The sequence below is a fragment of the Euphorbia lathyris genome, chromosome 10 (assembly GCF_963576675.1).
Source record: "Euphorbia lathyris chromosome 10, ddEupLath1.1, whole genome shotgun sequence".
NCBI classification, from domain to species: Eukaryota; Viridiplantae; Streptophyta; class Magnoliopsida; order Malpighiales; family Euphorbiaceae; genus Euphorbia; species Euphorbia lathyris.
The window spans coordinates 66,552,690-66,624,778 of record NC_088919.1 but is presented as its reverse complement, the minus strand read 5'-3'; the positions used below and the strand labels follow the sequence as shown (position 1 = coordinate 66,624,778).

At 33.6% G+C, this 72,089-nt stretch overlaps 2 protein-coding genes across 2 annotated transcripts; both read right to left on the bottom strand.

Moving 5' to 3' along the window:
• Positions 1-29,711: 29,711 nt before the first annotated feature.
• On the bottom strand, positions 29,712-34,056 carry LOC136208344 (protein SMAX1-LIKE 3). Its single transcript, XM_065999173.1, has 3 exons — positions 32,725-34,056; positions 31,666-31,912; positions 29,712-31,108 (listed from the first exon to the last, which is right to left on the bottom strand). Exons 1-3 carry the CDS (start codon positions 33,966-33,968, stop codon positions 30,014-30,016), a joined length of 2,586 nt encoding a protein of 861 aa, XP_065855245.1. The 5' UTR covers positions 33,969-34,056; the 3' UTR covers positions 29,712-30,013.
• A 20,575-nt stretch (positions 34,057-54,631) lies between these two features.
• LOC136208779 (protein TRANSPARENT TESTA 9-like) lies at positions 54,632-70,180 on the bottom strand. The gene is made up of 20 exons (XM_065999987.1): positions 69,916-70,180; positions 66,493-66,544; positions 66,322-66,398; positions 66,104-66,237; positions 65,872-65,968; positions 65,673-65,730; positions 64,839-64,947; positions 64,635-64,755; positions 64,338-64,521; positions 62,664-62,953; positions 61,798-61,886; positions 61,620-61,675; positions 60,088-60,150; positions 59,742-59,882; positions 58,015-58,120; positions 57,809-57,883; positions 57,524-57,576; positions 56,972-57,125; positions 56,731-56,897; positions 54,632-55,196 (listed from the first exon to the last, which is right to left on the bottom strand). The coding sequence occupies exons 1-20, from the start codon at positions 69,966-69,968 to the stop codon at positions 54,915-54,917; spliced, it is 2,361 nt and encodes a 786-aa protein (XP_065856059.1). The 5' UTR covers positions 69,969-70,180; the 3' UTR covers positions 54,632-54,914.
• Positions 70,181-72,089: the final 1,909 nt, after the last annotated feature.

Below are 72,089 nucleotides of genomic sequence, written 5' to 3'. Positions count from 1 at the left end.
AGGAACATTATTCAATAATTTAGTTTTCTCTTCATTTTTTATACGTGTGATCTCATAGATACATCCCAAATATGGAGGGATCCAAGAGAATGTAATAAAAACTTTCATCCCACTAAATTTATATATACGCTTCCATCAAAGAATTATTTGAACTGAAGTTTACATTAATAGTTAAGGTCCAAGACTAACTTTTATTATTATTAATACAATCTCTCATGTGAATGTTTTTTCGGCTTGAAGTTGCGTAAAACATGTGCATCTTACCATTTGCTTAAATTCCACTAACCAAGAGGTTCCTAGAATTCGAACTCTTAACTGTTGAGCACTTAGTCTATGCGGCTCTGATACTATATATCAAGCAAACGTTTGAACTAAAAGTTTAAGCTAATTGTTAATGTCTAATACTAGCTTTTATTGGTTTCAAAAAATAAAATAAAAATACTAGCTTTTATTATTATTATTATTATTATTATTATTATTATTATTATTATTATTATTATGTCTAACAACCTCAAAATCTAAATTCAAATATGAGTTTGTTTTTGCTGCTTTTATTTTTAAGGTTAATTACATATAGATGTCATGTGGTTTCGTTAATTTGTAGGGTACCTGTGTAACGCAACTCTTTGGTTGCAAAATTTTGCATTTTTTTACATTAGCCGATAACGACCTCAAATGAAAAGTTTCAAGAATTAAAGTTGTTTAATATTATATTTACTATGGAACCATATTTAAAATTTTTCAAAATCATCATTTTTAGAGTTTTCTCTCTCTAAACATTAACTTTCCCTCTCATAAAAAACAACGCTTAAATGACCTCAAACCTAAAAAGTTGAAGAATTAAAGTTGCTTAAAATATCATTTAACTTGTGAAAATTTTCATTTCGAGGTTGTTATCGGCCAAATTCTGACAAAGGAAACCCAAATGCAAAATTTTGCAAATCACAGGGTTGCGTTTGCAAAATTTTGCAAACCACATGATTGCGTTTGCAAAAAAAAAAAAATACCACAACTATCAATCTGCAAATCAACGAAACCACAAGACATCTATATGTAATTAACCCTATCTTTTATTACCAACTAGGCAAAAGCAGCATGAGGTCCCTCATCTTTCATTCTTTTTGGTGAATGAAATCTTTGATCTTTTATTTGTACACGTCAAACCCCTAATCATTTATTTTTGTTAACCGAAAGCTCTTATTTGCAAAATTAATTAGTTATAATTTAATTTGTAAACATCTAATTCAGTAAAAAAATATTTTTTTTTTGTATTTGAAATAATATTTTTATAGTTTTCCGATAGCGACATTATATAAATATAAAACTGTTTTCGAACTGTTAAAAAAATTGAAAGCATGTGGAATGAATAACAATATATTAACCAGATTTTATGTTCAAATGAACTTTTATGATCCTAAAGAACTTAATGTGGCTGGAAATAACAAAGTAAAGGTTTAATGTGTAAAAGATCAAGGGCTTAATGCAATAAAAAAAATAAAGGATCATGGTATTAGGATGATTTTTGCCTACCAACTACTAGATAATTTATAAATCAAGTATCAATCTAGGATTTACAATGGGGACAAGTGCCTCCATTGCTGCCATTGTAAATCTGTTCCTCTATATACGAGATGTAGTTTTGATCACATGCACCTTAATGAGCATGTAGAATTTGCTCATTCACCGTTAGATCTAGGCTTATTAGAATCCTAAGGTGGAGATTCAAAGCATCCTAAGGCTTAGATTTAATAAGTCTATATCTAACGGCAAATGAGCAAATTCTACATGCTCATTAAGGTGCATGTGATCAAGACTGCATCTCGTTAAGGTGAATGAGCAAATTCAAAGCATCATAAGGCTTAGATTTAATAAGTCTATATCTAACGGTGAATGAGCAAATTCACTTGCTCATTAAGGTGCATGTGAAAATTCCTGATACGAGATATATCTGATATATGATAAAATAATTAGGGCTGGAGCAAAACCCTATTCAAATCAATTTAGTGGGTTTGAGCCAAAGGCCCATATCAAAATAAGCTAAAGAAGCTAATTGGAGTGGTTAAATAGAAAGCTTCAGCAGGAACTTGCACATGTGGACCAATGATAGTTTTGGACTTCAAAGCCACGCTCCTAATCCCTAGATCATGCTAGATATTACGAAGTGATATAAAGGGATAGGAGTCTGAAGTCAATCAACGACCTACACGGAGAAAGGTGTTTGGCCGAACCGAATCGGAAGTTGACACATATAAAAAGGCTTTACACTTTAGGTATGTAATCATCTATAAATAGCCTTGGGATCTGAGCTCTAGGTATGTTTATTATTTGCAATTCATTATGAAATGCTTTCAAGTTATTACTTACTCCTAAGTAGTTCACTAACTTAAGCATTGGATAGGAGACGCTCGAATCCAGTGTATCCCTGACGGTTTTCTATTGATTCATATCATCAGAAGGTATAACATAAAGTGTGTGTATTCAGTATTGAAGATATAATATCCAAAATTCATTGACTAGAGATCTTCCATTATTGATGAGTATTTACTTGATTTTTTTAGAAAGGTAAAAAAAATCTTATGTTTTAACCGATTTGTAAACACATTTTCCGGGGTTTAAAGTTTTCAAAGTGAGTTATATGCTTTATGAAATTTGAAGTAATATGTGAGTTAAATTTTTAGTCGAGCGATACATGTGATTTAGTTAATTTGTAAACTCGGATATTGTATTTTGGGTAATTTGCAAAATCAGTCTTTTTAGTTCCTTCAAATGACATCGATTTTTGACGCAATAACTGAGTTTGTAAATTGTACAAAGTACAAATTCCATGTTTACAAACTTTTAAACCATGAGACATTGTTTACTAATCAGATAAGCCACACTGTTTATTTTTTTTACGTTTTTCTTTTTATATATACTTAGGGATAAAGACCAAATTTAGCCCCAACGTTTTAAGAGAAGCACAAATTTAACCTTAACGTACGAAATGGTACAAATTTAACACTAAAGTTTTCGAGCAAAATCAATTTTATACGTTAGGCTAAATTTGCAATTCCTTTAGACAGAGCTAAATTTGGCTTTATCCTAAAAAAGTTAAAAATCTATTCCCTTTCGACTCCTCTAAACCACGAGACTTTTTTTTTTCTAATCCGCTAAACCACATGATTTATTTTTATATATATTTGGGATAATGACCAAATTTAGCCCTAATATTTTAAGGAAAGTGCAGATTTAGTTTTAACGTACAAAATGGAGCAAATTTAACCCTAATGTTTCCAAGCAAGATCAATTTTAGTCTTACGTTATCAAAAATTTAAAAAGACTAGTTTGACTGTTATTAAATATCACTTCAGACCTTCCAAATATCAATTATATCTAAGATATTTAGTGTGTTATTAATACAATTACAAAAAACATCATAAAACGCTAATAACTAAGTCTACCATATATAAGTTAATCACAATTTTTTTTATCAACTGTCTAAAATATTTACTATATTACTAATAGGTAAATGCTATGCTTACTTTGTTTTTAACAAAATAAGCCTTATTTTGTGTGTTTTCACCATTGGATTAGTTTTCTAATCCATCATCCAATGGTGAAAACGCACCAAGTAATGGTACTTTGTCAAAAACAAAGTAACCATAGAAAACACCATTACTAATATAGTTACAAATAAATAACAAAAAATGTACGAAACTACTCATTTTATCGACAAACTTATTTATAATTTCCAATGTGACAGTTAAATAACAGTCAAACTAGTTTTTTCAAATTTTTGGCAACATAGGGTTAAAGTTGATCTTACTTGGAAATGTTAGAGTTAAATTTACACCATTTCATGGGGTAAATTACACCTATGGCCACTGAACTTTACCCATTTTAACATTGTGGCCATTAAACTTCAATTCTTAACGGTATGACCTCTAAACTTTACATTTTTAATACCGGTGGCCACTCAACTTTAACCAAGTCCTCAAAATGACCGTTAACGACCTCAAAATGAAAATATTCAAGAATTAAAGTTGTATAACGACATTTACCATAAAACCACATTTTTTATTTTCCAAAATCACATTTTTTGGAGCTTTCTCTCTCTAAAAATCCACTCTCTCTCTCCTAACCAAACAACACCTAAATGACCTCAAAACGAAAATTTTCAAGAATTAAAGTTCCTTAGAATATCATTAATTCTTCGATTTTTTTTTAGACTGTCAGCGGTCCTTTTGAGACGTTGAGTGGCCACCGGTATTAAAAAGTGTAAAGTTCAGTGGCCCATACTGTTTGGCCCATACTGTTAAGAATTGAACTTCAGTGGCCACAATGTTAAATGTGTAAAGTTCAGTGATCATGGGTGTATTTTACCCCATTTCATGCGTTATGACTAAATACGCACTTCCTTTAAAATGATACTATTCACAAACTTATTGAAATTTTTCGACGATTAGTGAGTACTCAAGCTCCCTTTCGACTCCCCTAAATCCGTCGCTGATATCTTGAGAAAGGTTTATGATTAGATAGTTGGCAAAAAGATAATTACGTGTTTGATTTATGGTGGTTCAAAAAGGTTTCCAAAGTAAAAAAGAGATATAGCTACGAGAAAAGAAAGAATAAGATAAGAACATGAAAAGAAAGAAAGAATGTGGTTGCCTTAATGAGTATGTCTATTGTTCCATCTAAGCTTATGACTTAAGTTTTTTGGTTTCCAACTAGGCTAGTGAGGGTGATGTAACCTTGCTTTTTATTCCTTAATCACTAATTAATCATTTCTTAGAGTAATACAGAAAATGAAAGTAGTACTTTTTTTGTATGCATCCTAGTGTTACAATTATCAGAGATTAATATAAGATTTATGATCGAGCTTTTTTAACTATCAGCTCGAACTTTTAGTTCAATTGGTTCTATAATATAGTATCAGAGCCTTTTAGATCAAACGGTCGAGGGTTCGAATCTTGATAACTTTATTTATTGATGAATTAAACACATGGTGGGATGGATATATGTTGTACACACTTCAAGCCCAAACAGCATTCATGTGTGGGTGTGTGTTAGGATCTATGATTAGACGCTAATTATCAGTTCGACCTTTTAATTCAATTGGTTCCATGACAATAATCAAAGGTAAAGTAAAAAAACCATATGTTTTCACTTTTTGTCAAAATAAAGAGAGAACTTATGATGACGCGTTCTTTGCATAGACTATCAAAAGAACTAAAATGGTATCTACACAACTTAAAACGCACATGTTTTTTTAGATATAATAGTCAAAACACCGATATAATCTTCTCGGCAACGATGTCAGAAATTGATGCGAATTATTTAGAATATGGTAATAATCCTATCACGCATATGTCATCAATTACAGTTGTCAGAGATTAATATAAGATCAATGATTAGACCTTAACTATCACATTAAGCTTGCTAGAGTAGCGCTTTCTTTGTCTGATGCCATGGAGTGGACGAGTAATCCGCCTCCTTTTATTTGTAATGCTTTATTCACTGATTCTGTTTAATATATTCCCTTTTGGTTTAAAAAAAAACTATCGCATTGAGCTTTTAGTTCAATTGGTTCCATGATATGGTATCAGAACCTCTTAAACCAAATGGTTGAGGGTTCAAGTCCTGACAATCTCATTAATTTAGGATATTGTGTCTTTCTTGGTAACAACTTGATCTCTTGGTCTTCCAAATGCCAACCTACACTGTCACGATATAGTGTTGATGCCAAAATACAGAGGGGTGGCTAATGTCGTCTCCGAATCATGCTAGTGCAATTTATCTTTCCGATAATCTCGTCCAACATCAATGCACTAAATGTATCAAAATAGATATTCATTTTGTACTCGCGAAAGTTGTGTGAGGTCAGATTCGTGTTCTCTATGTTTCGTCTCGTTATTAAATTAGCGATATCTTTACTAAGGGCTTATGCACATTCTCTTTTAAGATTTTCGAGACAATTTTAGCATACGGAAACCTCTCATTTCGATTGCGGGTTGTGATAAAATAATCTTCGAATGTATTTATTGTAATTTGATAACAACCCAAATGCATTTTTCTAGAGTAAGGAATAAGGGCAAATCAATTGAAATAATAGCAAGTCGTTATTCCTTCTAGAAGAAGGATTAACGATAATTAATAACGATTAACACATGATTAATGTGGAATTAATGATATGCAGGAGTGAATATGCAATAATGAAGAAAAAAGAAGGAGTCTCTAGCATTATGCCACGCCACATGGACTATGACGAGACATGCCATAACATTATATGGCCGATAAGAGCGAATAAAAGAGACTTGCCATTGTTCTCAAGAAAAGAGACTCGCCATTGTTTTCAAGAAAAGCGTACATACGCCTCAACGGTTCTAAAGAATACCAAAAGACGCTTTTATAACTATCCATGAATTTTTTTTTCTCAATTCTCAGGTTTTACAATTTTTCATTTTTCAATTTAAAAAATATCAAATTATGAATAACTACATTTTTTTTAAACTTAATTGAGATAAATAATAACAAAGTGATAATATAGATAATTATATGGATTGAGTGATTTAGACGGGTTGTTAGATGAGTTATTATAAACCATCAAATATAAGATCTATAACCTATTCAACTCTTCTAACCCATTGTAACCCACTTAACATTACTTTTCATGGGTTAGATGGGTTGAAATTTGGTGGATTATAATAACTTAATCAATTTTAAACACCCCTATTGCACGCACTTCAAGCCAAGAGAGATTTAACTGAGTTTAAACTCTTTGTTCAATTGGTTCATTGACTGAGCTTAAGATCCTCTCCGCATATGGTTTATTAAGAAAATTACCTGTCCGTGAGCTACTTGTAAGGATCTCATTTATTTGTTCACGAGCTTTACTCGCGAACAGCTTGTTAATCATGTTCATGAATTTTAGTCGCGAAAAACTCATTAATTATCTCCATAAGCTACATAGTTTTGAAACCTACAAAACTAAAGTTTCATTAAAAAACAATGTAGTTTTACATTTAATCTTTTATAGAAAAATACTATAATTAAAAAATAATTTAATCGAGCTTGTTCACAAATTTATAACCGTGCTTGCTAGCGAGCTGTCAAATGAAGTGTTGATGTGACATCCACATCACTTTTTCGGTGTTATTTTTTGCTCTTGAAGTTGCTGTAGTAGCTTAATTGAGACGAAATTTAAAGTTGAATGATTTTATTGACACAAATTAAACTTAAATGACTATTTTAAGTCAATCATGAAAGTTCAATAACCAATGCTGTATTTACATGAAAAGGAGTAAAATTCAGTGGCATGAGTGTAATTCACCCCTAAATACTCACAATGAGTGATTTTCTATTTATTTTATTACTATTTTTATTTTTTATTTTATTTATTTTTTAAATAGTAAATTAAAAAAAAGAGATGCGCTTTTCTGTTTGTTTGTTTTCTTTCCCGTTCCAAAGAAAAGAGATGAGCTTTTTCTTTAGAAGGGGTAAATTACACCATGACCACTGAACTTTACCTATTTTAATATTGTGGTTATTGAATTTAAATTTTTAATAATATGATCATTGAATTTTATATTTTTTTAACACCATAGTGTTGTTTCAAAACAGACGGTTGACAATCTTTATTTATTTTATAGGATGGAGTAAAATTCAGTGGCATGAGTGTAATTTACCCCTAAGTACACACAATGAGTGATTTTCTATTTATTTTATTACTATTTATTTTATTATTTTTAAAATAGTAAATTAAAGAAAAGAGAAGAGCTTTTGCTTTAAAAGGGTCACCCACTTTCTGCAAATTGTTTAACATTCTGTGTGTGAATCTTTGTTTTTCTTTTTAGTTAATTGATACCACTAACTTTAAATTCCTTCCTGCTTTTGAGGGGAAATTAGATTCCAATATATATATATACACACATATAATATCTTCTAGGGATAAATTTAGAAAAAACCCTGTGATTTCACGTTTTTACGATCTGTACCTATGGTATTTTAATTTTCCAAATTTGACCGATGGTGACCTTAAAATAAAAATTTTAAGAATTTAATAATATTTAAACAATTTTAATTGCTTAACTTTTTAAGTTTGAGACCATTTAGGTGTTGTTTTTAAGAGAGAGAAAGATAATGTTTAGAAAGAGAAATCTCTAAAAATGATGATTGTCGAAAATAAAAAATTTGATTCCATAGTAAATATGATACGACCTCCATTTCATATTACATGTCTTTCTAGAGATTCTTTTTTGTTTCATATTACATGTTATTTTATATGATCAGTACACGTTAAGTCGTCTTTTTTTTCTGCTATAAAATGCGGTTTATGGAAATTAATTAGAATAATAGACTTATTATAGAATAAATAAATATTGGAATCAATAAATAAGGGGCAACAACGTCCCTTTTCCAATATCATTAATTTTTATACAACTCTCTAAAAAGACATGTAATATGAAACAGATGGAGTACTAAACAACTTTAATTTTTTAAAAAAATTCAATTTTAAAGCCAAGCAAGTTAGTCCAAAATTGCTAACGGTGCCAACTACGTAGTTATTTTTATTCCAAAAAATACTATAGGTATCAGATCGTAAAATGTGAAACCATATGGGTTTGTTTTGAACTTATCCCTATCTTCTATTATTATTCATTTAATAACCTAAATATTTCCTGCTATGCACATGAATCAGATCATCTTAAAAAGCACTCTTGGATACCAACATATCTTATACTATATATTAAATACTATATAATAAGATTTACTCCACATAGTGTAAATATAATCAATACCATCTACCTATGTTATAATGTAATTTAAATTAATTTTATCTTAGATTAGATTGTGCTTTGTTTTATTCATTTCACTATTTATTGATAACCGTGTTTATAAACTCAGAGCTGAGAATCTGAACATCGTAGCAAATCTTTCTGGATGAACTTGTAAAACAGAATCAAAGGCTAGAGAGGGCCAGAGTCCGGCGAACCCGTTCTCATGCCTAAGTTACTATGTGTCTAAGAAGGGTTGAAGAGTAAGAACTGAAGGTGAGTTGTAGAGTTAACATACCGTAGGATGTGACTATACCTGTCTATATATAGGATTAGGCTGAATCCTTTTGTCTATTAGGAGTCCTTTAGATGTGAGGATTCCTTCTATTGTGAGGAGTGTAGTCCTAGGCGAAATCATTTGTAATGTGGAACTCTTAACCTAGCCGCATGGGGTAGAGATGACAACGGGTAATGTACCTGTGGGTACCTGGCACTAGCCGACCCTAACGGGACTACCCGTACCCTGTATAAAAGGGTATGAGATCAAAACCATTACTCGTTAGGGTAATGGGACGAGTATGGAAATACCCTCATAGGGTACCCGATTAGGGATGGCAACGGGTAGGGTACCCGCGGGTAATGCCAATTCCAAACCCTTACCCTTTTATTTTTTAATTACCCATACCCTTCCCATTACCCTAACGGGTATACCTTTCGCATCTCATACCCGTCCCATTTAATTCGCAAATACCCGCGGGTACCCTTACCCATTAAGAATCAATAAATAAAACAAAAAATATTACAAATTTAACGAAGTATAAATTTAATAAATCATCCATTTAAAAATTGAACACATTGAACCTTAATTAATAAGAATAAATTAGCTTAGTGGTATCACTTAATAGTTGAAAAACAAAAGTTTTGGGTTCAAATCTCACGTCTTACATCTAAAAAACAATGATATTTATTAATATATAAAAAATTATAACGGGTAACGGGTACCAGGTACCCTGGGGGGTATTCCCATACTCGTCCCATTACCCTAACGGGTAATGATTTTGATCTCATACCCGTCTCATACCCTTTTATACAGGGTACGGATAGTCCCATTAGGGTCGGGTAGTGTCGGGTACCCACGGGTAGAGTACCCGTTGCCATCCCTATACCCGATACCTGTTGCTTGTCATAACTCTTTTATATATTAAAAAATATTATTGTTTTTTAGATGTAAGATATGAGATTTCAACCCTAACCTTTTGTTTTTCAACCATTGAATGATACCATTAAGCTGCTTTATTCCTATTGATTAATGTTCAATTTGTTCAAATTTTAGATGGATGATTTATTAAATTTACACTTTGTTAAATTTGTAATATTTTTTATTTTATTATTGATTCTTAATGGGTAAGGGTACCCGTGGGTACTGTGAATTACATGGAACGAGTATGGGATGCAGAAAGTATACTGGAACGGGTACATGTAATTAAAACACAAACGGATAAAGGTTTAGGATTGTCACTATCTGTGGGTACCCTACCTGTTACCATCCCTAATATGAGGGTTTCCCCATTGAAAAAATGTTCCATGAAAGTTTCTCATTAATCTGAAGTCCTATGGATATGATTCGATATCAATTAAAATTGCATCTTATCATATTTGAAATATATATTGCATGGAATGATATATATGATGTCTAGTTTTCTACCTAGCTAGTCAATCTTTGACTAAATTTAATTTCCATTTCACTTATAATGTTTTGTATCAAGGATATCAATTATTAGAAAATCTACATAACAACAAAGATCATTATAAAATCCGGCGAAGAATAAAAAGTCTTAACCAAAACAAAATATTTAGTCAATTAATTTGGTTATCTATCATAAATGAATTGATCCAAACCTATGTATGGTGGTTTTTATCTGGTGAGTGATTGACTAAGTAAATTTGACGAGTCACCGTTAGATATAGATTCATTAAATTTAAGCCTTACAATAATTTTAATTTCTATCGTAGGATTCTAATAAACGTATATCTAACGTTGATTGATCAAATTCACTTGGTCAATCATTGACCAAGTGAAAATTACTGACGTATATATGGCTTAAATATATTTAAAAACGGGAAGGCAATGTCGAGTAACAACATCGGTATCGAAAACCCTAATATTTCCAGGGCGTAATCTTCGTCAGCAGGTCTAAACCTGAAAAAAAATCGAAGGGTAATAATGGACATTATAAGGACAATGCCAGAATCCGAATTCTTTTCTCGAATCACCAAGTCGAAGGAAATTGTCTTGGAAAGAAACGGTCCTTAGATGACGATTCTATGGAGCAGTTTCCTGAAACAGAATCGGATTGGATAGAAGATTTAGTTATTGACTCTGAATTGAAAGACGCGGTAAGGAAGACTTTAAGTGCCTTGATGGGATAGGCCCCCAATTGAATTTATCAAAATCCTTATAGTTTCCCCCCTAAAGGGATAAAAGGTAGCGTAAGCATGCCACATTGTCTAATAGGAGAGCGCAATATATAAAGAGGGTGACATAATAAGAGTTAGATCATGCATTTAAAGCATATTGTAATAGGAGTTAGATCGTGCATTTCTTGGGTTCTCCGATCTTACTTGGAAGTATCTATGTTGTGTTAAATTGTGAAACATAATCAAATAAATGATTTAACTAAGTAAATGATTTAACTTAGCATATTAGTTAATGTTCCGTTACAAATGGAATCCGATACCAAAATTCATTCAGACATTCAATGCTCAAATGTGTAGGGTTTGATGAAATAAGCTACATTCTCTAAGAGATCCACAAGTCAATTTGCAGAGGCCGCAAAGGGAAATAGGCATTGGTTCACAAAGCTACGGTAGAAGGATTCTATCAATCCCAGATGGCGTATGACGCACACGAATTAGTTTAAAAGTTCTCAAAATGTTAGATCCATACGAAGAATATAAGGGTTCCAATCTCATCCAAACAAATCACTGAGCCTGCTTGGTCCAACCTTTAGAAACATAGGGAATTGACCCGGTAGGACCATTCCCCGAAGCTCAATACCAGAAAAAGTTTCTCATTGTTGTTGTAAACTATTTCACCAAGTGGGTGGAAGTTAAATCCTTGTCAGCAATTTCTCCCAAACAAATGATAAAATTTGTAAAGAGAAACATAGTCACGTGATTTGGCATCATTCACACAATAATCTCAAATAATGGTACCCAACTCAATTGTGTCTCCTTTCAAATTTCCGACGGGCTATATATAAAGCTTCATTCAATTCTATCTCACATCTACAAACAAATGGTATGACAACCCTAACAAATTGAACCATAATTAGAGGATTAAAAAATTGACTAGAAGATTGTCGGGCCTCTTGAATTGAGGACCTATATAATGTCTTATAGGGTTACTTAACCACCCCAAGAGCGGTTAGATGGGAAATTCCCTTCTCGTTCACCTACAAAACCGAGGCTTTTGTCCTGGTGGAAATAGGTGCGACCAGCAACAAAGTCATGTACTACTCAATAGCCAACAATGAAAATGTCACTTGCAACGCAATCTAGATGCGTTGAAAGAGAAGCACTGTTAGGTGGAAACCAGGATGGTAGTATATCGGGATCGCATGCCATTACAGAGCCGGCTTAACCATAAATTCATTAAAGCAAGCGCTTTAGAACCTATATTTTTTTTAATCAAAGTATGTTTTTAATCCTTAAAACGCCAACTCATAAATAACTCAATATATAATAATGTAATGTATAATAACGGTTTTGATCATATGGACTCTAGGCTTATTAAAATCCTAGGGGTGAAGATTGAAAGCATCCTACAGCTTAGATTTAATAAACCTAGATCTAACGGTGAATGACCAAATTCATTTGGTCATTAATGTGCATGTGAATATTCCTGAAAAAGAAAATCTGTTGTCCCCATTTCAGTATCCTCTTCCACGTCCCTCTCACAAAAAGTGGTCTCCACCTATTGTATAAGTCTCCTTGGTTCACAAAGTATATTATTTTAATTAAATGTGAACTACTTTTTGTGAGAATGACATGAAAAGAGACACTGAAATGGAAATAACAGTTTTTTTCCATAAATATTGACATTTAAGTAGAAAATTAATGCAATTACTATAAATGTTAATATTTATTAAAAGTTACAAACATAGTTCATTCTCCTCTTCATCTTTTTTTTTTCTAAGTGTAACAACAATATTAGTCTTTGATTTTTTTTTCTATTTTGTGACAACTTAGAACACTACAACATCCACAAGAGAAAAGACTCACTAGAAGAAATTAATTTTGAATGTTTAATTAAGAAATGTTCATAAAAAAAAATTATAAGAATAAATTTTATATAGAAAAAAAAAACTAAAACTTTTTATAAAGTGTATAATTTTCAAATTTGCTAATTGCATAATTTGCTTTACGCCTCTACATATTTGGAGCCGGCCCTATGCCAGTGACACATGACCACAAAGTATGCCCTCGCAACTTCCACACGGGACACTTTGTCCTTAGTGGTACCAAAGCCTCTCGGTTCGCTAAGGGCCGAGGAAAGTTCGCTCTCCATTCTAGATCAAAGACTGCAACGACATTAAGACATACCGTTTACAAGACCTTATGGGCAAAACATTACAAGGACAGGGAACGCCACAACTCCTTGAAAGTATTATTAGTAATCTCGGTGTCACAAGAAACTTTTGTACATGCATTGCACTATTATGGCCTAAACTTTTATAAATTAATTAAGCGATAAGATATTAAAATAGTCTTAAATTTTTCGAAGAAGAGTCAATTTATCTCCCTACATATCAAATAATATAATTTCAGACCTAATATTTGTCAAATATCACAATTAAAGCTTTCACTAACAAATTTTGACACAACAGATGACACAACGTTTGTCAATTTATAATGTTGAAAGATGAAAGTGAAATTGAAACTGAAATATGTTATAGTTGTATAGAGGTTAACGGCAAAGTTACCTGATATGTCAATTTCTGTTAGTGAAGAATCTAATTATACCATTTAACAAACATTAATTTATTTATGTGCAAACTAAATTAACCCTTTTCTAAAAACTTTAAACCTAGTTTTGTAACCCATCCTAGTTTTGTAACTCTAATCAAAAAACTTGAATTTTTAACGGTATGGTCATTAGACTTTACACTTTTTAACACCGGTGACTACTTAACTTTTACTAACTCCTCAAAATGACCCTTAATAACCTCAAAATGAAAATATTCAAGAATTAAAGTTGTTCAGAACGATATTTACCATGAAATCACATTTTTTATTTTCCAAAATCAGCTTTTTTGGAGCTTTCTCTCTCTAAAAATTCACTATCTCTCTCTTAACCAAACAACACCTAAATGACCTCAAAACGAAATTTTTTAAAAATTAAAGTTCCTTAAAATATCATTAACTCTTTGAAATTTTTATTTTTAGGCAGTCAATGGTTGTTTTGAGACATTGAGTGGCCACCGGTATTAAGAAGTGTAAAGTTCAGTGGCCGTATTGTTAAAAATTGAAATTCAATAACCACAATGTGAAAATTGATAAAATTTAGTGGCCATGAGTGTAATTTACCCTATTAATTAACATGATTTAGATACACTCACTCTAGCTGAAGAACTCAAGGATAATAAAATGTTATCACCAATCAATTAAAAGAAAATTCAATATTGAAATGGGAATAGTCTAATAGATGTGAAAAGAAAAGAAAATAATATAATGTGAAAATAATTATAATAATAATTATAACAAAAAAGCAGTCTAGGATTAGGGCTTCTTCCTTTATATATTTTATTGGAAATTTTTTTAAAAGAGAAGTGAAAAGTAGAAGACAGAATGTTAGAATTAGGTTGGATTTAGTTTAAATTAAGAAATGATGATTAAGGAAGAATTTGGTTCATGATGTGAGAATGGAGAGTATCTATTTTTTTTTTTTTGAATAAAAAAAATATGGGTTAAGGTGTAAAAATACTCCTAACGTTTTGGGTCAGGAGCAATTTTACCCATAACATTTAAAATGGTGCAATTTTAACATAAAGATAAAATTACAATAAAGCCTATTACATAAGTACTTAAAAAAAAGATAAGGTTAAGGGGTAAAATGGGATAAGGGTAAAAGAGTGGCAAACTTGTAAATAAGTTGATGAGAGGAGTTATAAATAAAGGGTGGTAAAGTTGTAATTAGGAGAAAACTAGAGTAAGAGACAAGACTTCATTGTGAGGGCTCTTTAAAAAGTCCACACGACGTGTAGGATTCATTTCGAAAGAACTGGTGGCTTTTCTATAGTCTACACGACGTGCCGGCTCTTATCCTCATTGACATTTGACTTCCACTTTCTACCGGTATCAAATGGGATATCTTAGCGAAACTTGTCAAACCACTCCCCAACAATATTTTGAATTCTCTTCCAAACTCCCACGACATGTTGAACGACCCAAATCTGAACCTTCCCGACCTTCACTTCACTAACTTGAAGACTAGCCACAACCTTCATCCGCTCATAGCGACCTTAAATGGAATGTCCCGACGACACATATCAACCCAATTCGGATAGGTAAAGATCCATCGACATATTGAAGCTTCGTTTTATAGAGTAACACAATTTTCATTGAGTGAAACCAAAAATGAAAATTCGATCTGGACAAAACAAGAGTTACTAGAATTGTGGCTGGATTTTCATTAGGATATAGCTAATGTGGAGAAGAAGGAACATCAGCAAGTCGCTGTTGACGCTTTTTCATGATTCAGAAGACAAATTGAGAGAAAACAAAAAAAATTTAATCAAAGAATCACTCTGATACCATGTAATAATAACTCATTTACAAAAAGTACTTCAATTGGATAGTATTACCATACATATGTAAAGAGTCATATAACTTCTGTTAGAAGTATTGGTTATGAGGATGAGATAAGCGAGGAGGAAGTGACTTTTATTACATTCTCATCTAGGTTGAACATTTGTTTGATTCAAGTGTTTATATCTACTATTTGTTATTGTTGTTAGTATTATATTAATTTTTTTTATTTGTAGAAAGTTGGATGACTTTTCTTCTGAAATAGCTATAAATAATTATTTATTAATTTTAACCAAACACTTATATTTTACTATTATATTTAAAAAAGTAAGGAGCTAGGAAAAGGAGAACCACACACACACTTAATTTTTGTTGTCACTATTGGAGTTCATGATGGTAGAACGACTAGTAAACTCTATTGTAAGCTCCTATGTAGCCTTAAGGATTTTTATAACTTTACATTGGATACATCTCTTCAGTGAAGGACCATCATTTGACCTAAAAGTTTAGGTAAGATCCAAAAGTAGTTATTATTATTTTTTTGAATAAAAAAACAATGCATTAATGAGCCAAATCATGGCAAAATTGTAACAATGAAACAGAAACATAACTCGGTAATAAATTAAAAAAGAAGGGTAAGTGGATAAACGAGAAGACTGTGCTAACACATGTGTCATCCCATTCGCTTGCCGCCGTATCCATTTGACACATTATTATTATTATTATTATTATTATTATTATTATTATTATTATTATTGTTATTATTATCTCTGACACATCATCACGTACACGTAAATGTTTTCTAGCTTGAAGCAATCCATACAAAACAAGAGTTAGAAGACTTGTGGATGGATTTTCACTAGGATATAGTTAATATGGAAAAGAAGGAAATCATTATTGAGTCATATAACTTCCGAATTAAACAATCTAGGATATTTAACACTAAAAAACTTAAATTGATATAAAAACAAAAATAAGTTTTATTATTATTATTGTTGAATTTATGCTTTAGTAACTGATACATTATTTTTTGTATTAGTTTAAAATATCTTATTCTGTAAGTTTGATTTAGTCAGTTGCTGAAGTAGTTATTAATTCACTGATTTCTAGAAAATGGTTATTCAACAGTTATCTGTAACTGTTCCCGCTGTATTTAAACTCAGTATCGGATCAATAATATTAACGTTTTTTACAACAAATTGAGTTGTTATCAAATCATCTCATTCATTCTCTTTTATTAAGTCTGGAATTCCAACAAATTGGTATCAGAGCTCTCTTCTTGAGGGACTGTGAATTTGTTATTATTTCTTTTTCTCTTCTTCTTTTATGGATTCATCAGAAACTCCATTTACTGCATTAGCACCACCTGTTTTCAACGGTGAAGGCTATCATATTTGGGCAGCAAGGATGGAAGCATATCTAGAGGCTAATGATATCTGGGAAGCTGTTGAAGAGGACTAGAAAGTTCCTCCATTGTCCGAGAATCCAACTATGGCATAGATAAAAAATCACAAGGAGAAGAAATCAAGAAAGTCGAAGGCCAGAGCTACGTTATTGTTGCAGTCTCATCTGGTATCTTTATCAGAATTATGACAATGAAATCAGCTTTTGAAGTATAGAATTTCTTGAAGAAGGAATTTGAAGGAGATGAGAAGATCAAGGGAATGAAGGCTCTTAACTTGATCATAGAATTTGAATTTCAAAAGATGAAGGATTCAGAAACTGTCAAAGAGTATTTAGACAAATTGCTTAGCGTTGCTAACAAAGTAGGATTACTTGGTACTGAATTTCCTGATTCTAGATTAGTTCAAAAGCTTCTTGTGACTGTTCCTGAAAGGTACGAGGCAACCATTTCTTCTTTGGAAAACACTAAGGATCTGTCAAAAACTAGTTTGGCAGAGTTGTTGAATGCTTTGCAGGCACAAGAGCATAGGAGACTTTTGAGGTCTGAGAATTTTGTTCAAGGTGCATTATTTGCAAAGGGTCAATCTAGCCAGGGAGAAAAAGGGAAGAAGTACAAGAAGAATAAGAAGGAAGTTTCAGATTCTTCTAACACTAGTGGAAGAACTAAATCCGACTTTCCTCCTTATCATCATTGTGGAAAGAAAGGTCATCCACCTTTTAAATGTTGGAGAAGACCAGATCAACAATGTGAGAAGTGCCAAAAGATGGGACATCATTAAAAGATTTGCAAAAGCAACACTCAACAAAATTCAGAAACCCATGAGAAAAATGTTGCTCAAGTTGCTGATCAAGAAGAAGAGGAATATCTTTTTGTGGCTTCATGTTTTGCTGTTGGAAATTCAAGTGATAATTGGCTTATAGATAGCGATGTACGAACCATATGACTTATGATCGTGCTTTGTTCAAGGAGCTAGATACATCAGCAGTTTCCAAAGTAAAAAATGGAAATGGAGAGTACATCCGAGTGAAGGGAAAAGGTACAGTGGCTATTAAGATCACTTCAGGTACAAAAATAATCAAAGATGTATTATTTGTGCCTAACATAAGTCAGAATTTGTTGAGTGCTGGCCAACTTCTTGAGAAGGGTTTCAAAGTTTATTTGAAACAAATCACTGCATCATAAAGGATTTAGCGGACAAAGATGTGTTTAAAGTGAAGATGAAAGGCAAGATATTTGCATTGAATTATTGAAGGAGGAGCAAATAGTGTTTATTGAAATACAAATTAATTCAGAAGTCTGTGAAAAGATGATCTCATCAGGTTTGAGTTCAAAAAATTTGAAAGAGGCGTTGATTCAGAAGAAGGAAATTCAAGAGGAGGCTGAGGAGACAAATCCTACTGGTACTACTGCCTTTGCTTTAGCTGAAGAAGAAAATGACAGGGATCGAAAAGAAGATGAAGAAGGGGACCTTGATGATTTTAATGGTTTCTTTGAAACTCAAACTCAGTTTGGTGATTATGATGAGATTGATGAGCATGAGGAGAAATTAATTGAGTCATCTTTGTCCAAAGATGCGGGTCCACAACGCACACTTGCATACCTCAATATTAAAAAAATCAAACAGAAGGACACAAATGTTTCTTTAGAAGCGCCTCCTTTGCCTAAACTGGATGAACCGATCATAGAATTGTATAAAGGACTTAGGGAGTCCTTGAGCAAGTACACAGCTGGAAAAATGCCCAAAGCATTTAAGCATATCCCTACAATGCAACTGTGGGAGGATGTCTTATACCTTACAAAACCTGAAAATTGGTCACCAAATGCAATGTATCAAGCAACTAGAATTTTTGCTTCCAATTTGAGTGCAAAGAAGGCAGAATGTTTCTATAGGCTTGTATTGCTCCCTCGAATCAGAGATGATATTAAGCAGACATATTCACCAAGCCATTGCCAAAGAGAAAGTTTGAGTTCCTTAGAGAAAAGCTTGGAGTTTGCAGCAACCAAAGCAAGGAGGAGTGCTGAATTTATGCTTTAGTAACTGCTGCATTATTTTTTGTATTATGTTTAGAATATCTTCTTATGTAAGTTTGATTTAATCAGTTGCTGAAGTAGTTATTAATTCACTGATTTGTAGGAAATGGTTATTCAACAGTTATTCTATAACTGTTCCTGCTGTATTTAAACTAAGTATCAGATCAATAATATTAACGTTTTTTACAACAAATCGAGTTGTTATCAAATCATCTCATTCGTACTCTTTTATTAAGTCTGATTATCACCATTATATTTATTATTAATTCCAATCAAAATTCATGTGGTTACATTGATCTCCGATGAATGACTGTGATTTTCTTGTTATCAAACGAGGATTGTGCTTGTCGACATTTGCAAAAAAAAAAATCAATGACTTTTGGGTTGATATCGCCAATTTTCAAGAATTAAAGTTGTTTAATATCACATTTGCTATGAAGCCACATTTTTATTTTTCAAAATCATCATTTTTTGGAGCTTTATCTCTCTAAAATTAACTTTGTCTTTCTTCACGAAACAACATCTAAATGACCTCAAAACTAAAAAAATTGAAGAATTAAAGTTGCTTTGAATATTATCAAATTCTTGAAAATTTTCATTTTCAATTCGTAAATGGCCAAATTGGCAATGTCAACCCAAAATGTCTCGGTTTTGCAAATGTCGACAAGCACAATTCTCGTTTTGATAACAAAAATTTACAGTCTTTTATCTGCAAATCAGTGTAACCACATGGATGTTCCTTGGAGTATTCGTCAAGAGTGGTTGCATTGTCTCAGGATTTGCTCTAGGATGAGCATTCTTTTTTCTCACATCTTTAGGGAAGGAAATAGAGTTGATGATGCGCTGGCTAAGTTTGGAGTCTCTTCCTCAGTGATCAATTGGTGGCCTTCAGCTCCTGCTTTTTGCCACATGTTTATCAATGATGACATTTGTAGTATTTCTTTTTTTTTTGGTAGGAATAAGAAAACAAAAGCAAACAAAACAAAACCTAACTCGGGATTAGCCTGGAAAAGCTAACCCCCACCACATCCTCCAGAAGGATCGAGGAGAGAAAGGCCGGAGGAGAAGGATAATTAGTGACTCCCCAACTTCCTTCATGACCTGCAGCCGCCAAACGATCCGCCACCCTGTTCTGCTCTCTAAAGATATGACAGAAAGTGATAGAAGCAAAGGAATGGCAGAGCCTCTTGATCCCTTTAATAAGATTCTTGCCTTTCATCCCAATAGCTAAATTGCTAGAAATTAACTTGATAACTTCCTGATTATCAGATTAACATTTGTAGTATTTCTCGCTTGCGGTTTTCTTGACTTTCCTAAACTTTTCTCCTTACCCCTTATTTTGTTTGTTCTCCTTCTTATTCTCTTGTTCAAATACTCATTTTTTTATTATTAATATATTACGGGTTTGTCAGTTCTTGGGCCACGGGGGCTCACCCCGCCCAAGTTCTGTCTCGTCCCAATTTCTATCAAAAAAAAATCTTTTACTATAACTTTTTTTTATAAGATGCAAAAATACAACGTTTATAGCCAGGAGAAATTTTAGCTCTAACGTCTAAAATGGTGCAATTTTACCCCGGCATCTAAGAGCAATTTTACCCCTAGCATTGTCAAGTTGGGTCAATTTTAGAACTAATTCATCAAACTGTTTTTTCGATCATGAATCTTGTCATCTACACTTCACAAGTGAGTCATTTTATCACTCATTAGTGACAGATCATAAACATATGATTGGACATGAAAAAAAATTAAAATATATATTGTCTATTTTACGAGTTGAACAAAAAAAAATCAAAATATTTCACCAAATTAATGAATATTAACCTCCAATTCTATTATTAAATCACAGAAAATATAATTTTTTTTAAACGAATTCTTATGCAATTGGTGCAAAATGTATTTTACAATAATGTCTGAAATTCACTCAACTTGACAATGTTACGGTAAAATTGCTCTCTATAGCAGCTATAATGTTGATGATGCAAACCTTTTGGCTATCAACGTTAGGGTAAAATTGTACCATTTTAGACGTTACGGGTAAAATTGCTCCTGGATGTAAACGTTATGGGTATTTTTACACCTTAATTTTTTTTAAAAAAAAAAAAATCAATATCTAGCATTTGAATTAAAAAAAAAATTATTATAATAGAGAAAAATAAAATACAATTATAAAACTAATTGCAACTCATCAAACACTAAGTTTGTCCTCTAAATAATTAGTAAAAAAGCAAGAGAAACCGACAAATTCCCTTCTTATGCTTAATGATTTTAATTTAAAGTTTTCAAGATAATCATCTTTTTATGATTCTAAAGTAGCAACATCTTTAAGGTTTTAAAGAAGAGATATGCTTATCCATGTCCTTTTTATTTTATTTTATTAAATTAAATTAAAAAAGATATTTGGGTAATCTTTTTTTAATTTTAATGTCCTATACTTTAACTTTAATTATGTTTATTTTACACTTTCTAATGCTTTACAAAGATGAGAATGTTTGGTTACAAAAATCAAAGATTGGAAAAAAGTTATTCTTTTACAAAACATGAAAAGTAGAGCTATTCTCTCTTTTGATATTTATTTCTTAGAGAAGATTTTGCTTTTCCCTTCTAAAGCAACAAAAATAAAGTTGTTTCTCCTTTGCATAACCCTTACGTTTTGAATCATGCCCTAATTAATCTTTCTTGCCATTAGTGAATATTAGGATAATTTATAAAATTAAGGGTTGATTAAAAAAAAAACCTACGTGGTTACACTGATTTGCAGATGAAGGACTGATACCTAGAAGTTTTTTGTTCTTTAATTAGGGGAGGTATTTAAACCCCACGCGTTGTAAGGATGATTAACTTATTATCAATCAAATACAAATGCTTTTTGAGAGCAAGGTTTTATATCTATAGCTTGGGATTAACTCATACTAGTTTAGCTAGTGAAGAACTTTTTTTCATTGATTTAAGACCAAAATCAACACTACCATCTCGAATCTGTATCAGTTGGTATCAGAGGCAATCGTTTTCCTAATCCGAGACTTATTTTGGCAATGGTTCAATAGAGGCTACCGCAAGAATCAATGGAATCTATAGACAAGAGGTTTGAAGAGTTTAAGGAGATACTAATGGAGCGAAATCGGACTAAAAAAGAAAGGGAAAGGGAAGTGGACGAATATGCCTTCAAGCTTAAAATTGACCTGCCTTCGTTCGGGGTCAGTTGGATATTTCTGATGAGAAAAAATTGCGATTAGTAGCTTACCAATTGAAGGGAGGAGCTTCAATATGGTGGGATCAAGTGAGAGAAGAAAGAAGAAGAGGGGGACGGGAGCCGATTAGATCTTCGCTTCGGATGAAGGTGATGTTGAGGGAGCGTTTCTACCATCAGAATATGAACAATATATCTATAGCTCGTATCGTGGGTGCTCACAAGGTGCTAAGAGTGTCAATGAGTATACCTCATAATCCTTACAACTTTCATCAAGGGAAAACTTGGCGGAAACCGAAAGTCAAAAGACTTCTAGGTATCTTAAGGGGTTACGATATAACATCCAATATAGAATTGGTACGAAAATGGTAATTTGTGTGCAAGATGCTCGAAATCTAGCCTTGAAGCTGAGTCACAGTTGAGTATGAGAACCTGTGATAGCTATCGAAGGTCCGGGGTGATGGTCCATTTATGGGGAGAGAAGCTTCGAAGATGATTGATAAGGGAAAGAAAGTGGCAAGCACTAGTGGAGTGAAAGCTCCTATTGCGGGAAAAGCACTGGTAGGAGACGTGAGACCTGATAGGGGAGCACCACCGTCTCCTTGGGGCAACAACCTCTATGTTAAGCCAGCACCATTCAAGTGTTTCAATTGTAATGAGTTGGGTCACCGCTCAAAAGAATGTCCTAAGAGGACGAGTAGTGCCAATGTAGTGGAGCAGTAAAAGGATGATTATGAAGAGGATGATGATGTATTTTATGAACCTATTAATGAAAAGGATGATGGGTAATAGTATGATGCTCATGCTATTCACGTTATTAGAAGATTGTTGGTCTCCAACCGAGTTGAAGAGGATGAACGATACCAAATATTCTAAACCTGTTGTTTAGTATAAGGGGGAGAAGTATAATTTCATCATCGATAGTGGGAGCCAAGAAAACATCATTAGTAATATCATGGTTCGAAAGTTCGGATTAATTGTGAAAGCATATCCTAGTCCCTATAGTGTGCGATGGATCAAAAGCGTGGGTTAATGAAGGGTTTATCAATGATGCAAGATGTCAATTGTCCTTGGGGAATACCAAGACAGAATCTATTGTGGTGTGGTTGATATGGATGTTTGCCACATAGTCTTGGGAAGGTTGTGGCAATTTAATAGGCATTCCACCCATGTTGGAAGGATGAATACTTATAGGTATGTGAAGGATAGGGTGAGATGTGTACTTACACCAATGATGGAAGAACCCAAGTCAAAGAATAAGGCAATATTAATCGTTTTCCCTACTCATAAATCATTCATCAATAAGTATGATGAGAGTCAAATGGTTTATATGCTGATGGTGAAGGCAAGTGGGGAGTTGAAAAATAAGATAGAGGTCGAAGTTCCAAAAGAGGTGAATTTTATGCTTGAATAGTATAAAGACTTGTTTCTCGAGGAGCTACGGCTACCGCCAATATAGGACAACCAATTGACTTGGAAATCGAGTCTTCCACACTACCGAATGAGCCTAAAAGAGAGTGAAATCATTAAGGAGAAGATTGATGAACTTGTGAAGATGGGTTATGTAAGGGAGAGCATCAGTCTGTGTGCGGTTTCGGCATTACTTACACCAAAGAAGGATGGATCATGGCGTATGTGCATTGATAGCCGGGGTATAAAAAATATCACCATTCGGTATGAGTTTTCGATCCCTAGACTCGATGAGATACTAGACCAACTTAGTAGGTCTAAGGTTGTCTCGAAGATTGACTTGAGGAGTGGGTACCACCAAATTCGTATTCAGACGGCTGATGAGTGGAAGATCGAGTTTCAAGACTCAGGATGGGCTATATGAATGGCTAGTAATTCCATTTAGAATAAACAATGCTCCAAGAACTTTCATGTGGATAATGAATCAAGTGTTTTTCCCGTGATTGAAAAATCTGTGGTGGTGTATTTCTACGAAATTCTTATTCATAGCCAAACGCTAGAGGAGCATGTGAAGCACTTGAGAGTGGTTTTACATTTGTTAAGGACCCATCAATTATACGCTAATGCCAAGACATGTGACTTCGTGATGGAAAGTTTGATATTTCTTGGGTATGTTACGTGGTGAGTGGAGACATAATTCGAGTGGATGAAGAGAAGGCTAGGGCTGTTTAGGAATGGCCAACACTTAAGAATGTGGGGGATATATGTAACTTCCATAGGCTTGCAACATTTTATAGGAGATTCATCCGGAATTTCAGCACTATTGTATCACCCTTGACCAAATGCTTAAAGAAAGGGAGCGGATTCAAGTGAGGTGAAGAGCAAGAAAACAGTTTCGCCTTGATCAAGGAGAAGTTGAGCACGACTTCGGTGATAGCTTTTCCCAATTTTGATAAATTATTTGAAGTTGAATGTGATGCAAGCGAGGTTGGAATCGGTGGAGTGTTGATGCAAGATAGGAGGCTGATGGCCTACTTTAGTGAGAAGTTGTGCGAGACACAAATAGGCTCTAAAGATATGGGAGCACTACCTTGTGGGAAAAGAGTTCATACTCTACACCGATCACCATTCCTTAAGTACTTGGGAAGTTAGAAGCAACTTAGGAGCTCCATGCACAAGATATGGTCCACCTTTATGGATAAGTTCCCATACAAACTTATTCACAAGTTCAGGCAGCAAAACAAAGTAGCAGATGCCCTAAACCGAATGGTGACACTTTTAAAGACATTAGCTTTTGAGGTAGACTGTTTTGAGCATGTGAAATGAGACTACAAAGAGACCCAAACTTTGGGGATATTTGGGAGAATTGTAAAGGACAACTCGGGGATGAATAGTATCACCTACTTAATGAGTACCTCATACGGGGAAACCAACTATTTTTACCATGCATCTTCATCTAGGAGAAAGTAATTCGGGATCTACATGGAGGAAGTTTAGGGGGACACTTTGGGTGAGACAAGACCTACGATATGGTAAGTTCCTGATACTTTTGGCCAAGAATGAGAAGAGATGTGACCTACCTTGTGGAGCATTATTACACTTGTCAAAGTTCCAAGGGTCACTCTACTAATTTGGGATTAAACATGCCACTACCGGTGCCAGATTCCGTATAGGAGGATTTGTCAATGTTCTTTGTGTTGGGTCTACGAAGGATACGAAGGGGCATGGATTCTATCTTTGTGGTGGTGGGCCGATTCTCCAAAATGGTACATTTTATCCCGTGTCGGAAGACTAATGATGCCTCAACTATTGCTAAACTATTATTTTAGGAAGTGGTAAGGTTGCATGGTGTACCAAAGAGTATTCTTTCGAAAATAGATACAAAGTCTCTAAGCCACTTTTGACGTACCTTGTGGGCTCTATTTGATACTATCTTGAAGTTTAGCATAATCGCCCACCCTCAAACTGACGGACAAACCAAGATAGTCAACCGTACTTTAGAAAACCTCTTGAGGAGCAAATGTAAGGTTAAGAAAGACCAAACTGTGATTTAAGAAAGACCATTGTATTCTAGGTTATAGGGATTTACATGATTTTAATTGATCTCCTATAAAATCAAGGTTGGAACTTTATCAATAAGCCGCCTATTTTGGTTAGTTAGATCTTCAAAGTAAAATACTACCAAAGTGTGTCTTCCCTTTCGTCGAAATTAGGCACTACTCCTAATTTTGTTTGGAGGAGTATATGGGATTAAAAAGTTATTCTTTCTCTATGACTTCTTTGGAGGACAGGTAATAGAAAGTTGATATGGATATATGAAGATCTTTGGCTGCCACATAATGATTTGTTTTTGCTCGATCAACTTGTTTGCATGGTCCGTGTATCTGAAATAGAGGTAAACTTCAAATTTTTTTTATACCAGAGGAATCTGAGTCAATTGTGAAAATGTTGATTCTGATATGTCCTTATGAGGAGAAGATCTTATGGATACTACTCTTCAAAAGCATGATACAGTTGTCTAGATTCGTTTACAATATAGAAAGATAGTGTGGAAGGATAGGGAAAACTTTGCAATTTAATTTGGCCTCCAAAGGTAAAAAAAAAAATTTATGTGGAAGTTGTCTTCTGAAGTCTTACTTACTCACTCTCGTCTGAATTTCAAACGGATTAATGTGCCTTTGCAATATGTCCTATGTGATGCGAATGTTGAACACTCCTGACATTTCTTTGGAGATTTTTCTTATGCTATGAGATGTTGGAACCTTATTGGGTTGGATTCGCCATGTCAATATCGAGTATGTCGAAGATTGGTTTTTGCATGTGTGTGTTGGTGCAGATAAAGTTAAGGCTGGTCAAGTGGCAATGGTCCTATATATAGTTTGGCAACAAGGTAATAACTTATCGTGGAATGGAAAGTGTCTCGCCCCAACAGTGGCTCTCAGCATCTCGTAAAAATTTATCCAAGATTGGAAAAATGAGCAAATTGTTCATGCTAACATTACAACTAATGTTGAAGGCAACAATTTGTCTAACGTAGTTCCTCGATGGGAGAGACTATCGACATGGGCATTCAAATATAATTTAGATCCATCTACATTTTTAGGCTAGTTTGTTGTGGTTTGTGAGTTGTAGCGCGAAAGGATGAAGGTCATATGTTCGCATTATTTAGTTCAAGGTTATAAGGGATGTTTGATGCAAAGGTAGTCGAAGTTGTAGCCCTTCGGGATAGTATTTTGTGGGTTGTTTTGCTGCATCTTCATAATGTCCAGTTTGAAGTTGACGTCAAGCTAGTTGCAGATGTTATTTACTCGATGCAGCTTGATCTAACCAGGTTTGGTAGTGTGGTGCAAGAATGTTGAGATATTCTTTCAAACCACAAGACTTTAAAATCGTCTTTATTTCTAGATTAGTGAATTAGATAGCTCATGTTGTTGCTTGACATGCCCGTTTAATGCTAATATTTCTTTTTCTTGTTTTTAGGATTTCTCCAATTTGATTTAATGATACTTCTTTCCTTCTAAAAATAATAATAATTAGCATAATACTAGGAAGCATCGATCCAATCCTCTTTTGCCATATTTTGAATAAGATTTATTAAAGACAAATATTTACACCCCACCACCAAGAAAAGCCTAAAAAGAGCATGATTTACAAAGAAAAGGTGTTATTTATTATATCTATGATTTATCAAATGCATTTTTAATCATGACATATAACTTAGCATTTATTATTTTTAGGAGATGTTGTTTCATTGCGACATTATGAACAACATATAATCATACTTATTTTGAGCTCATTATTGATTTTATCTCCCCAAAGTTCATGTCTACCATCACCATCCAAGAGAGGGACAACATTTTATAAAGTTTAGATGATATAAATTAAAATGATATAATTAATTGTCTAAATTATATGAAAGAATAAAAGAGAATTTTGATAAATTAAAAACTATACTATTTTAAAAACTATATTATTTTAAACAAGATTAGATGATAATGGATTATTACAAGTTAATTCAAGGGTGAATGTAGTATTTTAAACAAATTCAAATGAGTAATATATCATGTCAAGCAAGTTCGGAAGCTAACGAAACATCAGACAATAAGGTTAAAAAATGACCTTTTAACAGAGGTGGAACTATGGAAAACTCCCCCCTCTTCCCCACTCTAGATCTGGAGTTCTTATATTAAATATCTGGTCTTCCGTGTTATTTGGAGGACCCCAAATTCACATTTTGATATGTGTATTGTGGCTCCATTTAATATTTAATACAGTGGGATCTTTTGTAATATGTGTGGATCTTACATATGATAAAATATGTATATGAGGTTCTCCATTTGACATGGAGAACTGGACGCTTATAATAACTTTCCCTAGATATGACATTGGTTTCAGTTGATCATATCTATTGTTTATTATTACTATCACTTATTCATTGTTTAATGTTACTTATTTTTCTTTGGAAATAGCTATCAAAAACTGTTTCTTAAGCTAACCAAACAATTATTCTACTGTTTAGAGTGAAAAATTACAAAAAAAAAAAAAAAAAACGGCCACTAAATTCCAAATGCTAATTGATCTATGGCCAATTATTTAGTATAATTAATGTTAGGTCATCCGTAAATATTTACTTCACCTTGTAAAATTAGGTCACATTGCTTAATTAATGATGATATCACACTAATCTCCACGAATACACGTGGACCAATGGAACACTCCCACCTTCAAATGTAACCACTGGAGACACGTGAGCTAGTAAAATGGGGTCTTAAAGGAAATGCACATTCTGAACCACATTCCACGCAGCGGTTAGCGGAATTACAGACACAATTGTTGTAACTATTATTGGCCTCCTAGTTAAACGGTTTCCACGTTGTCCTCTACTCAAATATGACTTCTTATATAAGTGACAATCACAATCATGATATATATTTTTGGATTGAATTAGAATTTTTTTTAGGATATAAAACTAGCTAGTATTCTATACTTGATTTAGTATATCTCTATATTTTTGGTATCACCAACTTGGAATCTTTATAAATATGCAATATGTAAGCTATGTAATATATGTCTTTGTATAAATAGTGAAAGAAGTAGAAATTATGAGTTGAATGTGGAAAGTTGAATATTCTGTCTATCTTATCCACTCAAAGAAGCTAGTAATATTGGTTCATGCACTAAACTAAACTTGACAATCCATGCATAAATTCATAGAAAAACATTTGAAAAATCTAAATTGAAATAATAAAATAATAAAATAAGACTTAATATATTTGGTGTTGTTATCTATGCTTGATCTGAAACTTCAATTGTCCTTCTAAACTTTCGAAAATTTCAAATGATTTTTATTTTTATGCAACTGCATTCAATAACCCGTTAAGAGAAATAGAATTTGTTGGATGCAACAATTGGAGACAATCCGCTGCTTGTCAAAGTGCTCACCACGTGTCAAAAAAATATCAAAAAAATATCAAATAGATAAATAATTAGGAACCGTTGAAAGTTGACGGGGCGGAAGTTTTGGGGCTATTGAATGCAATTGGACAAGAATATGAGGTTATTGAATGCAATTGGACAAGAATAAAGGGTTACTAAATGTAATTGGATAAGAATAGATTGTCATTTTTGAGCCAATTTCTGTAGTGGACCAATTCGTTAAAATACCTATGAGCCATTTTTTATTAACATAATGACACCGAGCGCACTTATTGCAACCCACGCTCCGCTGCTTTATTTTTGGTACCAACAATTACGAATTGATTTCTCTTACTTGCTGCATCAAAAACTAAATCACAAACTTCTATAAAAAAGAGCGGCTCTATTAAGATTTGTAATATGAATACCTTTATGTTTTGTAGAGATATAAAGGGTCATTCTCGGGTTCCATTTTCTAGTATCGTGATCAAAATGAACTCTCATTTTACGGGAGGCAACCGATGTATTAAGCGAATCAATAATCAATAAACTTGTAACTATAATGAGGTACATTAATATTCCTATGTAAGGAGAAAAATAATGTAACATATATATAAACAAAGAAAATAATTTTGAGATATATCTATCAAACAACAAAAGGAATTAAGACAATAATGGATAAGGATAATATACAATGTAATTTTACAAAAAGCATGTAACTTCTTTCATCTCTCTAGCCCTAGAAAATCCCACATTTGAGAATCTAAAAAAAACTAGTCAAACAACAACTTTCAAAAATGAAAAAAAAATAGTGGAAAACAAGATTTACTCAAAAGTTCTATCTATTGCTACAGATCCAGAATTCACTGACAGTAACAGTCTAGTGTTGTGTTTTTCCGGCCACTAGTATACCCAAGCCCCCCGCCTCACGTTTCTATCTAGTATTATAAGTGACAGATTCAGGATTCACAGACAATGACAGTAGTGCAAGAAGACCTGCCCCTATAAATCCGGAAACTTGAAAACGATCCGTTTATCTACGGATTCAAGAAGACCAATATCATCAATTGATTGATCATCCTCTCCAAAATCATCATCATCAATGGAGATATTCAAATCAAGTGAAAGACAAGGGCTTGTAGAACCACAAACTTTCTCTTCTTCTTCTTCTTCAGTTTTTTGCTTAGTAGAAGGAGAACAAGCTCTAGATCTTGAACTAAAGCTTTCACAGCTCAAAATGACAATAGCATCATCTAAACAAACTTCATCTCCATTAACATTTCTTATTCTCCCCCTTTCAATCGCTCTTTTGAACCCGATTTTCGAGCAATAATCCGCCTGTTCGACATCTTCTACGAAGAAAACTCGATGCGAATTCACCGAAACAGCATCAGAAAACCTGTCTATGTAACTGCAATTATGTTCATCTCTTGATCTTTTATTCCTGCAATCTTCAGTTGAATCAGAAAAGCTACTTAATGCAATCGAAACGAAGTTTTTCGATGTCCCGAAAATGATCTTAGCTAGTTCTTTAGCTATCTTTTCTTTAGCTTCCATATCAACACCTTGAAAGAACAACCAAGTTTCTTCCTTAACATCAATGGAGTTTCTCAATTTCCCTTTCCTTCTCATCATCCCGGACCGACATTGTAAGACCGTACTAGCTATATCTGGAATTACATCTTTCTGCCATGGAACTTTTCTCTCCAATGCATTACATAACATTTTCAAGTTCTCAGCATTGAGCTCCTTGAATTTGTGATGATATTCCATTTCCATTACATCACTGGAGGAAGTAGAATTCGGATTGGAATCGAAATTCGTCGAAAAAGGCGGTCTCCGGGCGTGATCTGTGTGTTCTGGGATGTACATTCTTAAACCCTTGTTAGGGTTTTCTGCATCAATGTTCCAGAAATTTTGTGCCCTAATTGAAGTTTTGGGGGTTTGGTGCAAATTAGGGTTTTGTTGATCATATGAGAAACATGAAGTAGATGAAGAAGGCGAGATTGAAGAAAATGTGATGGTTTTTTCTGAAGAATGGATTGAATTGCAATATGAATTCCATTTTCTGCAAAGATCTTTGATTGAGACACTAGCCTGGAAGATAAATAAAACAAAATGTAACATTAATAATCCGAGAAATTTTATTATATGTCTCACGCACTACATCACGCGTCAAGCCAATAGGTCAATGTCACGTAAACATTCAATTATTAGCTTGGGGGTTGGATGACGTATTGCTCTAGACACCTGACAGATCAAAAGAAAGATGCATATCGCTTTATTTGAGATGATTGATGTTAAGAAATAAATGTGTACAAGTAGCATCAATTGATTGATCGGGTCTCTAGAGCATTTAAATAAAACAAAATGTAACATTAATGATCCGAGAAATTTTATTATATGTCATTCGCGCGTCAAGCCAATAGTTCAATGTCACGTAGTCAATAATTTATTGAATAAAATGTAATGTAACATTCAATTATTAGCTTGGCGGTTGGATGACGTATTACTTTGGACACCCGACCGATCAAAAGAGAGATGCATACTGCTTTATTCGAGATGATTGATGTTAAGAAATAAACGTGTGCAAGTAGCATCAATTGATTGATCGGGTGTATTGTTACGAGAAATTTTATAATGTGATTAATTACCTGATTAAGATTGCCTAATTTGTTCTCATTTTTGTATTGTTGAAGCCATAGAGGAAGAGTAGAAGTTGTTGAGTCACTATTGCTAGTGCTAGTTTGCAAGTTTTGAACTTCAATTTCAAATTTGGCTTTGCAATCAACACAACAACTCAATTGATTTTGTTCTTCTTGTTCTTCTTCTTCACCTTCAAGTATAATCCAACCATTTTGATTTACTTTATTGCTTGTGGACTGACTTTGTATTGTTTCACTGAAAAAAGAAAAGGAAAAAGATGAAATAAAGCAAAATGAAAATGAAAACATTAGGCTAAAACTGACTTTAAAACGTCATCTCACAAAGAATAAAACTGTCACAGGACTCACTGTCGTCTGTTGAGACATGTAAAATGGGTGGTCTATAATGCTTTCACATGACAGAGAACAACTCGCTACATGTCATCTAACCACTGATTATATGAGGGATTGTCTAAGAATAACTGTTGCTAAATTTATGTTCTGATCGCCATATTTAAATGATCTATCAAAATATTAAGTTAAAAAGTAGTTGTTATGTTACTGTTACTGTTACAACAGCTTTTGTTTTCATGTAACGTAATTCACATGATACTATCAAACGTTTAAATGACCATATATCTAAATATATCATATCTAGCTCTCTTTTCTATATAAAAAAGCATCAAAATATTGCTCATTTTAGGACATAAAATTATACTTTTTCCATGAATAGGAAGAAACATTAAGTTGGAACTTAAATTTTAAGTAACCAAAAGGAAAAGGAAAAAGAAAAAGAACAACTTTATTTCACTTATTCATGGTTTATTATATCCTTTTATCTTTTTGTTTTTAAATTATAAAGAACAACAAAAAAAAAAAAAATCAACTTGGGAAATTCTACATTACTCTAGAAGTACAGTAGAAATTCTCACCGAAATATTTGATTACGTACCTATCGATGATGAAGAAATTCAAAACCCAAAAAAAAAAAAAAGGAATTGAACTTAAAAAATTCTACATACTCCAGAAGTATAGTAGAAATTCTCACCGAAATGTTTGATTACGTACCTGTCGATGATGAGACTTAAGCGTAAACTCCCGGCGGGAATTGTGATGGGATGAAGTCCCCAAACATTCTCTAATGAAGGATGACTTGATTTACACTTGATGTAAGTTTGAAAAGTTGCAATTCCCATAAGCCAAAATTTTCCATTACTTTCACTAATTCCACAACTCAATTTCCCTAGCTCCATAATCATATGCTCAATTGGACACAAAAAGTTGCTACTTTTCTCCCTATACTCAATAACCCATTTGAGATCTCCTAAATTCAAGACTACCCCTTTACTCAAATAGCTTCTAATCAATCTCTTAAGATCCTCAATCTTTTGGTCAACCTCAACCCTAGAAAGTTGACCAAAAGAAGATAGAGAAAATTGGATAAACTTAACTTCTCTCAAAGATTCACAAACATCTCCTTTACTAATCTTTTCCATCACTCCTTTAATCACACTTTCAATACTTTCAACACACTCTCCAACAATCACAAGACCATGTTTTCTTCTATTCTTCAAATGATCCAAAACACACATCACATCTTCATTATTCCTAATTTGATCCAAAGAAGGGGAATTTTGGGAACAAATTTCCAAAGAAACAACTTGTTCAACATTGCTTTTAACTTGAGTACTTGAAAACCCAGCTTCTCTCATAACTCTACTAACACTAGGATCATCTAAGATAGAAATAATAAGCTGCTCAAGCTCAATCTTGACAGCAAGAAGAGGCTGTTGCTGGTTTTCGATCGAGCCGCGGCGTTGATGAGCCTGAGCACGTTTAAAAGCAGCAACCAAAGCATTAGAGATGGAAGGGAATTGATGGGAGTGATGAGAAGATAAGATAGGAGATGAAGTTGAAGCAGGTAAACGGTTAAGAGCAACATTGAAACAAAGTTCTAGGGCTTTACATTGAAGAGGGTGAGAGTGAGATTGAAGACAAGCTGTTCTAAGTAAACCAGTAGAAGAAGAGAGCATAGTGTTGGCTACATGAAGAGGTGTCACCTGAGCGTGGCCGCGCCGTCTAGCGAGAGTTACTGCTTGTTTAACGACGGATGCCGCCTCCGGAGTGAGAGATTGTTGCACTGTGCAACCACCGGCTCTCATGTTTTGGGGTGAAAGAAGAAGAGAGAGAGTGAAAGTGAGTGAAATTGAGTGAAAGTGTGTGAAAGAAATAGAAAGTGAGTGAAATGCCTTACTTGTAGGTGAGGTTTTGAGGGAGGAAAAGTAGAATTTGTAGTGGAAAGTGGAATGCATGTGGTGACAAGAGGGAGGGAGGAATGCGCCAGTATCAAAGGCAATTCAGCTTTTTTTCTTTCTCTTCTTTCATAAAAGATAGGGTAATTAATTTACTATTCCCTGTATTTTCATAAAACACACTGTTTAGTCTCTGTGTTTTGAAAAACACACGGCAAGGTCCCTAACCTTTTTCTCAGTGAACTGTTTAGTCCTTCCGTTTGTTTGTTAGATTTTTTACCGTTTATGAATTCGGAAATGACTAAATTACCCTCTACTATTTACTGTTAAAGAAGGATATAGTCAAACAAGAGGAAGACAAGCAATAACTTAAAATTTGAATTCAAAATTTACCTTCAAATTTCAGAAGAGGAAATCCAATTTAGAAGAAGAAGCTATTTGTATGGAGACTAAGAAAAAGAACACAGACCCAATGCTTACGAATCTGAACGATTAAGAAGAAAATCAAGAAGAAAAGACTCAAAGTTGATTTCGGATGCAGTAGAGTCTAAAGGAAAGGAAAATAAAGGAAAAGAAGAAGACTCAAAGTTGATTTCAGATAATGATCTTATATATTTGATTTTGTAGTAAAGGGTAGTTAAGACATTACATTTTTTTTATTTTAAATAGATTTTGACTCAAATCCAAATTGACTCACGGAATCTTCATGAGATTCTAACGGTATGGACTAAACTGTTCAGCGAGAAAAACGTTAGGGACTAAACAGTTCATCGAGAAAAAGGTAAGGGACCTTACCGTGTGTTTTTAAAAATACAGAGACTAAACAGTGTGTTTTGTTCAAATATAGGGACTAATAAATTAATTACCCTAAAAGATATATATGGACATAGTTTTCCTAAGTGGGTCTGTTTTCTCTTTCTTTCTCTTTTATGTTGCACCCTACCTAGTTATGTTCCTATATTAAATAAGATTAAGCTACAATCAAAAAAATCTTAACATATAATATAAATAAGGATAATCACCTTTGCTTTTTAACTCCATATATATCTACTAGTTGCTATAGCTACTACTTCTTTTTGAACCTAAATTAACCCACATGAAAGCATCATATGATAAGCCAATAAGGATCTTTGCTTCTCAATAGTGTGTGATGTTAATTGAGAAATTTTGTAAGACTCTCTTACATGTTATTTATACTCCAATTATTTCATTTGGAGTGGTATAATAAGGAGTTTAAGGAGTCCTAACATTGTTATAGTTGTATTTATTTGTATTAGGAGTTGCATACTATAGCGTTTCGGCTAAGTCGTGTCTATCTATAGGTGTGTTATTGTGTTGATTAATAAAAGAGAAGAAGTTATTATCGCATGGTATTAAGCATTAGCTGATTTCTTGATCGAAATCTTAAATGATAAGATGATAGTTCTGTCTCAAAAGACGTGCGGGAAGTTTTTGTAGATGGAAGTTCTAACAAGGAAAGGTGTTGGTGACGACGTTTGTGTAAAAGGCCCCGAGCGAATTACGTTAAGTATGTTGCATCACTCGGTTTTTCAACACCAAACAACGCAGCAGAGTAGGAGGCATCAGTGGCGAATACAGGATTAGTTAGTTGGGGGGGCCGATTTTATGCGTGCGTTCGGGAATTTTTTTTTTTTTTTGCTAATTCGAACTTGCTTAATTTTTTTGTATATATCCGTGTTATAATTTGAATGGTCAAGAACCAATTTTAAGGAGACCTAAGAGACCAAAAAAATTAGAAATTTGAATTTATGGAGGCCTAACAGGCCAAAAAAAATTAAAAATTTGGATTTAGAATGGCCTAACAAGCCAAAAAAAATATATTAGAAATTTGGATTTATAAAGGTCTAACAAGCCAAAAAAAATTAGAAATTTGGATTTATGTAGTGCCTAATAGGTCTAAAATATTGAAATTTTAAATTTTGGACAAGCCAAACACGTAATGGGATATATTTAATTTTTTTATTAGTTCAATACTAGTTTCTAAAAAAAATTATAACATTTTTATATTTTTTTATTTTAAGTTTTAAAATTTTAATTTAGAAATTAAGTTGTTTGAGTCTCAAAAATAAGAAATTAATTTTTTTAATGGAAAAGAAATAATAAAAATGAGTTCAAAAGTGTTATGAAAATAAATAAATTAATTAATAATGGTAACATAGTTTTATAATTATTGAAAAATAAAATTTAAATAAATAAACACTTTCTAAAATAAATTGAGGTTAGGGGGAATTAAACCTAGGACCTTTTAAAAAGAAACAAGTGTTTTAACCATCTCATCTACCTTTAAACAATGAAATATTACTACACAAAGTGTATATACACTAATATTTGGGGAGGCCGAAACTACTCGTGACCATGGTGGTTTCGACGGCCGGAGGGGCCCGGGCCCCCCAGGCCCCCCTGTATACGCCCCTGGGAGGCATTGCTTGAAGGCATTCGGATATTGAACGTCATAGAGATAGACTAAGAAATTCTGAAAAGCGACTCAAAGCTTGTAGTAAGTCAGATGACCGGCAGCTACGAGGCAAAGGGTGCTTCAATGAATCAATATCTGGCTTCAGTCAGGTAACTCAAGGTTGAAGGTCAGCAAGAAGGACGAAACCTTGAGATGAGGCGCATTCCGAAGGAAGAAAATTGTTAGGCGAACCACTTGGCTAAAACTGCAACGACCCGAATGGGTCAAGAATCTGTCCTTGCCAAGTCATAACCATTCAACAACTAATCATCCATAAAGACATAATGGCTCTAGATTTGACAACTAAATGGTATTACTCATTTACTCATATTTGACTCCAGGAACCTGATAGGGGTCGAAAACTCCTTAGGTACGGTTTTTAGGATAGTTTTGATTAGTTTTCGTTTAATAAGCGAGCATTTCTCGCACTTTTATCCATGTGTACGTATTATTTATTTTTAGTACATATTTTATTTACTTTTGTAGTTTCTAACCGTTTTTTATTGTTTTCAGGTAAAATATTGCCAAAATAGCACACACGTGAACTTCACCATATTTATTTCGGGTAATTGATCCACCAAAGGTCACACCAAAAGGAGTTTTTACTCAAATCTAATGACTGGTGGGTCAATTTAGCCTTTGGACTAATGTTTTTTGGAGTTTAGGTGCGTGTACAGGTTAAACGGGATCAAATTCGGGTTGAAATCGTGCCTCGGGAACCCTCGAGAGTCGCTCGACGAACTGGGCATCACTAGCCCGTCAAACTGGCCTCTGCATGCCAGCTCGACGAGCTGGCCTGCGGGAATCATCATTTTAGCTGATTCCCGGCCCCACGTCTTCGCCCCCACTCTTGCACCTGCATTGGGAAACAAGTTACACTAGGTTTAGACACGAAACTACAACTATAAATAGAACATTGTATCATTGTATTCAATATCTTTAGTTTGTGTAAAAACCCTAACCCTACCTTGAAGAATCCTCCTCCTTCCTCCGTCTGCCATTGAAGAACACCAACATCCGTGCTCCAAGAGGATTATCCAAGGCTTCTATCCTACAGTTGCATCCATTACAATTGTTTCAGGTTGACTACATGCCCACACAATTGACTGACAATCACGTGAACCTCAGTTCCGATTTAGGATCTACAACTTAATCACCCTATAAATAACGGGTACACATTAGACTAAAAGGTATTCAATTCATTCATATTGCTTACCTAAACTACATACTTTTCGGTACCATTCTCCTTGATGACTTCAACATCGGAGCGCGATCGTCGATCTCCCATTTCTTCTTGATCCATGTATTTAAAGAATCCCAGCAAGCTCAACTCAGATTATACCACACTCAATAATATTCACCATTTTCAAAGTATTGAAAAAAAAATCTAATGAAAAAAGTAACTAGTCTTAACATATAAGTATGATATGTATTCTTTTATAATTAATCCATGAAAATGTAGAAATTTATGGATTAATTATAATGAAGGAAAAAACAATATAAAAATATAAAAATCAAAAGAGGGAATAAAAAGAAAATGGGGACTAATCTATAGTGTACGATTTTCTTCCTTCCGGACTTGAAAACTATGGAATAAAGGTACATTTTCTATTCATAGCTTCCTTTTCTTTTTCTTTGCTTTTCTTTTTTACCATAAGTATAAAAGCATCCTATCTAAGGTCTTTAATTTAAGGGTAATTAATTTATTAGTCCCCATATTTTGATAAAATATACTATTTAGTCCCTGTATTTTCAAAAACACACGGTAAAGTCCCTAACGTTTTTTTCGGTGAACTGTTTAGTCCCTAACGTTTTTCTCGGTGAACTGTTTAGTTCGTGCCGTTAGACTCTGATGAAGATTCTGTTAGTCAATTTGAATTTGCGTTCTTCTTTTCCTTTATTTTTCTTTCCTTTAAACTCTAATGCATCTGAAATCAACTTTGAGTGTTCTTCTTCTTGATTTTTTTCTTAATCGTTCAAATTCGTAAGCATTGAGTCTGTTCTTTTTCTTGTTCTCCATACAAATAGCTTCTTCTTCTAAATTGGATTTCCTCTTCTGAAGTTTGAAGGTAAATAGTAAAAGGTAATTTAGTCATTTCCGACGTCATAAACGGTAAAAAATCTAACAAACAGACGGAAGGACTAAACAGTTCACTGAGAAAAAGGTTAGGGATCTTACTATGTGTTTTTGAAAATACAGAGACTAAACAATGTGTTTTGTCAAAATATAGGGACTAATAAATTAATTACCCTTAATTTAATTTTGTTACATTAAACATTCCGATCTTTTATTTTTTATCACATTAGACTCTTGATTATCAGAAAAATCGAAGATTTTAGCATAAAACTCGATTAACAGAGTGTTATTCATTTCATTTATATTCGAAATAATTTTTAGGACTCCCTTTTCATGCATTCATTGCCATGCCATTTAATTCAAGGTCGGCTCTAAGGGTGTGCATGAAGCGCGACCGCACAAAGCTTCCAATTAGTAGGGATACGATAAAGATTCTTGTGATATTGATGGTCACGATTTGTTTTAAGAGAAACAATTTACGAACTATTTTACAAAAGAGGAAAAAATATTGAGCCATTATTTATTTGAAACAATTTGATTGTTTTCTAAATATATTTATTGTTTATAATAAGATATTAATCATTGATTATACCAATAGTGTGCATCTAGAAAAAAAATTCAAAATTAAAGATACTTTGAATTATACTTACTATTAACCATGTTATAAGAAAAATTAAATGAATTACATTTATTATGTATTGAACATTATTTACTTCAACCTAATTAGTGATTTTATTTAAAAAGAATTGCAAAAAAGTATTTATTTTTACTTTATTTTATGTAATCAAATTCTAAATATTGTATCTTGGGTTAAGGTGCAAAAATACTCGTAACGTTTTGGGTCAGGAGCAATTTTACCCCTAACGTTGGAAGCCAAGAGCAATTTTACCCCTAACGTTGATAAATTTGGTCAATTTGAGAAATAATTCATCAAACTGTCTTCTCGGTAATGAATCTTATCATCTATACTTCACATGTGCGTCATTTTATCAGTAACAAATTACAAACATATGTTGGGATGAGAAAAAAATAAAATATATACTATCTTTTATACGAATTAGACAAAAAAAATTCAAAAAATTCACCGAATTTATAAATATTAATCTCAAATTCTATTATTAAATTATAAAGAACATAAAATCCTTTTTTTAGAATGAATTGATATGCAATTTGTGCAAAATAAATAACAAAAATATTTGTATTTTTGCACCAAGGTCAAGAGCAACCCTGATTACATTCCATACACCAAGAGCAACCCTGATTACAAAATATTCGGAATCTCAAAAGCAACCCTGATTACATTCCATACACGAAGGTTAGATTCAGAATTGACTGGCATGTATGCTTGAGGTGCTATTTCGTGATTTATGAATGTTCAATTAATATAAAATCTCGATCCTTTATGAAATTTTTAATATTTTTTGGTGATCAGTGAATGCTCAAATCCCACTACGCCCTAAATCTGGGCTAGCCACACATATATATCAATTGCATTGAGGATTAAGAAAGAAGGTACTCATAAAATAGAAAGAAAAAAAAAATATTCCCTCATTTTCTCTCTCTAGATCTATCTATCTATCTATCTATCACCATTATTTGATAAAAGGTTGTGGAGCTTTTTGACCCCTCCTCTATCTATTTTCTTGCCTGCAAAAATGACCCAAACAAATCATCAAATCATAATATTTATACCTATAACTAACTCTTCTTGTCCCAACAACCCAATCCTTTTCTTTTATAATATATATTCCAATTATTAAAAAGATATCCACTTTGTGTAACTTAAAAGGAAAAAAAGAAAGAAATTATTTGATGTGCATACTTAATCAAAGCCTTAGCATTTGAATGAATAAATGTTTCATTCAAGATCATAAAAGTTTTGTGTATTAATATCCATTGTCAGGGCGGATGCAGGATAAAGTTAGAGAAAACCCAAATTTTGAAGGAGGTTGTTGACTGGATTGGAGACCAACTGGGGATTTTGACTGAGCTAAAATCATTCACTCACTATACTAAAATATATTTTTAGACTGGTTGGCTGGTCAAAGCTACGCAATCATAGTATCGGTTCGCCCTATCCATTATTAAGAAGGTTTAATACACAAATAACCCCCTGAACTTGTCCAACTGTTGCAACTGTCCCCCCCCACCCCTCCCCCAATTTTCAATTGTAACAACTTACCCCTCAAACTTGTCCAATTGTAAAACATAACCCCAAATTGGGATTTTTTTTACCCCGTACTTGAAGCAACCATAAAAACGTTTCTCCGGATTCGTATCACGCCATGAAATCTTCAATGGAGCTATTTCTCCACATAAACATCTTTTCACCCCCATAATATCTCAAAACTTTGAATCCAGAAATCACTCAAAAACAATAGGAATAACAAAAATAAGAAGAAAAAGAAAAATTGAGGATTTTTGATTTACCGTTAGGTTGAAGAATTGGGGATTTGTTTGCTTAAATATTGATTTTTTTGGGTCCAAAGATCTGATTATCACATTCCACGAGCGTTGCAGCTCTTATAATCAGACAAGTTTGAGGGGTTATGTTTTACAATTGGATAAGTTTAAGGGGTAAGTTGTTACAATTGAAAGTTGGGAGGAGGGGACAATTGCAATATTTGGACAAGTTCAGGGGGTTATTTGTGTATAAGGCCTATTAAGAATGACTCAAAAGTCTAGTTGGATGGAAGTAATGAAAACTCAAGTTGAAAACACTTATAAGATAATGTATTTCCCTTGCTTCCTCTTTAATCTCCTCGAAGACAAAGAAGCGGATTGTTGTCATTCGTTCATCTGCTAAATCAAAATATAGAAGTTTAGCTTCTACATGTGGTGAACTTAAGTGGATATCTTACCTCCTCACAGTTTTTTATTCTCCACTTCAACTTACTATATCTTGGTTTCATGTGACAGTTAAACCGCTACTGTTATAGCTAAAAATCATGTTCCCAATGAAACTACCAAACATATTGAGATTGATCAACACTATGTTAGAAAATGTCGCAATCAAGGCTTCATCAAATTAACTCACATTTCAACTCATCTACAGATTGCAAACATTTTTACTAAAACTCTCAGTCATTCTCAAATGCTTCCTATCTTATCCAAGATGAATCTTCGTGATTTTCACTTGCTTCTTCTTGAGGGGAAAATATTGGCATATGACACTTCTTTAGAATTTCATTTAGTTTCACTTAATTTCAGTTAATTTCAGATTATGTCTAGAAGATGTCAGTTCAGTCAAGCTCACATGTTTCTATTAGTTAGTTTGTAACAGAATTAACGCCTCCCTTTCATAACTAATTCCAACACTTCTTTATTGCTTGTAATTAGTTATAAATAACTATAAAACTTCTTTAGAGAATTCAAATATTATAATTGAATTATTTTCTTTTATAAGTTCATACACTTTTCATAAAAGAGTATCCTATTTTAATTATTTGGGGAAAAAAAACTACATGACATGGTCATTAATTATGCCTAAAAAGCAACAAGTAATGGGCTCTAAAGAAATTATCAATATAGACAAAATTCAAAACACATAAACCTCGAGTACAACATCATCTTTTATATATAGGTCCACATTTTTATCAAACAATTAACCATTATATCTTTACATATACATATAGTTAAATAACTTTATTAAATTAAGGTTAAATTATAATATTATTATATAATCATATAATCTCACTATTTAACAAGACCGTCTGAACCGTCTAGGCACGCGGAATTGAGTCTGCTCCGTTTTTCTCCGACTAGTCCTTCTAAGTGTTTTTTCTTGTCCCTAGACGATTTTCAGCCACCTGGGCTCCGTCTTGACCGCCTAAACACCGCTTAACCAAAGATAAACGAAAATAGTTTTTATTATGAATTTATTTTTGGCCTAATACTCCTCCGGCCCCTTTAACTTGTCCAAATTGGTCATTTTACCCCCTCAACTTATCGAATGTCCTATTTACCCCCTTTAACTCCATAAAAGTGGTATTTCTCACCCCCTCAACTTGTCCATTTATCCCCCCAACTCATAGAATATCCTATTTACACATTTAACTTCATAAAAGTGGTATTTCTCACCCCATCAACTTGTCCATTTACCCCCTCTCCAACTCATAGAATGTCCTATTTACCTCCTTAACTTCATAAAAGTGGTATTTCTCACCCCTTACAATCCGACATCGAGGCCTAAATTGATACATTTTTTAAACGTTAAACGAGGCCTAAATTGATACATTTTTTAAACGTTAAACCTATATTGGTGCTATTTTGTACGTGGAACCTAAATTGATACTTTTCCAAAATCATAGGCCTATTTTGGTGCATTTTCCCTACATATAATGTCTTTAAGTGGTTTATATTAATGTTCTTGTTTTTTTATAAAAAAAAGTTCTTGTTATTTGTATCTTTTATTCATTCTTTCTCTTTTCAACTTTTTTTGCTAGTTAAATTTTGATTATCTAATTATTGTAATACAATATTATTATAATAAACACATGAAGGATCGATATAATTATCAAATTAAAACAAAATAAAAAGTTGATATTAAAAATATATATTTTCAAACTCATTTGAATAAGTGCTATTAATTTTGCACTATAAAGGGGTAAGAAATACCACTTTTATGGAGTTAAGGGGTAAATATGATTATAAGGGGTGAGAAATACCACTTTTATGGAGTTAAGGTGGTAAATAGGACATTCGATGAGTTGAGGAGGGATAAAATGACTAATTTGGACAAGTTGAGGGGGTGGAAAATACCATTTCTATGGAGTTAATGGGGTAAATAGGACGTTCGATAAGTTAGAGGGGTAAAATGACCAATTTGAACAAGTTAAGGGGGCTGGAGGAGCATTAAGCCTTTATTTTTTGCTTTAATATATTTCACTTTTGAGTTGTTTCAATGATATTGTTACTGATATATTTATGTTTGCATATTTTTAAAGATATATATTACAAATATACGTATTTTTCTATATTAAATAATTTTATATTATTATTTTTAGATTGTATAATGCATATTTTAATTGAATTTGTATAAAAATGAGATGATTTTTGAGGAAGTGACAATTTAGGCTCCACGTACAGAATAACACCAATATATGCTTAACGTTTAAAAAAGAATACCAATTTAGGCCTCGATAACACAACGTGAAATGTCATTCATATTACTCTGATTAAATTCTATCAATTGTACGTGGAAAGAGAAATCGGAACTTAATTGAGTAATATGAATGACGTGTCATATTTCGTTATCAATGCCTAAATTGGTACTTTTTTTTAAACGTTAAACCTACATTGGTGTTATCTTGTACGTGGAGCCCATATTTATAATTTCTCAAAAACCTTAGCACTATATTGGTACCTTATCCCTATAAAATTTGTTGATTAACAAATAAAAAATACAAATCTGATTAATCCCTGAGGCCCTTATCTGCCCAACTAGCGCCTAGTATCTCTTACAACTATGTATAAACTACCTACCTCATATAATTTTTTATTCTAACTATCTGGTATCCTAGGCTGATAGCTCAGACTAATCCAGATTCTAGCTGAGTAGGTCCTTCTCGGAAGGCAAAACTCTCCTATCAAGTATTTTAATCACACAACTGCATTCCCATCTCCAAAATTCGATCCCTGGTTGGATGATTAAGCTAATCCAATACCTTAACCATCTAAACCACATGACCACTCATATAATTCATTAAATTAATCATTGAGCTTATAAAGCTGTTTAATCTATGAGGTCATTGTCCGTCCGACTAGCGTCTTTTACAACCTTGTATAAACTAACTACGTCATATAATTTTTGTTCTAACTATCTGGTAACCTAGACCGACAACCTACACTAATTCAGATTCGAGCTGGGTAGATCCCTCTAAACTCTCGTATTAAGTATTTTAATCATACAACTGCATTCCCATCTCCAGGATTCAATCCCTGTTTAGATGATTAAGCTGATCCAGTACCTTAATCACCCGAACTCATATAATTAATTAAATTACTCATTATTTGTTCATCTTCTTTCTTCTTCATCTATGTGGAAAATTTTTGCTTTGTAAGTGGCCCATGAAGATGAAGGTCCATGGTGTTATTATATTCCCTAGCTATAGCAAGCATGCTTGTGCATAGAAAGGAGAGAAAATATATACCACACCACTACTTAATCTATCTATGTTTTATTTCGAGATCAATATGTTGTAACACCATATCCAATACTATTTTATTTTATACTATGCTTTTTATTTAGTTTCTTATTTTATTTTATACTATGCTTTTTATTTAGTTTTTTTTTTCTACACATCAAACGAGAGATTTCCCTTTCATTCTTCAATCATCTTTTCCCCTTTTTTCCACCTTGAGTCTTGTTTATTTTGTTAAAGTTAATTAAGGTTTAACCCTTTAATTATAGGGTCAAGTACTCAGAGGAATCTAATCCAAAGTAGAAAATAATATAATCTAATAGAAAAAAAGGGTAAATTACATCCATGGCCACTGAATTTTACACATTTTAACATTATGGCTACTGAACTTCAATTCTTAACAGTATGACCACTGAACTTTACACTTTTTTAACACTGGTGGTCACTTAACACCTCAAAATGACCATTGACGGTCTCAAAATAAAAAATTCGAAGAGTTAATGATATTCTAAGGAATTTTAATTCTTAAAAAATTTCGTTTTGAGGTCATTTAGGTGTTATTTGGTTAGGAGAGAGAGTAGGCTCTAAAAAATGTGATTTTGGTAACCTAAAAAATATGGTTCTGGTAAATGCCGTTATGAATGACTTTAATTCTTGAATATTTTCATTTTGAGGTCGTTACAGTCATTTTGAGGAGTTAGTTAAAGTTGAGTGGTCACCAGTGATAAAAAGTGTAAAGTTCAGTAGCCTACCATTAAGAATTGAAGTTCAATGGCCACAATGTTAAAATGAGTAAAGTTCAGTGGCCATAGGTGTAATTTACCTAGAAAAAAAAATGATAACACAACTAGATACTTTTATAGTCATATTTAAGTTTTAATACAGTAAAAGCCCCTCCAAATTTGTTGCAAAAACGATTAGTTGGATTAAACTTACAAAGTATCTCGTTAGCTTTTTAAACTTACTTAAAGTTATATGATTAATCCTAAATCTATGCGGTAGCGCAATAGAGGATTTGGGTACAAATTGAAATGTATATCATTTTAAACAAGTTCAGGAATCAATGGTTATTGAAAGCAAGTTCTAAGGACGAATATGTCATTTAAGTGTATAATTATATATTAATAGGCTTAATATATAATTATACACTTAAATTTGTTACTTTTGGTGGTTTGGTATTCTGAACTTATACTTGAACTTATCACACGCTAAAACCTATCAATTTTAGACCCGTGACACCCTTATTTGCTGATTTTGTAGACTATAAAGTTAACATGAACTGTTGAGTCAAACTTTCACCTAAATACGTTTCACGTCATTTCAACAAATAAGGGTATCGAACAGTGGTGAATACATACTTGAAAAGCTGGGGGTGCCAAATTGCACCCCATCAACCCGTTTTTGTGAAGCCACTGGAGCTGAACCATCTTTATCAAAGGTGATTCACGGAAGCCGAGGTGCCCAAGCATCTCTAGGCCACCCTATCTCCGCTCATGGTGCCAAAGCTCTAAAACTGACAAAATTAGGCGTGTTATAGATCATGTAAGTTTAGAGTCATGGCAAAAATTGACAAGTTTATGTGTGTTATTAAAGTTGTAAATGAGTAGAGTCGCTCGGCTTGATAAAAGCTCGAAAGTGTTCCGCTCGATTTATAAACGACTCACAAACAGACTTGGTTATAGGTTAATAAACAAGCTCCTGAAGTTCGATTATAATGTTCATGATCACGTTCTGAGCAACCTTGACTCGATTATCTTTTTAATAATAATATTTCTATAAAGGAGAAAATGTAAAACTACTTAATTTTGTATGATGTTTTAGTTTTGTGTTAAAGAAATTTCAAATGAACATAATTAATAAGTTGTTCTCAAATAAAGTTCATGAACATAATTAATAAATTGATCACGAGCAAAGCTCGTGAAAAATAAAAGAGTTGCTCGTGAATAGCGCATAAACAGGATTTTGAGGTTGGGCTTAAATTTTAGCTCGTCAATTTTCTAATGAGCCGAGTATGAACTTACCAAAGCTCAGTTCGACTCGGCTCGATTACATATATATTACATTAAAATACATGAAAAGAAGATCAATTTAATCCATAATTTATAATTAGTAAAGAGTAAATTAACAAGAAATAATGAAAAAAATCCAAAAAAAATGAGTGTGTTTATGAGTGAGTTCAGAGACTGAGTCAAAAAGTTAGTATCTTTTGTTGGCCTAAAAAGACATACAAAGCGCACCCAAAATAATTTGAACCAAAAAAACACAAAGCAATTTCTGAAATTGCAACAAAAGAAGTGTTTGAATGAAACAGAATTTTTATATTTACACAAGGACTAGACTAACCCATACTCTCTTTTTCTCTCCAATAACGGTTTTATGCAATTTTATTAATTATTATAACTGTAATTAAAGCCATTCCTAATTCCTAACTGTTTGTTACTTGCTAAATGAACATTGGATAAAGGAGTCGAGCCCCTCGTTCGGTTCGATAAAAGTTTGACTGTGTTCGGTTGACTTAGAAAGGAGCTGAGCTTGAGGAAGGAGAAATTCGATTTGAAAAATTGTGAGTAGGTTTGATTATAGGTTGAACAGGCTCGATTATAATTTTCATGAACATGTTCGTGAACGAGGTTGGTTCGATTATGTTTTAACAATAGTATTTTCATGAACACGTTCGTGATAGCAAGGTTGGTTCGATTATGGATAAGGTACAAAAAATACTTATAACATTAACAATTAGAAGCAATTTTATCTCTAACGTTTAAAATAGTGCAATTTTACCTCCTAGTGTTGGAAGTTTGGTCAATTTCAGACATCATTATAAAACACATAAAGTTTGTTCCTTATTCTATATCACTTGCACATCAGTTGGTTCTAAAAAAAAATCATATTTTTTATAATTTAATAATGGAATTGGAGATAAATATTTATAAATTCGACGAAATATTGGAATTTTTATCGAACTCATGCAAAATACAGTACAATTTTTTAATTTTTTTCATTTTTTCACATCATTTCATATTTAATAATTTGTTATTAATGAGTGATAAAATGACGTACATGTGAAGTGTGGATAACAAGATATATGACTGAAAATACAATTTGATAAATTATTTTTCAAATTGATTCAACTTGCCAATATTACGGGTAAATTCACTATGTATTGCCAATATTAGAGGTAAAATTGCATCATTTTAGACCTAAGAATAAAATTACTCTTGACTGTAAGGTAAGAGTATTTTTACATCTTATCCCTAAAACTAAATGATTTTTATGTCAAGAAATGAAGTTCATGGACTATAATATAAGTAGCATTATAGTTTAAGGGCTTAATACATCTGTTGCCCCATGTACTTGACGTAAAACTTCAATTGCACCCCTGAACTTTCAAAAGTTACAAATGACCCCATATTCTGGTTCAATTGCGTTCAACAACCCCCTATTCTTGTCCAATTGATTCAATAACCCCGTATTTTTTCCCGTACATTCAATAACCACCTAATCTTGTCTGTACAATAGGGATAAATTACACTCATGGCCACTGAATTTTATCCATTTTAACATTGTGGCCACTGAACTTCAATTCTTAACAGTATGTTACTGAACTTTACACTTTTTAACACCGGTGGTCACTCAACGCCTCAAAATGACTGTTGACGGTCTCAAAATAAAAAATTCGAAGAGTTAATGATATTCTAAAAAACTTTAATGCTTGAAAATTTTCGTTTTGAGATCATTTAGGTATTGTTTGGTTAGGAGAAAGAGTGAACTTTTAGAGAAAGAAAGCTCTAAAAATGTGGTTTTGAAAAATAAAATATGTGGTTTTATGATAAATATCGTTCTGAACCACTTTAATTCTTGAATATTTTCATTTTGAGGTCGTTAACGGTCATTTTGAGGAGTTAGTTAAAGTTGAGTGGCTACCAGTGTTAAAAAGTGTAAAGTTTAGTGGTCATACCGTTAAGAATTGAAGTTCATTATCCACAATGTTAAAATGGGTATAGTTCAGTAGTCATAGGTGCAATTTACCTCCATTCAATAGCTCCAAAATTTCAATTGGAAAAGAATAAATGGTCATCTCGAACTTTTAAAAGTTCGGTAGAGCCATTGAAATTTTGAGCCAAATATAAGAGGCAACATATATATTAGGTCTAGTTTAAGGGTCATAGATGTAATTTACCCTTTATCTTTTCTCTTATTTCACTATCACCTCCTTTAATTTTTTGTTATATATATATATATAGATAGATAATACCCATTACACTGATTTCTTTGTTAAGCTTTTTTTTTCTCTTTTGCTAAAAGTAAAATTAAAGCAATATAGTCTTTCATAAAGCAATATTAAAAGTAAAATATGGCATTATCTACTCAAAAGTGTCTATGCCTTTATGCTTTTAAGCTTCAAATAAGCATCTCTCCTCTATTATACGTGGCCATGTGGGTGAAAACAATTAATATATATACACATACGATGACAGATCTAGGATTCACTGATACAAGTGTTCGCGGTAATCTCTCGTGATTTATAGGTTCTAAATTGATATTTTATGGGTGTTTTTACATAGTTTCAATAGAATTTTCGACGTTTTTCAGCGACTAGTGGGTGCTCAAACCTCTCCTAGTTCCCCTCTAGATCCGTCCCTACGTATATATGTGTGTGAGGGAACAATAGTCACTTAGAGAGAATAGTTTAGTTTTGGCTATCGGAGATTTTAGAGGTTTTTCATAGATAAAAAATAATTTAATCTAATTTTGACATGACAGTTGATAACATGATGTGAGATGATAGTAGTACATGTGTCTTCATCCTAAGTAAACAAGAGCGTCAAAAACAATGGGAGCTGTCAGATTCAACTAAATAGAGATATCGCCTTTTCTCAGGCACGTGGACCAATTGGAGAGTCTTTAAATCCAACTCCGACTATATCTTGCTGGATCCGCTAAGAATCAAAGTAATCTGAAACAAGTAGGATACGACTAATCTAAATTACGTCTACCTATCTTCTGAGGAATCTAAGGATAGTGATACCCTATAAATATGCCTCAAAATCCCACAATCAAGGTACATATACACATTCTCTGTAATTACTCTTAATTTCTTAGTACTCCATCTTGCACTCTGCTAACTTAGGCATCGGAATGGAGTCGTTTGTCAACGGTCTCGTCTTGACCATTCCATGTCTTATCTCAGGCACCGAAAAGATTATCTCAGTCACAATAGTAGTACCTCAAAAAATCTCTCATATCAAATTGATGCGGTGAGTATGGATCGAACCAAAAAACGACCATGGCTCAATAAGAAAATAATTCGAACCCTATAGCCCGACATCAACCTAACACCTTCTACGACGCTAGTCACAACCCCATAACTTTTCTTTAGATCATGCCGGAGATCGACTAGCGTGGAAGAGCCTTGGGTTCCTTAGAGTCAGTGGATAGGGAATTCATAGACCGCATTACCAAGAAGCTCCTTTATATTTGATATTCAACAAATTACTTGCATCGTATTATGTTCCTATGAAGTGTCGTTATGCTCGGTCGAGAGGAACTCCGATGCCTAAATTAGTTACTTCCTCTAAGAATGAAATTGTAATCTCGAAGAAAAGATAGAATTGGAAATTGTGTACCTGTAGAACACCTTATGTGGGAGTATTTATATTACCTTTCTGTAACAATCTCATTAACTCCCTTTTAATGTTTTTTTAATACTTTATAGGCGTTTCTCTCTTTAGGTGCGCTTGAGGCTTTTAATGTCTTAATGAGAGCTTTTAGTGTTATTAACTCTCCGTTGTTTCTCTCTTCAACAACTATTATGAGTCCTCTGGGTTGTTCCGCCTCTTTGGACCTGGCGGATGTTGATCTCTTCCCATGAGGCGTACCCTTCTGAGCCGCTCCTTATTTGGACGTATCCTTTATATACTCGTCGTATGTGCTGTCTCCTCCTGTCAGGTTTTTACCGCGCGACGGTACCTTCTTTATTCCACGCCTTATATTTTTCGGATGTTATCAATATTATAGGCACCGTTTAGTAGGTTATGAACGAACAAGCTGTCACAGTGGCCGTACTACAGGACAAACTGGCTACAGCTGAAGAGGCCACCAGACTAGCAAAAAACCAAAATTACATTGCTTACTCTACTAAGTGATTCACGGATTGCAGTCGTTTGATAAGAAAAAACATCTCTCTGAAGTACTTTAGAAAGGGTATGCAAGGAAGAGTCAACAGTAAAACACAGGCTGGTCAAGAAAATCAGAACAACCAGTCTCTGTCATTCTCATCCTTATTATACTTTGAAAGCAATGGGAAGGATTCCTTCGAGAAATATTACTCCCCCCATCGCCTACATTAGAAGAATTAGCAAACCAAGCCCTCCATCCGATGGAAGAAAAATGAGCAACACTGTTTTTCTAGCAACGTTAGAGCATAAGCGCATGTCCAAGAGGTCCTTAAGCCAATCTGAATTTTACATCACCCTAAAAAAAAGGCAACTAAAAGGTGTGACTCCATCGAGCGGTATCGCCGAAGAAAGAAAACATATACTCCCTGGTCCATTAAATCCCTCGATCAGATGGACAACGAATTAATCCAACACTTCATTACTTCCACACCTAAAAACAAAATCATTCAAGACTTTAACTATCTAGTTCAGGAACCGGGAGAATCTCTCCCAGATTGGGTGTAAAGATTACAGAAGGTAGAGATCTCAGTGTTGATATCGCAGTATACGACATGGCATCAAATTTCCTGAGCAAGGCCTTATCCCAAGAACTGACCACACAAAAGGCCAAGACATTCCCAAACCTAATGCAATGGGCTAGGGACTTCATAAAATGGGATAGTCATAGGCTTAATGCCCTGCTCAAAATCTCTAGTTCCAACGATCGTTTAGCCCTAGAGTAGAGCTCTAGACAACACCGTAAAAGAGATAGAGACATGGAAGTTCATACCCCGTAACACTCTCAAAAAGGAAGTTCTATAGAAGGTCATACTTTCACCCTTCATAGTCGGATCATTGACTTCATATAGCGCTACATACCAAGCAGCTACGAAATTCTCCACACCATAATAACAGATAATGATAAACAGTTTTAAACGTTAAGCATTCACATATTTCATTTCCCCAAACAAAAAGCTAAAGAGCTAAAATTTATGAAATTTTGAACCCGTCCCTGACTAAATGGGCCCTATAAAACCCTCCGACGAAAGAAACGTTAAAGATATTTTGGATTCAAAAAGGGTATCTGTTAACATGCAAAATATCAGTACTTGTGTCCCAATCCTAAATGAACATGAGTGTCTAGAGCAATAGGGGATGTCATATTCAACTAAATAAGGATATCTCCATTTCTCAGACACGTGTACTAATGGGAGAGTCTCCAAATCCAACTCGAACTACATCTCGCCGGATTCGCCTAGAATCAAGGTAATCCAAAATAAGTAGAATGTGACTTACCCAAATTACGTCAAGCTGTCTTATAAATACGCCTAGAAATCTCATAATCAATGTACATATACATATTCTCTATAATCACTCTCAATTGCATAGTACTCCATCCTGCACTCTGCTAACTTAGACATCGCATTAGGGTCGCCTATCAACGATCTCACCCTAACCATCTTTCTGTCTTATCTCAAATATCGAAAAGACCATCTCATTTACTGAAGTACTACCTCACAGAATCTATCGTATTTACAGTTTTGTTAAGGCAAAAGGTATAATTAAGACCCTGAACTATACCTAGGGATCAAGCATCTGATCAATTATTTTTCCATATTGAACCATCGATCATTGATTCTGCTATAGATCCAGTCCTTATTTAACTTTTCCGCCGAGTTTGGTAAAGGAGAAGATAGATTTGGCGATCCTAATGCTTAAAATCGCAAAATGGGAGAGGAGAAAATAGAGTTTGGAAGAACATACTAGAAATTGATTTCCGTAATTTCTTTTTTCTTTTTACTCTTTATCTATCCTAGTCAATAAATTCTTATTTTTATCTGTCCACGTCAATAGGACAAATCGCTCTAACGACGCATGCTGTCCAAACTCGACGAAAAAGTTAAATAAGGCCTGAATCCAATAGAATCAATGATCAATGACTCAATTTGGAAGAAAAAAATTTATCAGCGATTTGATCCTTAAAACATGTAAAGTTCGGGTTTAATTATATTTTTTGCTTTTTTTTTTTTAGAAAAGAATTATGCTTTTTGCCTTTTGCTAATATAAATGTGATATAATTACGTACCATACACATAGTTTTAACATTTTTTTTTTTTTATGTGTATCATGCACTACTTTATGATTGGTAGGTATGAACTAACTAAATTAACAATTTTTCTATATGCATAAGTAGCTATATTAGGCTTCTTAACTAGGAATTAGTAATAGCTTCATTTAGCCCAAATTCAAAGCATTTTTGGGTTGTATGAAATATTATATTAAGGTAATGAATCTCTTATCCACTAGACCATAACATTAATTAAATAGATATAGAATGGCAGTAGTTTTAATTGGAAAAATTAGAGCAGATATAAACATACTTTAGCATGTATAATTTAATTAATTAACTCTTAATGCATGTTACAGTAAAGTAACAACGTTCTCTTCTCCTCCGGACTTCCTTTCTTCTTTACTTTCGGATGATCAAGTGGGGGTTAGCTTTCCTAGGCTAATCCCGGGCTAGTTTGTGGGGCTTTTGTTTGTTTTTTCTTTTCTCTTCTACCAAAAAAAAAAAACAACTTTGTTAGTTGGTTCAAACATCAGTTGCAAATTCATCCTTAAGCTTATAAAAAATATCAAAAAAAAAAAAAAACCCCTCAACTTCAGTTTCATGTTAATGTAATCGGTGAGCTCCATGTAGGGCGAGAGTTTGGTCATAAGGAATGCAAACCTATGATGAGGCGTTGGCGAAGAGTGGAGAATGAAACATATCAATTATCGTTAAGGATAAGCGTCAAATTGGTGTAAAGAACATTATAAGGGACATGAATTCCTTTAACATTGGATCTCTATCACCCCTGAGTCGGTAGTACTAGCTTAAGCAATCCACTCTAGTCCACTAAGGATTAGGAGAGTCCAACATTCAGCCTTCTTTAAGAGAGAGGTCTCCATGGGGGTGGAACCCGAATGACACTTTGGACTCCGAGATAGCCCATAGTGTGTACCCCTTCTAAAGCAAGGTTTAATATACAAGGAGACCTTCCAAGATGGATTACCGACGGACGCATTAGTCACGTATAGAAAATAGACCCTTTCGGTATCGATTGGCGGGCTAAGGATTTGGAGAAATCTCGGTGCCACATGAAGATTTGGCGTAGCCCTGTGACACTCCACTTTTTTTCTTATGATTTATTCGAATTTTTTTATACAATGCCATATCATCCGGTTAGTAATAATGGTGTGTTCATGTAACATTTCTAATGGTTTTTTGGACTTGGAGAGTATTTGGTTGCTCCTTTCTCTTGTTTGCATTTTCATTTCAAAATGGAAAGTTTAAGGTGTTTAGTTGGTTACCTCATGTTAGACTTTTACAAAAGCAGGAAATCACTACTTTTTTTAAAAAACACATTTTTCGAGCAACAAACAACAACAGCAGATAAAAAAAACTCTTAAATTGTTTTTATAAATGTGAAACCATAGTTGGGAAAGTTTTATGATTCTAATTGATTTTATAAATTGTTTTAGAAAATTTTGAAACTTGTACAGAGTACCAGTGCATTTATTAAAAGATCTTGGGGAGCTTATCACGAGTAACATGTTTTTTTCTAAAGATGACAATTTCTGATACAAAAAAAACCATTTACTATAATGAAAATCATTTTTTTTAGCATTTATATCATATAAAACATATATATGAGATGCCACGATTTTGACACGAAAAAAACTAAATGAAGTAAATATAAAGAAATGACAAGCCTTATTTATACTAAAGGCATAAGAACTTTTTTACCTTACAATTTATGACAATATTAATCACCATGTAATAGTTAAACTAATAACAGATTAGTTTAATAATAGTTGAACAATAATAATAGTAGCAATTGTTTAATTTTGGAGAAGTTACTTCATTTCTTAACAACTTAGAAGCTCAAGATTTTGTTTATTGTAAGAATTTCCTATTACCGTTAACTGTTACATTGTGAAATTATACACAGAACGAGAAAAGAAAACACTCTCACGCAGATGGGAAGTGATATTTCAACAGTATGATCACTAAACTTGCTACGCCGAAGTATTCATATTCATTCTATTTGAGTCGCAATTTATAAAATCTTCGAAGAAAAGTAAGCGAGAAATGGCTAGTTAAGTCACCTACAAATCGTCAGCTTTACTTGCACCCTCATCGCTGTGTTCGAGTAATGGAGCAAGTGCACTCCTCACAGAAGATCTCTGCTTATTGATTTCCTCGAGTATGGCGACTCGAGCAGCCTCACAAGCTTCGATGCTCGAAAAACCAAGAGTCCATCTCCCATCTGATGTATGATTCGATGTCTTCGACTTGTTGCCGTTAGCTTTACTTGCATTTGGTATTCGTGGGTCGAACTCCCTTATTCTAAGATGGAGCCATGTAGGATGATCCGCGTCTATTTTCGGCTGTTTCAAGTGGAAAACAGAATGTCAATACAGCAGCTTTCTAAAACTCAAGTCCGATCAGAAATAAGTTCGATTGTTTGAGTCGAATACTCAGCAAGAAATTTCATTGTGATAACATAAATGAACCGACGAATAACGGGAGACTGCCGAGTTCTTCAACTGATATATGGTTTAGGACTGAAATTTTGCATCCTATGCATTTTATAATTACACGCAGACTAGTGAAATTTGCACAGTTGGGAATTCAATGTAGAGGTGGCAAAAGTACACACGGTCCGTTTACACGACACGAAATCTGACACGTAATTTTAATATTTGGGTTTAGCTTAGTAGTTAATGTGTCATTTTTGAGTTTACATGAAATTGACACGCATTGTTATATTCTCTCATGTTTTCATATGTCACCTTTATTAATAACGATAATAAAATTACAATTATTAACATGACTCAATCCTATATTGTTATAAACACATTACACGACCCCCCAACATGATATTAGTGGACTTTTAGATGGCCAGTGTTAACATATTAATCCAAAAATCACATAAAATGTTTAAAAATAGTACCATAAACTCCTATATTTTTAAATATCGTCATTAATATACGTACATAGTAAATTACATGTGATCCGAAAACACGACACCAAATCGACACCTACCAGATTAGGTTGACATGACTATGACACAAAAGTTTTTGTGGAAATCGTATTCATGCCTATCATGCTAAGAGTTCAATAGATGCAAAGATATTTTTCCCCTGAAATTGGAGCAATTCATAACCTAGAAGTTTTGCAGTAATGCTCTATATGCATTACATACATGGACGGGTAGTACTCTAAATCCCAACACCAGTAGAAGAGCACAAGGTTCCACCAGAACTAGGAAGTACCGATACTTCTAGGAGGTTAAGGTACGATTTTCGGACACTCCGACACTCCAAAATAAGTTTCCCCTCTTTTTTTTTTCTTTTTTATGGGGACAATTCGGGAACACTTTTGGGACACAGCTTCTGAGTTAATTAAGTAGAATATAGAGTTTTTTTTTTAATAATTTTACAAAAAAGAGGGGTTGATATGTAAAAAAAAAAACTAATTAAAAAAAGAAATCAAAATATAAAGAAAAGAATATAGCAGCCGCCCCTTTTTTGGTAGTTTAAATAGTTTATTAGTATTAAATGTTTCCTTTTTATGAGTTAATGACTTATTATGGATGTTATTGATGGTATAATGACTTCTAAAAGTTATTTATTATATTTATAAAGTTTGGTGTGTCCCTGCCGTACCGTGTCATATTTTTTAAAAATGTCGATTTCCACACCCGCACCCGTATGAGTACCTAGCACCAGAATCATTGTAAACAAAACTGGCACTAAAACAAATTCTGCTGAAGCCAAGAAGGCCAACCACAGTTATTTGATTGATTACTATACCAATTTCATTGATCTGTCTAGCCTCACCTAAATTAGCATATTCCTGCATGGATCATTAGACATTTTCCACCGAAAGAAGCTAAAGTTTAACATGGTGAGTACTTACATTCAATCCTGCCAATGGAGCAATGGCAAATACAACCCCTCGTTGGCTGCGGAAGGGGTGTTTCTCTGCAAGAAGCAATTTCCCAGATACTCCTCTTGCCGCAGGTAATAGATAAATATCTCTTATACCAGCATTTGAAAATGCAATCCTACAAGGTATACTGGATCCTGCAATTAAAAAGTAAAGAAGTGTCATTTGGAACATTAGTTGGACTGACTGCTAAAAGTTTATGGTGCCCAACCTAAGGAGATCTCCGACCCAAAGCTCACAGACAAAAGATCTGAAGTATTGGGTTTTCCAGAATCAACAGGACTGCTCAGAGGAGCTAGCAAGGGACTTTCAAGGAACTCTCCATTAGTAATAAAAGCCATCAACTGAAGATGGAGAATGAAAACCTATACACATAATAATTATGAGTTATTCTATATTCACGCATAAGACCAAAGGTGTGAAATGGACAATATTATGGAGAGGCGGTAACAGCATAAACAAGACTTTCATTTCTTAATACAAATGCTTGATTGATTTGTCATGTGATTTTTAGAGGTTAAACTGCGAAACCAAAACTAATTGCTTGACAAAAAGAGACTTTTATTCAGACCAAAAGTTGTTATATCAAGTTTTAGTCAAGAACAGACAAATGCACAAGCGCATAAAAGTTAGATAAACTAGACCAGATACTTTCAGAACAGAAGGCCAACAGTTGTTAGAGATGAACTTATTAAATTAAGCATCCTATTTGAATTAATAACATCTCTTTCCACGGAAATCTAGTAAGTCATATGAGACATACCTTCACTACGTCAACCATTTTCTGCCATGAAAGGTAAGAAGATGATGCACTACCTGCAAATTATAGTGGATCTTAAACATCACTGATGTACTTGTACCTTTATTAGGATGAAAGAATACAGAAATATAAATAAGGCGGAATAACGGAGAGGCTTATATATATATATATATATAGAAGAGTATGTTACTTGATTCTGAAAGAATGGAAAAAATTACGTAGGTAAATTTCCAAAGTGTTACGGAGAAAATATTTAATCCGGGTAGATAATCACAATTCGCACGATACCTTCAGTAATCGGCGAGCAAACAGCAAACTCTAATAGGAAAAAAGGATCTTTAGATGTAGAAGGTTTTTCCAGAGCTGCATATATGGTCATAAATAAATTTGATTTAATCTTTTAGCTTCTATAATAAATGGCTATACAAAATAAAGTTAACTAGAAAGGACGTAACACATCCCAGGGGAACCCTGCATAGCATTTTAATAATTACCCGTTCTGCAGTTTGTCCATTCAGTTCTCAAGGTGTCCAGGATATAATCAAACCAGCATCCATCAAGTTCTTTCTGGAAATGTTCATAGGACTGCTGATATGAGGTCTGTCAATGGGAACTAGAAAATATAAACCTTTAGAAAAGCTTAAGAGATAACTGTAAATTAAATTCAATAAGCAGCCATAGCAAGGGACACAATGATTTCTCTGTTGTTTTGATTACAGGATTGAAGCCCAAAATGAACCAAAGCAATGCAATATGAGTACTGTGAGATATTGTAAATATAAGAAATATTAAAGGGTAAATTTCAAATAAAACCCCTGTGGTTTCACTAATTTTCAGATAAAGGACTGTGGTTTACTTTTTGTCAAAACGAGGATTGAGGTTTCGCACTTTTAAGAAAACAAGGACCTTTTGTATTAATGCTATTAAAACCATCTTTAACGACCTGAAAATGAAAATTTTCAAGAATTAAAGTTGTTCAATGTCATATTTGCTATGAACTACATTTTCGATTTTCGAAAATCATCTTTTTTGTAACTTTCTCTCTCTAAACATTAACTTTCTCTCTCTTTACCAAACATCATCTAAATAATCTCAAAATAAAAAAGTTGAAGAATTAAAATTGCTTAGAATATTAGTAGTTCTTAAAATATATGTCATTTTTGATGTCGTCAAGGGTGATTTTAATAGTATCAATCGAAAAAGTCCTTATTTTGCTAAAGTTGAAAACCTCAGTCCTTACTTTGAAAAAAAAGTAAATCACAGTCCTTTATCTGAAAATTAGTGAAACCACAAGGGTTTTATTTGAAATTTACCCAATATTAAATAATACAAGATTCGCTCACAAGTCCAGTGACCATCTGTATGAGTTAAAAATGAATTTATATAAATGGAAAATCCACCCCATCTTTCCTATTCTATAGTATCATCCACCAGTAGCTTAATATATTTCAGTAAGTTCATCTTAATTTGTCTGTAGAAAATCTCCCCAAGATGTAGACCCAAAGCTAGCCTTCCCACAATCTTTATTAGGTTGATCTTAATCTTTCAAATAGAGGCCTATCTATAACGCATCCTCAAATCCATAGCATAAAACTTTGCTAGCTTCAAACCACTTGTTGATCATAATAACAATTATTCTTCTGCTTCATCATTTGACTGTAATGATTATTCATGCAATCTAATGAGAGATCAAGGATTGGAGCAAGGTCATTCACATATTACCACCAATAACACGAGATTTAGATACTGTAGTTCTGGTCCTCCAACTATTGGCTTAATCCTACTCAGCACTTTCCTATAACCTTACCAAACTGACTCCCTGCTGTAGGAAATTTTGACAGGATACACTAAAATAAAACCATAAATCACCCAGATCCAGAATCATGTCCTCCCATAAATCTGTACTGTAAAAGCACATTTTATATCAATAACTTGAATGAGTAATAGAATAGAATCTAATCCAGAACCACTCACTGCTTCAAGAAAAATTTAAGAAAATACTCGGTATTTTTTGGAGTGCCAAATGAACTCCTCGATAAAGCTTCCAAATTTTCTTTTTGGAAAGAAAAAACAACAAAAAAAAAAAACTATGCAGTGTTGAACTAAATGTAAGCAGTCCAACATGCATAGAAAGAGATGCGATTCTTTTATTCCAGGCAAGTAGAAGAATATCTATATGCAAGGAAGAGCAGAAAATGTATAAAAACAGAGGCATCCTTACATTAAAAGTGAGTAAATTATAATCATCAAGCATCTTTCCTTGTAAAACCAGTAGCTTTTGCAACAACCACCCCATATGCCATTGTACTACTGCAGCTATAGGCAGTTGACTAGCTAAGCCCTTCAGTAATGCATTTAAAATCTGTAGAAGACAAAAACAACATATTCATCATGGAATGAAAGGCCACTGCGAACCAAGACACAAGGTCTTGCATCAAGTAAAAGAAATAATTTAACACATCAGTGTGGAGCATAGAATAGGTAGTATAAGATTGCATATTGTTATAGAAGCCACAAAAAATAAATTGAAAAAATAAGGGACACCATAATTTTGTAATACATAATACCTGTGGCATAAACTTTGCAAGAATACTACCATCAACAGCCTGTGAAGTTGAGATATCATGATCCTGGAAATCAATTTGTAAACATCAGGAAAACATAGTGCATAAACCCTCAACTCAAATTAAAGATTGTTTAATTCTTCATGAAATTACTAGGTGAAACAGTTTATATGGTCTGAATATCTCACTGAACAGCTCAACCCTCATCATGGAGTTTCGAAGAATGCAGGAAGCATTATATCGTGATTAGATAAGTCCACAATTCATCATACAGCAGGTATAAAGCAGAGAAAAAAGACAAGTTAGGTGGCAATATAACCAGCCCAAAGTTTTCACCAAATCATATTAGAAGCTAAGCTTGAAGGAATTGGTTGTTGGGTAAAAAAGATCTAGAAAGAAAGTATAACACATAAGAAGATGACATGGTGCAGCAGAAAAAGATATGATCCTCAAACAGGAGTGCACACAAAAGGATACAAACAGCTGACCACTTTCCATTAAAATAAGCTTCTTTCAATTGAGTTGTGATTTGAATCTAAATCAGCCAACTGATATGACCCAAAGATCTAGGATCTAGTTATGGGATTGGGTTTATTTTCTGCTTAGTTTATTAAGGGCTCGTTTAGACTTTAGAGAGAAGCCTTCGATTCCTTGAGAGGGAACTCTTTGATCTCTCTTCAGTTAAGGACTCGTTTACAAAGAACCCTTCTATCTCTAGAACCTTTTTGCTAGAAAATACTGCTCGCTTTTGTTTCATTTCTTTCAGAATAAATAGGAGTGCATGACATTCACTTCCTACAGCAACTTAACTGCCTTCTTGCAGAAACTAGGCATGGACGTAACTAACACAAAACTTCCATCTCTCTCGAGATTAGCAGTAAATTAACACAAACATCAGATAGATAACAGCAATAATAGACCACAAACATCAAAAACAAAGACATAACATTATGCTGCATAACACCACCTATAGAGAAGTCCTAACCATCTGGCACTAAAATCACCTCTGCTGGAATATTATATGGCATTCACTCGTCATATTCATGCTAATTGCACACAAACGAGACTGCAAAACAGAATTTTGGATATTCTTTTAACGAAGAATTAACTAGGATGGAAGCAAGACTTCAGTGAAAAATAAGATTGATGGATATCATATTTTTCTCCCATCAAATAGAAAGAAAATCTTCTAAGTAATATCTTCCAGACTCTGCATCTTCCCTAGGAGGCACATGCATCAAGCATATATAAAACCGAAGCATAAATCTACAATACCATCCCAACAGATTCCAAAGCATCATAGGAAGTATTGACAGTTCAATAACAAGTCATTTACAGAAGTGACATTTTGACCCTATCATCTGCCAAGGTACAAAAAAAAAAATGACCATAAATTCACCCAATCCAGCACTCAAACTAAATGTGTTTATTGCCAATTGGTAACTTTCATTCAAAACATATTGTTAGAAAACTTAAAATGCAATTGGAGTGAAGAATTTAACAGCGATGCAAAATATATTCGATCAAATACTTACCATCCCATGCTGCATAGCAGTAACTCCAAGCATAGAAGCCAATAAATAATCAATATCTGTACCCCCAAGCAAAACAGGAAAAGAAGTAATTCAATAACAATTAACACAAACCAATAAACTAATTTCTTACAAAGTACAAGCACTTTATGTTTTGTAAAAATCAGTAAATAAATGATACCTTTACTTTCTGACAAAGTAAGCAATAGAAAAAGAGAAGCCAGAAAGAGCATATGATTTTCAGACAATATTAATGCCAGTATTCCACCCCTGCACAAGAAGCAATTAAACCTAAGCATTAACCACTGAGGTAGTATATAATTCTTGTTACACTATAGAGAAATAATTATTAGGCTGCACCACAGTTCAGTCTGCCCAACAATGATACTTCAACAAATATTTAACGCCTAATTGGACTCTCCTCAAGCCTTCAGCCATACACGACAAAATGCCTAGCGCAAGAAAAGGTTAGTGCATGAAGATCACTTTTTGCAATAGCTGGGCCTTGAGAGCAGAGCCTTGCTCAACTTTTTATAGAGTCTTCCAGGACTCAATAACCTTCTGTTTACAAAGAAGAAGCCTTAATTTATGTCTGAGGTTAATCCTAACTGAATGTTAAGCAATTCCACCCATATTAAATTTAATATTTTCCTTGAGGAAAAAATGATACCTCAACAATAAGAAATCGAGTTTATTTTCACTTGGGCAAATTAGATGTTTGTTTCAGGCTTTCAATTTGCATGATGAATCTACATATATTATATACTACTATAGCATATGTGACCATGTAATAGGCTTTTAGCATGGCTACATACAAATGTATGCAGTACATTTAATTTAATCCACTAGTAAGACCTCAAATTCAGCCAGAATCCATCAAATTCTGGTTCTTGTGCAGGCTTTCACTTAGGATCCAAGAATCAAACATTAACAGATAATTGGTAAACAAACTTAATCGAAGAAGTGTTAAATGCCTCTTCCTTCAAGATGGATATTCTAATTGACATCAAAAAGCAAGAACCTTTATAATGTGCAAAATCTACAAACCTTTCCGGACATACATTATCATCCGTAGAGCAGTTTACAGAATGACCATTGGACGACATATGCTTGCTGAGAAGATTTGAATCACTTTCTGTTCCAGAACATAATTTCCCCTCACTATTCAAATGGTTTAAAAGGAATTTTTCCACACGGCCTCCACCAGCATCTCTCAGATTTTCCATGTAAGGGTACAGAATAATTTCAGCCACACAGTTAATAATATCTTTTCCACCAACAACTTGAAGAAGAAGAGAAATTATATACAGAGAAGTGGTAGGAGATATATTTGAACCCTGAAATAAAATCAAATTGTAAATGAAATAATCAATAACGAAAAACTTCAAAATAAATGTTACTCCACATGCTATCTTCTAACCTCTCCACATTTTCCAACACAATGTTTTATGTACTTAATAATTTAAAAGGTATGTGATTCTGTGAAATATGTGTTAGAGTATCTAAGACTGGGAGAATTGGATCCTAGCTATATTACAAGAATCAGAAGCCACGCACCTCTGGAAAAAGTACAGAGGTGATTCTAGGATATGAACATTAGATGTGGCAAACTGAAAGATTTGAAGCACCTGTAGTTCAAGATTATTATCAGATGCTTCGGCCTTTCATATATAACTCAGTAGCAGACAACAGTTGACAAGAAAAAGATATAAGAGAATATAAGTTTTCTGCTGCTAAGGCCGATGACTGTCATCGAGTTATGATACGATTGGTGATTAAGATCCAATCTAAATCAGGCTTGTTCTTCAATTTTCTGCCCTCAGTACCTATATTTGCTATTTAATTAAGGCCTCCTCAGAGACAACCTCAGATTGTTTTGGTGAAAAGGAACTTAACTCTATCCCACAGTTTCCATTACTTGAATATGCCTTACAAACATAACTGCAAACAAAACAAGTAACTGCTCAATCATGGCAGCAAGCAGTTACAAAAAAAACAACACTAAGCAAAAGCACACATAAATTTACACGCAGACACAATTAATTAAAGGGTAAATAATTTATTAGTCTCCACCTTTTTACACAACACACTGTTTAGTCCCCTATTTTGAAAAATACCTTATAAGGTCCCTATCTTTTGTCAATATTAACCCTTTGGTCCTTTTGTCTATTTTTTTAGATTTTTAACCGAACATATCTTAGCTTTCAAGACAGCCATAGTACGATACAAAATGAATATGTTACTATGTTATTTTCTGGTTAAAAATCTAAAAAAAATTGACAAAAGGACCAAAGGGTTAATATTGACAAAAGGTAGGGACCTTGTAATGTGCTTTTCAAAATAGGGGGACTAAACAGTGTGTTAGCCTAATTAAAAGGCTAACATCTAGACATAGCCACAAACGACATAATGAGCAAAACATCAAAGGCCACAAACAACATAGTATGCAAAACATCAAAGGGCATCTCGTGATACACAATACGAACAGAACTCAACCAGAAATGATTATTACCATAGTGCAGCTGATTATCTACCCAAAACCTAAGATAATTCATGAAATCATAAATAATACTCTTCAAGCAAGTTCAAATATGATTCCTAACCACAGGCTAGTCTCCTGAAATACTAATAAAATCTTCAAGTACTCTCAGAGAAAAATAAATAAATAAAATAACTAATAAAGGAATACAAAAGCTGACATAAAGGGAAAATATATCTCACATCATTCTGTTGGAATTGCAGTAATGGAAGCAATATTGGAAATACGAGAATGTTGAGAAGATTCTGGGTAACCACTTCATTTAAGCAAGTTTCGCCAACAGAAAGAATATCCTTTAAGTAGTATAGATCATCAGCAATTTTATCAGTTTCCAGAAGTAGAATCTTTCTTCTTTGATTTGCATCCCTGCATCAAGTCAAAAAGTCTTTCTCAAATTGATAATTTGCTTACCACGAAGTTAGTACTACTACTACTTATTAAATGATAGAATATTCTCTAAGAGATCAAAGGAATAATACTCTGTAGTAAGGACAAGCCCATCTAGACGAACACATTGCTCTTTTATACTATGAACCAAGTCAGAGAAGTACTTCGAGGCCGGAGGAGATGAAACAAACTGAAAAACCATATCATCACTAACTACAACATCAAAAGAATTCTGTTAGAAGCAAAACCTAACCTTCTATTTGATGTAATCCAAAACTTCAGACAACAATAAATACCATTGTATATGTTGAGAGTTAATGCACGTACAGCTGTCTGGATCATCTTTTCCCCATGCTGAGCAAATTTAAGAGCCTCGCTGTACAGGGGAAAAGAAAGTACAACATCCTGCAATCAGTTTGCATACACAAATCACAAATCATTATTTGAAGAGATGCCTAAGACTCCACAAATGTATTCAGAGAACATGAAATTCTAGTCACTCTAATATGCTAGAATTGAAATGCATGTGTGTAAGACTGCATGAAGGCGAAACCACTTTTCTGAGTAATTTAATGATGTGAAACCCCTTCTCTACCTACAGTTTAAAAGAAAAGGCCAAAAATAAAACATCTTCCCCCATCCTCTTCATCCATCACCTTGAGGCATTCTCAATTAAACAATCAAATGGACCAATTGCAGCAACAGTTTGAACCGGAATTTAAGTAAAAATATGTACAGACCCTAAAAAATTGTTTCGAGTCCAGCACAAAAAGAATATAAGGCATTTTAGCAATCATCAACTTGCCACAGAATACAAATAACTGTTCAAAATCTATAGAATAAATTAGTGAGGAGCTGATTTGTCAGTAGTTAGGATATATATATATAATAATACTCATACAACAGCAACATAACGGGGATAAAGTTTCCAAATGTAAAAGTTGCAATTTAATTAAACCACTTCTGTAATTTCATATTAGTGTAAGCATAATTATGGTGATATTATTGAAGATCTTGGCTTCCATACTAGGCTTCCATAGAACACATGATCAATACATTGATAGAAATTGCATGCTAAACCATGCCTAAAAAGTAAGTGTTGAAATCGTGTATGCACTAGTTTAACTTACCCCATGAACCTTCACAAGAAGACACAGAGTATCTCTGTTTATTTTGCTGCTCACTGCTCTGGTATAGGAACAAAAATAGGGTATGAATAATAGTCAGAGGACTGCACTGCCATTTCTGTAAAATGCAAGCAAGATAAACGGAAAAATGCAACATGAGTTTTCAACAAAATTAAAGTTTTAGAGAAGCAATAGAAAGAACCTTAGAAATGATATATAATATGGAGCAAGATCTCCTCCATCAAACTTGTATTGATGTCCTATAATGCTGTTGATGTAGTCATTGCTCAAGCAGTAGTCTGAGTTATGTAATCATCAAATGCATCACTATACTTAATCGAAGAACAAGTAGTAGATTAACCAACACAATAATTTGGTAGAATGGGAGCTAAAAATGACTAATACATAATAAAAATAGATGCTTTGCATCTTACACATTGCATGTTCACTATCCATGTTTTGGATCATTATACTAAGATATTGAAGTAATGGTGCCTCAATCCTTGAATTTTTGCTGATCTTTAACACACGGACAAACTCTGCCATTACTTGGTATTCCATAAAACATCTGCGGAGAATGGAAAATAACTCAGTTAATATCATCAAGATACAAAAACTGAAATTCTAGAAGAAGATTATGAGCAATCCCTACTCAAAAATTAACGGATCTTGTCTATTGCCGTATGTAACTATTTCCACTATAGACTGCAGGAGATCTACAACTAATTCCTGGAGAAGAAAGACAAGTAAGACTCGGTTATATTAATAATATCAGACTTCTTCAACAAATTTTCCAAAAGTACAAAGAGGTGAGTTAAGTTACCCTATTATGCTTATCAACAACTCTGATCCCACGCAATTCATTAATTACATATCTGCATTCAAAACAGCATCAAATATCAATAACAATGACAATGATAATGATGAGGATAAGAAGGATAGCAAGAGTATACTACATATAGCAACAGAAAGTGCATATGTAAACAGCTCTGCAAAAATCTTTTCTCAATTCCAAATCACAAAGAGAGTTAGTTTTGGCATATTTATCTTCTCTTTCTCTTCCACATCCCCCACTTTCTTCTCCTCCCGTTCTTCTCTCTTTCTTTACTTCGTAAATCAGGGAACCATCACAATTATCAAAACTCTAATAGAATATCATCAAACAAGACTTAAATTAATTTGTATGTTCCTGCTAGACATTTGATGAGTAATACTTGATGCTGGTAATTAAGTGTATCATCTATTGCTTACTAATAGGACTATATTACACAGATAAAGGATCAAGTTGGGCCTTCAGCTTGATCCATATCAATTTGACCTAAAATGAGCTTTGAGTGCGTTGACATGTATTACTTTGAACTGATTTAAATAAAAATGTCAAAGTTGAATGATCAAATTGATAGCTAAAGCTCAGATGAATAGCCAAACTGACCTGTATCCTCAATTAGACATAGTGCCATCATCATGACACTTACAAATTCTTGAGAGGAAACCAATACAAAATCACTAGTGAAAGGCAACCAATGCCAGGGGTTCAAATGAATACCACCAATACCGCCTCTAAAATATATATATATATACTGTTGGAATTCTTCTTATGGGTCCACAGGATATTGGGATTGAGATGGTGCAATTCTATCAAGGGCTTTTGGGAACAGAAAGTGAGGGTAGATTACATTGTCAACCTAAGGTCTTCCGAGTGGGTAGTGTTGTGAATAGTGATGAAGCTGGTTGTCTTATTGTTCCTATTGTTGATGCTGAAACTAAAGCAACTTTATGGAGCATTAGTAATAATAAGAGTCCAGGTGTTGATTTACCTATTTTTTAAGAAGAGTTGGCATACAGTGTGAAGAGAGATTTTTGCAGCTGTAAAGGAATTTTTTCAAACAGGTACTCTTCTTGAACAAATTAATGCTACTTTTCTTGTTCCTAAGACCGCTTCTGCTGACAGTTTAGATGATTGTAGCCCCATCTCTTGTTACATAGTGTTATACAATAATCACAAAAGTGATTTGTAATAGGCTGAGTAAAATCTTATCTAGGATTGTGTCCAGGAATCAATCTGCCTTCATTCCTGGGAGGAGAATTGTTGAGAACATTCTACTGGCTCGTGAGCTTATTGAAAACTATCATAGGGGCAATATCAAACCTAACTATGCCTTGAAGACTGACACTGGAAAGGCATATGCTAGTGTCAATAAGTGGCGGATCTAGAGGGGCACAGCCCCTGTGGTTCCGCCTCTGTTAAAAGGTCATTTCCTCCCTTGTTGGGTGTTTCGTTAGCAAAACTTGCTTAAATTGATATATTGGTCACTTGATTTGTTTAAGTGACATATTGGCCCCCCTAAACTTGCTAATACTATTATATTATCCCCGAACTTGCTTAAAATGATATAGTTTTTAATTTGTCCAAATTCTCTATTGTTCTGTCATGTTGATTTAGAGGGTTAATCACGTCACTTTAAGCAAGTCATAGGGTTAGACTCTATAAATTCAGGGGACTGTCTATTCTTTGGACCAAGTTCAGGGGGCTTCTGATGTATACTATTAAGCCTATTATAAACAATATTTTAATTATCTTATTTATCCATTAATCTCTCCTAAATTACGAGAATTTTTCTCAGTTGCTTTTTACTCCATAAATCAAAATACCTATGCACTAGAATAGGTCTCTATTTTCATTTTTTCAGCCCCCTTAATTATTCCATCCCAAAATTGTATTCATTATCCTTGGATTTTCAAAAAAAAAAAAAAGAATAAAATCTTAAACATGGCCTTCCAAATTTTAGGAAAACTCTATTCTAAAAAAAATCTCTCCTCTCCTCCTTTCTTCTTGTGTTTTTTCTTGCCGATACCCCCCTCTCGAAAATTTCTAGATCCGCCACTGGTGTCAATTGGGATTTTCTGGAAGAAATTTTGTATGATTTCTGTTCCCATTTAAACTCAGTAACCGGAATATGGTGTGTGTAATGACTGCCTCTTACTCAATCTCCCTCAATGGTGATCTTCATTATTTCTTCCTTGGGTAGAGAAATTTGAGACAAGGGGATCCAATGTCCCCTCTTTTGTTTGTCTTGGTCATGGAATACCTGTCCAGAATGCTTAGATTGCATTTTTCCTCAATTTTTCAGTTTCACTGGGGATGTAAGCAACTAAAATTAAATCATCTTTGTTTTTCTGATGATTTGTTTCTCTTTTGTAAAGCTGAGTTTGGCTGGCTCTATTAAGGAGTTAATCAGTATTCTTCAAAGATTTGGGGATGTTTCTGGTTTAAAAGTTAGTAATAAAAAAGCGAAATGTTTCTATTTCTTTCTTTGATGCTGATGTGGCTATTAAGGCAAAAAAATTGCAGATGTCTGGAGGCATTAAATCTGTTATGAATGAACAGACAGGATCAGGTTTCCTGGAAATTGCATAAGTCTAGGAGCTACACTGAAACACTGTGTACATAATATCAAGCTTTGAAGCATTCAAACAACAAGGTATGTTGGTGGAAACTTGTTTGGGGCTATGGGTGTATTACAAGCAAAGTTTCATTGCCTGGTTAGCTTTAGAAGAAAAACTCTCTGCCAAAACAAATTGTTAAATGGAATTTCAAGCCTTAACACTCAATATCCTTTCTGCAACAGGGAGAATGAAACCATTGAACATCTCTAATTTGCTTGCTCTCAGAATTCATCTATATGGCAAGATATCAAGAGCAGATGCTAGATACCTCTGTATCTTGTATGTCGGAGAGGAATTATCAGCGGGTTGTGCAGGAAGGTCACTGGAAAATCTACAGTAGCTACGGTTAGAAGGGTCTCCTTCCTTGCAAAACTTTATTGGATATGGATAGCTAGAATAGAAACAAATGTGTTTTTGACAACGAGTCTTTAAATATACAGTCAGTGATTTCTCAGATTGTAAACAGTGTAAAATTACAGATTCTTTATAGAGTTTCTGGTGCTAAGTTGCCACATTGTTCTACTTTGGTTTGTATTTTGTTCTGTTGTTCTTAATAAATCTATATTTTCGCATCCAACAAATGATTCCCGGTAATCCGCATTACTGCGGAGAATCCTAATGATTTCTTTCCTGATGCATTACTCACTTCAACTACTCCTTTGCATCAAAATCTTAAACAACTTGAATACTAAGCAATTTCATACCAAAAAACAAAAACAAAAACTCAGCAGACAGCATAATTCGCCTAATTAAGTTGAGCAAAAACAGAGAAAAATTAGAATCAGGTAGAGAGAGTTACTTGAAATGCTGGAGAGAAAAGCGATCGATGGATCGCCATAGAGAACGCCACATGGTGATAGATCCGAAGAGCTCAACTCAACAAAAAAATACGGCGGATCTAACAAGTGGATGATGATGATGATGATTCAGTGTTTCTTAGAGTGCGTTTGGAGGAGGAATTTAGGGGTTTTGTTTGTTTCCATTTTGGGGGATGATTCCGATTGGAACTGTAATCCGCGCGAAATGCGCTTGACTGTTTGGTAGTCAGTTTATTGATGGATAACCAACCTTTCAACGTTTATTCATCGGATTTTGAAATTCGCGTTGGGGAGGAAAAGGATGACGTGTCTGTTACGATAACGTATCGTTTCGGTAACGGCGTTTTAACGGCGGGGAAGATATAATGGCGATGATTACTATTTTTAGCAACCATGGAAAGCTACTCGATTTGGATATTTGGATTACTTGGATTTTTTTGATGTGATAGGTGAGCCCAGCCCATATCGAGTCTTATAGAATATTATTTTACATTAACGGGGTGTTTGTTAGAGGGGATAAAGACACAGGGATAGGAATAAAAAATTGAGACGAGTTATCTCATGTTCGTTTTAGAGATAGGTTAGGGAGATAAGAGCGGGATATTAGTCTTATCCCTCAAATTCTATACCCAAGAAGGGGTGGTATAAGGAGGTGGGATAAGCTCCTGCGATTTTAATAGGATAGAAAAGTTCATCGTATCCCTCAAATTAATGTTATGTAGTTTAAATAAGGTTAAAATAGTAAAATATACTATTTTATCCCTATCTCTATCTCACATACCAAACATTGAATAATAATTCTCGACTATCATATTTTTATCCTTATCCCAACCATTTATCTTTATCCCTATCTCAGTCTTTATCTCTATCCCTATACCAATAAGATACCAAACGCACCGTAAGATCAATTTTATTTCTAACGTCTATGTTGAATTACAGAAGGTAGAAAAAACGAAATTACCGAACCAAAGAATATAAGATGAATCACGTATGAGGCCGCTTTCTTTAAGATGTTTGTGGCATTGCCTCTGAATTGTGTAAGCAGTCTAAAATTCGGTAGCCTCCAGATAAAACGGCACATTCACAACAATAATTCGATTCTGAATTGTACGGTGTAGAATCGATCTAATTAATACACTCGAAAACTACTCAATTTCAAAAGGAATGAGAAAAACATAAGAGTGTTTTTTTTCTCTGATGAACTCTGGACAGTTATATGAAAATTAAACAGAGAAAAAATCTTCAGAGACGTTTGAGTAATGTAGGGGAGAGAAATGTGCGTTCGGTTGAGAGAGAAATACGTACAACATAGATAAGTGCATTCAGTTTCTGATTTCTAAAGCTTAGTTCAAAATAATTTAAAATTATCAAATAAATTGATTAAAAAATAATTTTAATTATGTAGTTTTTGTCTAAAAAATATAAGAGTTTACATCACATCAATCCAATCCGGTCTGGACAGACAGATGGACAGACACTTGCATGTCATAGGCAATGCATCATGTAGGTCCTCAGTCTTCCATAAAAGTGGATACCCCTTAAGAAACGCCTAAATATATGAGACACCAACATATAAACACTTGTAGCAAGTGATATTTTTCTCAATGTGGGATTATATAACTTTTCTTTTTTCTTTTTTTTCTTTTTTGCGACCTTTACACTTCAAACACTTGTTTCATTTTTATAAATTCATAACATTGGGCCAAACCCATCAATAATACTCTACTTGAATTTTTTGTTTAAAAGTTCTATTGTTCCAAAATGTAAGATCGAGGATAAACAAGGGTATCTTTCGATTTGAACATTTGAATAGTGATTACAATTTATATGATACTAGAATGACATGCAGCCTTAAACTCTATCTTTAACATTGAACCATATCAAACCTTTTCAGATTGTAGTTCAAATAAACATATGGTTTTATAGTTATGCATGTCTATCTCGGTATAGTGAACGCTCTAAAATTTTTGTCCAAAATTCATAAGAAGCAGTCAAACTCCCACATTCACATAGGCAAGTATATTAGAAGTACTCTAACTAGGTACCCCACTCCAAATGCAGTATAAATCTTATTAAAAGTTTTTATTACCTCAACTCGGTATCACTTTAAGAATTCATGATTCAATATGAATGATCTATCTCATATTACATAATA

Coding starts and splice junctions, on each gene's coding strand:
- LOC136208344 (XM_065999173.1), bottom strand. CDS start 33,968: ATGCATTCCACTTTCCACTACAAATTCTACTTTTCCTCCCTCAAAACC. Junction 31,913..32,724: donor TTAAGTCTCATCATCGACAG/GTACGTAATCAA, acceptor TTCTTTTTTCAG/TGAAACAATACAAAGTCAGT. Junction 31,109..31,665: donor AATTAGGCAATCTTAATCAG/GTAATTAATCAC, acceptor TTTATCTTCCAG/GCTAGTGTCTCAATCAAAGA.
- LOC136208779 (XM_065999987.1), bottom strand. CDS start 69,968: ATGTGGCGTTCTCTATGGCGATCCATCGATCGCTTTTCTCTCCAGCAT. Junction 64,756..64,838: donor AACTCTCAACATATACAATG/GTATTTATTGTT, acceptor TTGATGTTGTAG/TTAGTGATGATATGGTTTTT. Junction 62,954..64,337: donor TGCAATTCCAACAGAATGAT/GTGAGATATATT, acceptor ATTTTATTTCAG/GGTTCAAATATATCTCCTAC.